The sequence below is a fragment of the Eucyclogobius newberryi genome, unplaced genomic scaffold, assembly GCF_026437365.1.
Source record: "Eucyclogobius newberryi isolate DKJ021-1_F unplaced genomic scaffold, fEucNew1.0.hap1 SCAF_17, whole genome shotgun sequence".
Taxonomy (NCBI): domain Eukaryota; kingdom Metazoa; phylum Chordata; class Actinopteri; order Gobiiformes; family Gobiidae; genus Eucyclogobius; species Eucyclogobius newberryi.
Genome location: NW_027315801.1, coordinates 14,996,327 through 15,068,415, shown reverse-complemented (window position 1 = coordinate 15,068,415; position 72,089 = coordinate 14,996,327). Strand labels below are relative to the sequence as shown.

The following is a 72,089-nucleotide window of genomic DNA, read 5'->3' as shown; positions in this document are numbered from 1 at the left end:
TCCTCTGTCCCTCCTCAGTCGCTCCTCTGTTACTCCTCTGTCCCTCCTCAGTCGCTCCTCAGTTACTCCTCTGTCCCTCCTCAGTCCCTCCTCTGTTACTCCTCTGTCCCTCCTCAGTCCCTCCTCTGCCCCCCCTCAGTCTCGCCTCAGTCCCTCCTCTGTTACTCCTCTGTCCCTCCTCAGTCCCTCCTCTGTTACTCCTCTGTCCCTCCTCAGTCCCTCCTCTGTTACTCCTCTGTCCCTCCTCTGTCCCTCCTCAGTCCCTCCTCTGTCCCTCCTCTGTCTGTGGAGCCTCCAGAATGACTGAGAATGCCTTGGTTGTGGATAGAGAGGATTTTGTACTCTTTATGGTGGATGTTATAAACTGCTGCTCAAACTCAAAAGAGAACTGAAAGGATCAGGATCATTGCTAAAGCTGCAGGAAGATTCCTTGGAACAAAAGAGCTTGAATGGGCAGAAATAAAAACATGCTAAAGGTGCTAAATGGGAGTCAGAGTAAAGGAAGTCTTCATTTGGAGAATCAGAGTAAAGAAATGGAGGTAGGGGCTGGTCTCCTGTCCTCGCCCAATCCAGTAGATGCACGTCCGCCGTCCGCCATTGAAAACAACGACAACAATGGAAGTACTTAAGAAGAAGCACTTAAAGTCTAAAAAATGAAGTTTAAAGAATGAAGTCTTAAGAATGAAGTCTAAAGAATGAAGTCTTTAGACTTAGACTTCTTTTAGGTTTTGCTCCTTCTCACTTCTTCTTGTGAGGCTAGGCAAAATAATATGTCTGTTTGCTGTAATCCGACCTGTAATATTCTTTTATGAATTTTGCTCCACTAACTCCAGAACTACTTTTCAAAAGTGTTATTCCAATCTCAAATACTTGAGCTGGGGAAAAAGTTCACGACATGATTTCTGCCAGTATATGAGAAAATGGGTGCCGAAGTTTACCCAAATACGTAAAAAATTGGGGCGTACACACATCTTGATACCTTCTTATTTTTTTATTCTTTGATTGATTACTTCAGAAATTCAGATTCTCAGAGACAGAACTACTTTCTTGGAGGTTGTAAAGTGGAGAGACTCTGGGTGCTTTAGTTTATGTGCAAACGTAAGTTAAAAAAACAGTTTTAACAATTCTGCATGTTATCATTACGCACTTGAAAACTCTTACACCACATTTAGTATTCATTTAGTATTTTTGAGGCACCAGGGAAACACCAAGACATCTTCAGGACCAACTCTGGAGCAACAGCTAAGGTTCATTAAGGTAAGATTCCATCCTCAAGAATCCATCCATGACCTTTGGTGTTATGTTGCTTAAGTGACCTCCAGTGAACAGCTGCTTGATGATTGGCTCACAAGCTGTGCTGGTAGATGCGTCTTTTGTAGGAGGCACGAGTTTGTCTGACGGAGACCAAACACAGAATAAGTTGTACCGTGCTTCATTTACACTCGACACCTCTTGCTGACCATACAACAAACAAACCTTTCCAATTCAGAATTATTTTCCAAATCAAAGCTTTGACCTCGTCTGATAAAAGCATCACAGAATCTCTTTCCCCTTGTCAAGATTTCTAAAGCTCTTTTTTACCCTTGCCAAAGAAAGCACTGACTGAGTCACAGCCTGTAAACACCTGAAGCCAATTCATGCTTCACTCATCTTTGCACCTAGAATAGAAGTACCTCTGCAAACATCAATCATGCGGGTATGTTGTTGGGTGCCAGACTTTAGGAAACCTGTGTAAAGCAAGGAAATGCAGTGAGTGGTCACTGATTGAAATATACTAGCTCGCTACAAACAGAAATTTACTTTGATTCAACCGTTTTTAAAAGTATCTTGTAGTAATTACAATTCAACGAGATGGACAAGCCCAATTATGAATTTATCAAAATATATAGAAAAGTTTCATCTTTTATTTGATTATGAAAATGTTACCTTTCATTGCTTGACTTGTTTGTCAGAAAGCGTGTGTATTCTTTGTAACACCTCTTGTGATAGCGCAACACAATCTTTACCTCTGGTATACATCAGGATGGATTCATCTGAGTTTAATTCAGCTGCTTTACCCTAACTTTCTAGAGAAGGATAAGTAAAATAATTTCAATCATGGGTGAGCACAATCAGTAAACAATTACAAAAGTTGTATTGCCCGTATTCAACTCACATCATCTACGCCTACATGGAATAAACTAGGCACATATATGTACATTTTGGCCAACTTATTTCACTGTGATTAGTCCAATTTACCACGAGCGAGAGACAACAGACACGCCAGAATCAATATATAATCTACTCACCAGCAGTTCAAGTTTCAGTTTGGACCAGTTTATCTTTCTTTGTCTTGTGAGCCTCTCTGATATAGCGGTCAACCTTCTTGCAAATTATACAAACTGCAAGAAGAACATTGCTTGACTTTTCTGATGGTTTTGTACGAGAGTTGATGTGGTAGATTCAGAATCATGGTCAGCATCATCCTCACCCTCGCCATGCTGCCCACTGACTGATTGTTTTGCCGCAAGTTTCTTGTCTATGAAACGTCTATAACATGTTGGGTGAAAGCCTAGCTTGTTACTCTCCAGAAGATGAGCAAGAGTTTCGTCCGAAGAAGCCACAGAGGATCGTTTTTTTTAGCGAAGTCGTCATCGTGAACAATACAGGCTACAGCCTATGGCCTATGTGTAGAGGGCCATTGTTTCCCCATTGTTAGTTTAAAATTAAGTTGTAAGAGTAAAATTAACCAACACGACACAAGGGTTAATAACAGAGTTGTTACTCTACACTAAAGGAAAACTGCATTGCCTTTTGGCCAATTCATTCCAAATAAAAAATAAATATTAAATTCAACCAGGACTGGCCCAGGTCTAGTGTGGCTTGAACACTATAAATGAGTGAAATTAGAACTAGTTACAATCAGCTCTCGCTTAGAAATTAGCATTATTATATAACGGTTTGTCTCATAATCCGTGGCAGTACTTGGGTCTCGGAAAGCTCAAAATGAATCCTTTGTTTTGGTTGGAGATGGTTTGACGTTAGAAAGTTAAAAAATAAAGTTTAATTTCCCTTATCACAATGTTGTGGTCAATGAAATATTGTAATAGTTAAACACTAATATAATAATAATAACTGGCTACTATAGCTGTCTGTGTGGCTGACTGGTGTTGCATCTTGGGAGCAGGAGAATGTGGCCTGATCGAGGCCTGATCAGGCCTTAATGTTGTACCACGTAACACCATCTGTTATGGAATAAATATGCATCATCGGTTAGATGGTTTATAATTGGTGTTATTTTTTCAATATAATTGGTTATTATTTGGTTTGTGACACTGTACTATCTTACATGCATTACATTATTTCGACCACAAGATGGCGTGGTGGAGCTAAGAATTAAACCTTAGTTTCAGGAATAAACCCCGGTTCTCTGAAACATGAGTGAGGTATCTCACAAATGAGACAGCTCTCTTCGCTGGTCCCCAGAAGCCTTATAACGCTACGCTAGTCTCTGACTGCCTGGGAGACACGATGCAGAGGAGGTGAAGCCATTCCTCCTGCTATATAGTGTGACGGAGGCCTCGCCCCTTCAGTCTAAGTAAGCGACGATCACAAAAGCACCCGGGGCGAGGTTCCCACGCTCAGGACGTTCTGAGACAGCGAGGGCCCAGTGACATCTTGTCTGTAGTACCTGGCAAAGGTGTGAGGCGTAGCCCAGCTGTCCGTCGCACAAATCTCCTCCACCGAGATGCCCCGGAACACAGCCCATGATGTAGCCATCCCTCGAGTAGAATGAGTGCGCAGACAAGCAGGGGGCTGAAACACTCTACTGTAATAGGCCACAGCTGCTGTAATAGGTATTAGCTTCCACTATCCAGTGAGACAAACGCTGTTTCTTGAGAGGCTTACCCTGATGGCCTGGAGCCCATGACAGAGAGAAGCGTCTGTGGTAATAACTTTTCGTGCCATGATTGTTCCCATCAGAACTTCCGTGGATAGAAAACCCTGCTCTTTTCATGGACACCATCATGCGTGCACGCCGCTGTTACCAGGACGAGCCTGTGTGCGTGGCGAACATGAAACTATACGTCTTTCAAATCTATGGACACAAACAAATCTATGGACACAAACCAATCGCATTGATGCACGAAGCGTAGTAGAGTAGTGTGTGTCAGCATTCTCAACATATACATTCTCATGTATTTGTTCAGAGCACGTAGATCCAGTATGGGATGCACCCCCCCTTTCTTGGGCATCAGGAAGCATCTTGAATAGAAACCTGTCTGATGTAGCTCTGCAGGCACTATTCTTATTGTAACCTTGTTTTGAGAGCTTCTATTTCCTTCTGCAGGATAAGGGCCTCTTTCTCCCGTGGTTGTGAAAGCAAAACAGTGTTGAACCTGGGAGGGACAGATGCAAACTGAAGCCTGTAACACTTGGTTACAGTTTTCAGGATCCAGTTGGATGCAGCCGTGCCACTGTGTGGTGAGTTGTGCCAACGGCCGAGCACATCTGTTTGCAGTGGCTGAGCAGGGGCAAACGCCTGCTGTTCCATTAGTGGGGCAATGGCTCCCTCTAGTGGACACAGCGGGCTTTGCAGCACCTGCTCCTGTGTTTTCAGTGTTCTTGTATGTTTTATGTTTTTCAACATGGGAATGTTCATTATTCTTGTGTTTGTTTTCAAGTTTATGTTTTGAACATGGGTGTTTGTGTCCTCAGCCTGGGGCCCGGATGCACAAGAGAACACACTCTTATTTCTTTGCAAAAATACATTTTTATTGAGCAAAGAGGAAAGGATAGACACTGGTTAGTGTAAAAGTGCTGTTGTGGCTCCACCGAGCTCTCTGCAGGACAGATTATCCTTTTATTTTGGTCTGTGAGTGTCGTGGAGCGCAATGTGAGCCTCCAACTGTCTCTTCACGGGTGTAGAACATGTCTGAACACTGAACTGGGCTTTTGTGAGGGAAGCGACGTCTGGCCCGGTCTGTTTCCCTCCAGTGGCCATGTCTGGCAGCCTGTTTCATTTTCTCTGTGCCCATTCACTTATTGTTGACTTTTTTGTCATAGCAGGAGTAATTATGCATGATCCAAGCTTTCAGCATGGGCGTACTGGTTGTGCCAGGGGCAACAGTTGGACCAACAGGCCCCACGACCTGCTGGGGCCAGGGTCTAATATTATTCCGATGTGAAAACAAGGTTTCCCATTTTTCAAATATCATAAACTTTACATTTTTGGAATTTGCTTCCCAACGTCATGGTGTGGGTCCCTGGTCACTGACGGGTACTTTCGCTCATTTTGAGTGTGTTATTGGCCCTCTATACAATATTAATGTTCTATTTTTGCAGTACATTCTTATATGCACTGAACGTGCATGAGTTGGGGAACGTATTCGTGAGCTACTTAGAACGCTTTACATGGGGATGACGACCACCCATGTAAAGCGCTTGTCGGAGTGCGCACTTTTGCACGGGCTTCGCCCGTTTACAACGGCAATTTTCCTACTACTAATTAGTATGCAAGGGACATGCATGAGTGGAGGAGTGCGGTAGTGAGTGTTTGGAAGCTCGATTACGTTTATACTGCGTGCGCACTTTCGCAGCCGTATTTTACACGGCCTTAAGGAGCTAATAGGCCTCTCGCCCGCTTGTGGCACTCGGGCTTAATAAAGACCTTCAAGAGCTAATAGTCACTCAATTATTCTTTATCGTTCTTGCCTAGCTCCGGCTAGGGTTGAATGACATGGAATGGAAACAATAAAAACTAATTTAACCATCAGTTCTGTTCTTCTCAATTCAACTGGACACTACACCCCTTTTTGTTTGTTGTTGTTGTTGTTGTTGTTGTTGCTTTCAATGGCAGCTGGCGGCTGCAATGGTGCATTTACCGCAATCTACGTTATTCTTTAGACTTTATTGTTGTTGTTGTTGTTGTTTTATGGCGGTTGGCATCCGAGTGTTGCATTACCGCCAGACTTTATTCCTCAGACGTTTCGTAGTCCTCAGTTGTTGTTGTTGTTGTTGTTTTATGGCGGTTGGCATCCGAGTGTTGCATTACCGCCAGACTTTAATCCTCAGACGTTTCGTAGTCCTCAGACTCTGTCGTAGTCCGTAAAAGTACTCCTCCCATTGCTTTGGCGTACAAAGCCCATGAGGTCATGATGTGTTTTTGTGACTAGAATAGTTGTTGTGTCAGAGACCAACCGGCTTTATTCCAGGGAGACTCTTCTTCACCTTCCTCGCCCTCTTTGACGTTCGGTTAGAAGTCCTTCTTCCATCACTTTGGCGTTTCTAGGCCCACGAAGTCCAAGCGCGTTAGAACATCCTCTTGCTCCTCATCCTCGGCTCAGTCTCCAACACCCCCCACCTCTATAAACGTTTACCCAGCCCTGTGCTACATAAGTAAGCAACCACAGCCTGACACAAACCCTGTGACTGGATCGCCAGAACGTTCCGCAGATTGAACTCCCGCCCATTATTCCGAAACCACAAGGCCAACCCGGCCCTTTCCCTATCATAAGCCTCACAGCAAATCAGCACATGCTCGACAGTCTCTGGCACCCGACAGTGACCACACAGACCGGTCGGATGTTTGCCTATCCTACTCAGTGACCAATTGAGTCCAGTATGGCCAATCCTCATGCGGGCGAAGGCCCTTTCCTCCCACGCGTTCCTGCCCATAGACCCGCAAGGACCCACACTACCCTGTATGTGATAGAGATGCCGTCCAGTAACACAGTGGCTCCAAAATTCCTGCCAAAGGCCGACCACATGACTCTTGATAACGGGCTTGATTTCAGACTTGCCCAACTCAACCGCTACATCAATTGATGGCCGCCGAAGGGAACGTTTAGCCAGTGCATCAGCCATTTCGTTACCATCCACCCCCACATGCGCAGGGACCCAAATGAAGGAAACCCTCACATCCTTCCTGGACAGGGAGAGCATCAGACAGAAGATGCCATTCAACACATCCTGTCTGCAATCCGATTTCCCAGATTTAATGCTTTGCAATGCAGAAAGGCTGTCAGAGGCCACCACAATGCCGCAACACTGCAAAGCAGATTCCGCCCATTCCAACGCCAACCGTATCGCTATAAGTTCCGACGTGAAAACAGAAAGGCGATCTGTCAACCTCTTCTTGACCGCTAGCCCCAGGTCAGGCACAAAATAAGCGGCGCCAGTACGCCCACTCTCAGGATCCCTAGACCCGTCGGTATAAATAAACACATCACCTGAGTGCTTATCGATGATCGCTTGAACGGCAAACTGCGGTGCCCTCCCAGCGACTCCTCTAAGCTTGCCATGCAAGCTAACATCAACAGGAGCCGGGACAAACTTCCACGGAGCTATAGCAGACAAAGCCACCGACGGGCTCACACGCAGATCACCAACCCCCGCAAGCCGCGCCTTCGCATTTCCTACCTGGCTGAAAACCATACCGCCAGCCTCACTCTGCCCCCCATCAACCCTGAGAAAGTCCCTCACCGGGTGAGAGCTCGTATGACCTTGCACATTCACCCAGTAAGCTAACAGAAGTTCTAGCCTCCGGAGCCGTAACGGCAATTCCCCCAACTCAACCTGCAGCGCCGAGACAGGGGAGGTCCTAAAAGCCCTACAGCAGATGCGCAAGGCCTGGGCTTGCTCCACATCAAGCTTCTTTAAGTTAGTCTCAGCCGCAGACATGTAGGCTATACAGCCATAATCAATAGCCGCCCTCATGACGGCCCGATAAATACCCAGGAGCGACCTTCTGCTGGCCCCCCAGTCCTGGCCGGATAGACAACGAAGCAAGTTATTCACCCTTTTGCATTTACCACTGACCTCATCAATGTGCTGACTAAGCCTCTCGTCAAAGGTGACCCCCAAGAACCTCACCTCCCTGACCTGTTCAAGCACCTGCCCATGCAGTCGAAGGGAGACGTCCCTATGCCCATTGAAGAAACAGATCACTTGAGACTTCCGTACGGACAGTTTAAATCCCCACTTCAGGGTCCACTGCTCCACCTGCTGTATTGCCCTTTGCAGTTTCGCCTCGTAAAACCGGAGATTCCTCCCTCTCACCCATAGAGCACCATCATCAGCATAAAGGCTCCTCCCAACAGACCCATCCACGTCGTCAAAGATGTCCTTAATCATGACATTGAACAAGATAGGGCTACACACACTCCCCTGCGGGATCCCATTCTCTACCTCATAGACCCCAGAGTAAGCAGCGCCCACTCTGGTTTGGATACGCCGGCCAGACAGAAAGCTCCGGACCCAGTTAAACAGTTTACCCTTCACACCACACTTCCGCAGCTTAATGAGGAGCCCATCCTTCCAAACCATATCGTACGCCTTCTCCACATCAAAGAGCACCGCAATAACCTTTTCTTTCTGAGCCCTGGCCAGCTGGATATCAGATTCCAAACACAACACGGAATCCATGGTGTTCCTGCCCCTACGGAAACCACTCTGGTGCGCAGGAAGCAAACCCCGACTCTCCAAGAAGTAATCCAACCGCTCGGTAACCATGCGCTCCATCGTTTTCCCGAGCTGCGACGTCAAGGCAATCGGCCTATAACTTGAAGGGTCAGACGCTGGCCTACCCGGCTTCAGAACCGGCACCACCGTAGACTGTTTCCACGCAGATGGAACACAACCTGAATCCCAAACACGGTTGAAAAGACCCAGGACTAGCCCAAGCGTGTCATCAGTCAAATGAGAGAGCATGTCATAGCACACCTCATCTCTACCCGGGGCTGTCTGTTTCGCCTTAGAAAGTGCTCTCCTTAGCTCAAACAAACTAAACGGAAGGTCAAGGTCATCTTGAGTCGAAGGCTGGTGCCCAATCAGCTCAGAATTCTGGGCCAAAGTACTCTCCCTGTAGTGCCTTTCCGCAGGTGAGAGATTGTCAGAGCTGTGCACCGACACAAAGGTGCTGGCCAACAGTTCAGCTCTGTCAACGTCGCTGACTGCTTCAACACCATTCAGTATTAGGACCGGGGTCCCATGACGGCGCTCAACCCCATGCATCCGCTTAATCATCCCCCAAACATCCCCGAGACGCGTTTCTCTCCCAATTTTGGAACAATACCGCCTCCAATAGGCACTCTTGGCCGTTCTCACAGTTTTCCGCACAACAGCGCGGGCCCTCTTGTAGTCAATGAGGGCACCCTCAGTGTGGGCAACCCTTAGCCGGCGAAACGCCGCATTTCTCGCCCTAACAGCATGACCACATGCTTCAGTCCACCACGGCACCCGCTTCCTATGTCCACTACCACCACTCTTAGGAATCGTGCCTACCGCTGACTGCGTGATGAGCGAGACAATTGCACTATTGAGATCATCCACCTGAGTCAATCCTCCTTCCTGCAGAACCCTAGAACCATCATCAGCTTTCCTCAGGAAAGCCCCCCAGTTCGCCCTTGCCAACTGCCACCTCTGGATCCTCGTCCCCCTGACCACACAGCTCCCAAAGCCAATCACGGTGCGGACTAGATAGTGATCGCTACCAAAAGAAAGATTACCAAGAACCTCCCAACTACAAACACCAGCTAACTCCTTGGACACAAGTGTAAGATCTATTGCACTTTCCGCACCGGTCCCCATATCATAGCGGGTCCCACCCCCATCATTCAGACAAACCAACTCCCTTTGATTGATAAAACCCTCTACCACCTGCCCATACCTATCGGTACCACTACCGCCCCACAAAGCGCTATGCGCATTAAAATCCCCACACCACACGGCCTTTCCCCGAACATCCTTACCGATACTATGCAAGGACTCTAACGTTAACTCACCACACGGATTATAAAGGTTAACCACAGTAACAGCTTCACCACCCAGCCAGACCCTCACCGCCAGGGCCTCCGGCGCTTTACTCACACTGACAACAACGTAATTTAGGTCATCTCGGACAAACACAGCCACACCTCCGCCTCTACCCTGCTCCCTATCATTCCTAACACACACATACCCTTGTATCCCAAAACCCCACCTAGGTCGTAACCAAGTCTCCTGCACGCACATAACGTGAGGCTTGTTCAACAAGGTAGAGACAAAATGCTTAAATTCCTGGCCATTAGCACGAAGACTACGCGCATTCCATTGCAAGACAACCACCGCCATTATGAGCCCCCGGAACCTGACGGCGCATCGGGAGCCCCCCCACTCCCACTGCCAGAATGGGGCAGGGCGCCCTCCCGCAGCGCATCCTCTATCTCCGTCCACTCGGGGCCCCCAGCTCCAAAGTACTTCCCTGCAGCCTTAGCGATGATCTTAGTCTTTTCGGATCTCTTCTTGGTTTGCCCAGTACAGTTAATCACTTCCACTATAAAGAGGAAGAAATCTTTCCTCTTCACAACCAGTACATCCTCCGCACCCACAGGGCCTCTGCCCGTGGAAGCCACACTCACAGGCATCCCAGTGAGGACCTCCCCCTGGCCGCGGGCAACGCTGCCCCCTCCCCTGTCGCCTAGGACACCAGCAGCACTGGCAGCCCCCACTGCATCCACCGTCACCTGACTACCAGACACCTTCTTGACCGCATCCGCATAGGATATGCCTTGAGAGGCCCTAACTTTTTGCACCTCAGCAGCCCTCTTGCTGAACACGCATCCCCCGTAGGCAGAGCTATGCTCTCCCCCACAGTTACAGCACTTGAGTTTTGCTCCGTCGTCACACTTCCCATACTCGTGGTCTCCTGCACATTTACCACACTTCTGCTTCCCTCTACAGACCGCTGCAATATGCCCAAAGCGCTGGCACTTGAAGCAACGCAGGGGCGGCAGAACATATGGGCGTACGCCATAGCGCATGTACCCAACGCACACCACACGAGGCAGGATCCCACCTTCAAATCTAATCATTATCGACAGGCTGTCACACCTTACCCCATCCCGGGTCATCTTCAACCGCCTAGCATCCACCACCTTAGCTCCAGTCAAATTCTCCTTTATGTCATCCACAGATGTCGTCGTAGGGACGCCTACTATAACTCCCCTAACCGTGCCTCTTACAGCATCAGACACAAGAATGTCCTTCCCCCCCAGACACTTAGCTTCAATCGCCTTCCTTTGCTGAGCCACGTCCTTGCACACGACCAGCAGCGAGCCATCCCTAAGGACACTTGCATGCTTGACCACTCCCACAGCTACAGTCAGGCTCCTTGTCAACGCCATCGGATCCCACCCCTTAAAGGACGCATTATCCTGCGCAAGCTTTATGAACACCTTACACTCTGAACTCACATCCCCGACATCTGCAACCCCCTCGCCCTGCTCCTCACTGAGAGAGCCCTCCATAGACGAGCAAGAAGACGCCCTACGCTGCACAGGATCAGTGGCTCCAGGGGGGTCCTCCCCGCTGTATTCTTTTTCTACACCCTTTTTGAGTCTAAATTTTGAACTTGCTCTGCTGCTGACCCGTCATGTGATGATATAAAGCACATGCAAAAAGAATGTGTGTGCATTCGATTCCTTTCCGCTATGATCCCATGGGCTTTGAAGACAAAGAAACACAAACGCAGTGGTAGTGGGTGGCAGCAAAGGGCCGGGTTGGCCTTGTGGTTTCGGAATAATGGGCGGGAGTTCAATCTGCGGAACGTTCTGGCGATCCAGTCCGTACGGAAGTCTCAAGTGATCTGTTTCTTCAATGGGCATAGGGACGTCTCCCTTCGACTGCATGGGCAGGTGCTCGAACAGGTCAGGGAGGTGAGGTTCTTGGGGGTCACCTTTGACGAGAGGCTTAGTTGGCGTCGGCACATTGATGAGGTCAGTGGTAAATGCAAAAGGGTGAATAACTTGCTTCGTTGTCTATCCGGCCAGGACTGGGGGGCCAGCAGAAGGTCGCTCCTGGGTATTTATCGGGCCGTCATGAGGGCGGCTATTGATTATGGCTGTATAGCCTACATGTCTGCGGCTGAGACTAACTTAAAGAAGCTTGATGTGGAGCAAGCCCAGGCCTTGCGCATCTGCTGTAGGGCTTTTAGGACCTCCCCTGTCTCGGCGCTGCAGGTTGAGTTTTGGGAATTGCCGTTACGGCTCCGGAGGCTAGAACTTCTGTTGGCTTACTGGCTGAATGTGCAAGGTCATACGAGCTCTCACCCGGTGAGGGACTTTCTCAGGGTTGATGGGGGGCAGAGTGAGGCTGGCGGTATGGTTTTCAGCCCGGTAGGAAATGCGAAGGCGCGGCTTGCGGGGGTTGGTGATCTGCGTGTGAGCCCGTCGGTGGCTTTGTCTGCTATAGCTCCGTGGAAGTTTGTCCCGGCTCCTGTTGATGTTAGCTTGCATGGCAAGCTTAGAGGAGTCGCTGGGAGGGCACCGCAGTTTGCCGTTCAAGCGCTCATCGATAAGCACTCAGGTGATGTGTTTATTTATACCGACGGGTCTAGGGATCCTGAGAGTGGGCGTACTGGCGCCGCTTATTTTGTGCCTGACCTGGGGCTAGCGGTCAAGAAGAGGTTGACAGATCGCCTTTCTGTTTTCACGTCGGAACTTATAGCGATACGGTTGGCGTTGGAATGGGCGGAATCTGCTTTGCAGTGTTGCGGCATTGTGGTGGCCTCTGACAGCCTTTCTGCATTGCAAAGCATTAAATCTGGGAAATCGGATTGCAGACAGGATGTGTTGAATGGCATCTTCTGTCTGATGCTCTCCCTGTCCAGGAAGGATGTGAGGGTTTCCTTCATTTGGGTCCCTGCGCATGTCGGGGTGGATGGTAACGAAATGGCTGATGCACTGGCTAAACGTTCCCTTCGGCGGCCATCAATTGATGTGGCGGTTGAGTTGGGCAAGTCTGAAATCAAGCCCGTTATCAAGAGTCATGTGGTCGGCCTTTGGCAGGAATTTTGGAGCCACTGTGTTACTGGACGGCATCTCTATCACATACAGGGTAGTGTGGGTCCTTGCGGGTCTATGGGCAGGAACGCGTGGGAGGAAAGGGCCTTCGCCCGCATGAGGATTGGCCATACTGGACTCAATTGGTCACTGAGTAGGATAGGCAAACATCCGACCGGTCTGTGTGGTCACTGTCGGGTGCCAGAGACTGTCGAGCATGTGCTGATTTGCTGTGAGGCTTATGATAGGGAAAGGGCCGGGTTGGCCTTGTGGTTTCGGAATAATGGGCGGGAGTTCAATCTGCGGAACGTTCTGGCGATCCAGTCACAGGGTTTGTGTCAGGCTGTGGTTGCTTACTTATGTAGCACAGGGCTGGGTAAACGTTTATAGAGGTGGGGGGTGTTGGAGACTGAGCCGAGGATGAGGAGCAAGAGGATGTTCTAACGCGCTTGGACTTCATGGGCCTAGAAACACCAAAGTGATGGAAGAAGGACTTCTAAAGGATAAAACGACAAAGACGTCCCATGACCTCATGGGCTTTGTAAAACAACAAAGACGTCCCATGATCTCATGGGCTTTGTACTTCCAAAGCACCGAACGTCAAAGAGGGCGAGGAAGGTGAAGAAGAGTCTCCCTGGAATAAAGCCGGTTGGTCTCTGACACAACAACTATTCTAGTCACAAAAACACATCATGACCTCATGGGCTTTGTAACGCCAAAGCAATGGGAGGAGTACTTTTACGGACTACGACAGAGTCTGAGGACTACGAAACGTCTGAGGAATAAAGTCTGGCGGTAATGCAACACTCGGATGCCAACCGCCATAAAACAACAACAACAACAACAACAACAACAACTATTCTAGTCACAAAGACATATCATGACCTCATGGGCTTTGTAAAGAATAAAGTCTGGCGGTAATGCAACACTTGGATGCCAACCGCCATAAAACAACAACAACAACAACAACAACAAAGTCTGTCGGAAGTCAAAGCACTGGAAGAACAACTTTTAGGACTACGACAAAGTCTGGGGAATAAAGTCTGGCGGTAATGCGACACTCGGCTGTCGACTGCCATAAAACAATAACAACAGCAACAACAGTCTAAGGAATAAAGTCTGGCGGTAATGCAACACTCGGATGCCAACCGCCATAAAACAACAACAACAACAACATCTGTCGGTAATAGTTTACGGACTACGACAGTCTGAGGACTACGAAAAGTCTGAGGAATAAAGTCTGGCGGTAATGCAACAATTGGATGCCAACCGCCATAAAACAACAACAACAACAACATCTGTCGGTAATGTAAGACTCGAAAGAATAAAGTCTAAATGCTAACTACAGTAGGTGGCGGTGATGTAACATTTGGAAACCAGCCAAACACCAAAGAAGAAGAAGACCCCAATATCGTCTTAAGATTGAAGTTTAAAGAATAAAGTCTGCCGGTAATGTAACACTTAGTTACCAACCGAGATTTTTATCTCGCTAGAAAAGTTAGATTGTTTGATGTAGATTCTGTTCATAAACAAATATATTTTGATATTTATTTATTTTTAAATTCAAAATCATTTAAGCGACAATGCAGTGCACATTGATTATTATAACAGTCAAAGGAATGGAGTCTGGGGCATACTAAGATAAGTAAGAGTATACTGATGATGAATGTAGAATTTGCCAAACATAATAAATTAATTGCCATTTTTTGATTATAGTCCACGTTTGTGTCATAAAAACTAAAAATGATATGTTCAAATTTCAGTCTTTCTGTCTGTCCAAAAGCATAAAAACATGCATTTATAAGTGGGGTAAATTCAATGAATTAGTTTAAAAAAGACCGTCATTATTTATGAGCCTTTTTTGATTCAAAAGATAAACTCCTTTTCAGAGGAGGTTTCTTAGGTAATTTATAATAAATGTGTAGAAAGCCATTGTTTCCCCATTGTTAGTTTGTGTGACAAAAGTGGAGTAAAATAATCCAACACGACACAAGGGTTAATAACAGAGTTGTTATTTTACAAAAGGAAAACTGCGTTGCCTTTTGTCCAATCCATTCCAAACCAAAAATTATATTAATGAAGGGAGTGTCTGCAGAGCCGCGGTGCGCGGACGAAAAAGCCATGTTATTTTTGTGCCGGCTCCTGAAACTGCGCTGCTATTTGACCGCGTTTTAGCGCCGCTTTAGACCGCGCCGGGTTAAGGTTAGGGTTAAGGTTAGGGTCAGGGTTAGGGTTAGGGTTAGGGTTAAGGTTAGGGTTAGGGTTAGGGTTAAGGTTAAGGTTAGGGTTAGGGTTAGGGTTAAGGTTAGGGTTAGGGTTAAGGTTAAGGTTAGGGTTAGGGTTAGGGTTAGGGTTAAGGTTAAGGTTAGGGTTAGGGTTAGGGTTAGGGTTAAGGTTAGGGTTAGGGTTAGGGTTAGGGTTAGGGTTAGGGTTAAGGTTAAGGTTAAGGTTAAGGTTAAGGTTAAGGTTAGGGTTAAGGCTAGGGTTAGGGTTAGGGTTAGGGTTAGGGTTAAGGTTAAGGTTAGGGTTAGGGTTAAGGTTAAGGTTAAGGTTAGGGTTAGGGTTAAAGTTAAGGTTAAGGTTAAGGTTAGGGTTAAGGCTAGGGTTAAGGTTAGGGTTAGGGTTAAGGTTAAGGTTAAGGTTAGGGTTAAGGCTAGGGTTAGGGTTAGGGTTAAGGTTAGGGTTAGGGTTCGCCATGAGGCTATAACGAGCTATAAGGGTTAGGGTTAGGGTTAGGGTTAGGGTTAAGGTTAGGGTTAGGGTTAAGGTTAGGGTCAGGGTTAAGGTTAAGGTTAAGGTTAAGGTTAGGGTTAAGGCTAGGGTTAGGGTTAGGGTTAAGGTTAAGGTTAGGGTTAGGGTTAGGGTTCGCCATGAGGCTATAACGAGCTATAAGGGAAATGCCGCAGTCCCTGAAACTGCGCGGCAATTTGACCGCGCTGCGGCTCTCCAGCCACGGCCATTAATGAAACCAGGACCTGCCCAGGTCTAGTGTGGCTTGTACACTATGAATGAGTGAAATTAGAAATAGTTACAGTAGTTTTTATATCAGCTCTTTGCTTCCAAATTATTACTATTTTTTGAGTATTTGAAAACGATCTTCAAAAGGTTCATGTTTAACATTGCCCGTTTTATACGTTGCAAATACAAAATTATTGTGTCACAATCAGCTCAATAAACTCAATGTGGTTTTAACAGGAACCGGAGCAATGAAGGCTTTTTGGATGTTTCTCGTTTTCCTCGGTGTGGCCAGGAGTGTTTATGGTGAGTACATGAACCGTGAACGCTACGTGGATCATTTCAGTGCTTCATTTATTTTTAATTGTGCTAAAATTGTGGGGATTTGGGGAACTTTATGTTGTAATTTTGGAGGATTTTCAACCCCAGAGGATTCATTTAAATTGTACAGTTTTACAACATTAACTCGGCCAGAACTCGGTCATAAAACTTGTTTACTTTCAAAGCTAGACTCCATTGGCCAAGTGTGACTTTCTTTTGGCTCATTTGGGTTTAAAAAGCGTGCTCAGCTTGTCATTTTAGATGGGAAACTTAGACTGGTCTGGAGCAGCCTTAAAGGCCGAGTCTGAATTATTTTGTTTTTAATACTAGATAAATGTTACTTATAAGACTTGATAAAAACTTAATATTTACAAAATGTGAAGTTACAATTATTTTTGAACATTTTATCGACTATGTTTGTCTATTAATAATATGTTCATAAGCCTGTCTTTTTCAATATTTGCATCTTCTTTATTCAGAGTGTACACTGACTGTCCAGGTGCAGTGCAAGACTTAGAAAGTGCTTAAATTGCACCCGATTACACTGAGCGCCGAACACTGTGGCCGCAGGTAGTGGAAAAAGCCCACAAGAAGTATTTTTTTGTGGGTGACTGCAGTGGTCTGGCTTCCCAGACAGATGTCACATGAAAACATGTGAATCTACGTGGCATTTGTCAAAAAAACGGGTCACGGTGGACCGGAGTAAGTGTAAGTGTCTTGCCGGGTCCCAAGCTGCACCCGGACCGGAGTCAGTGTACACCCCGCCGTAAGCTTGGCTTTACTAAATAGGTTTTATGAAACAGCCCTCGGGACTAAACTGCAATTATCACTGATTCATGGAAACTGGAACCATTTTCTTGACGTCTGATTCTGATAAAACTTTGAAATTGTAAAGTCCTGATTGGAACATTCCCTGTTTCTTCACACTCAAAACAATTCAGTGGAATATTATGTTTCTATTATCTGTGGCCCACATTATTGCCCAGCCGATGCATCAGTTGGCCGATAGGCACCTGGAAAAAGCTGAGCAGCTCCAGAGTGACGCTCCTGTTTGAACAATGCACTTTGACCATTCATGGCACTGACTGAACTAAACTACCCTATTTCCTAGAGTATAAGTCGCACCAGCCAAAAAATGCATAATAGAGAAGAAAAAAATCATACAAGTCGCACTGGAGTATAAGTCGCATTTTAGGTGGAAATGTATTTGATAAAATCCAAGACCAAGAACAGACATTTCATCTTGAAATGCAATAATAACATATTAGAAAACATGGTGAATAGGTGTACGTATGCTAACGTAACACCTTCAGCTACATGACGCATAGAGGCAAGGCAAGTTTATTTGTTATTTGTCTTATCTTGTACACAAGGCAATTGGTACAAGAGAAGAGTGCAAAGAAAAATCCTTTCAGTCATATGCGCAGCTAAACAAAACAGTTTTTAGCTTAGATTTGAACATTGTCAGAGTAGAAGCCTGTCTCACATCTTCAGGAAGACTGTTCCAGATTTTAGATGCATAAAACTGAAACGCAGATTCCCCATGTTTAGTCCTGACTCTGGCACTAGCAGGAGGCCGGTCCCTGAGGTCCTCAGAGTCCGAGATGGTTCATATGGCACTAACAAGTCCGAGATGTACTTTGGTGCTAGGCAATGGAGAGACTAGTACACACGCAGAGCTGCTTTAAAGTCTATTCTCTGAACCACAGGGGGCAGAATCATCAATCAAAAATCATCAATAAAACGTTGGCAGTGCTGGGGAGGCTTATGTAAAACAATGAAGAGAATGGATGGAGACTGTTTTAGCTCCATTTTAAAGGATACATACTCAAATGATGAAAACACCCCAAAAGACAACAAACTGTCATGTCTGGTATATGAACGTAACATATTAACAGTTATTCAGATAACATTAGCATAAAGAACATGCTAACAAGTTTACCGATGCATCAGTATTACCCCAAATCACTAAATCCATTGAATTCTCCTTCCTCTGTGTAACTTCTTTATAATTCCGCAAACTCTTGCGGTTGTCAGTGTGAAAATAACAAATAATATCACATATAAGTCGCTCTGGAGTATAAGTCGCACCCCGGCCAAAACTATGAAAAAAGCTGCGACGTATAGTCTGGAAAATGCGGTACTAATTCAAGAATAGAAGCTAATGTCAGCACAAATCACACCAGCAATAAACGTATAAATTCTCTGTACGAACAATCGCTTTGAGTCAGGAATAAAACACCTATTTGTAAATAACTGAAAGTAGAACGATGATGAATTGTTTGGAAAGCATTTGACACTACTTTCTTTGACTTAGATAAATTAGCGCTTAGCTTGTGAAATGCTACCACAACATTGTAAACATCAGTTTTCTTATTGGCTCTCTAAAGTGATTATGGCTGTTTCCGTGTTTCCTGGAACAACATTGATGTGAATCGGATGTGAAGAGGCGGTATTGGTCGGTATTTATGCATATTAATTATTGTCCACGCATATTAATTAGCCACTCCTATAAAATCATTCACTTCAATGGTTGACAAGTTTAGCAAAAACATACTTTGTCTTCTAAAGTGACTGTTAAGAGGCAGAACCGTAAATGTCTAACAAGTAAGCTAAAGACATTTAAGATAAGATAATCCTTTATTGTCCACAAATGGGGAAATTTGGTTGTTACAACGCAGTAGATACAGAGGGAAAGGACAGATTATAGGAAGTTTCAAAAAAACACTCTTAATAGAAGAACTCTTATGAACAAAACAAAAAACTCTAAACAAAACTCCTCTCATATCTTATTAGGGAATGGAGGGGGGGAAATAAATAATAAAATAGATGAATAAGATAAAAAGATAAAAATAAGATAATAATAAAATAAAAATAAATAAATAAAGTGAAGTAAAACTAGCTAGCATAAGACTAAATAATACTAATAGTAAGTAAGTAAACAAAATAAAACACTCTTATTTACATCAGTTGTATGCACATGAGTATGGCCTTAATTGCTTGTGAGTACGACAGTAATTGCACATGGTTACATCAGTATTGCACATGTTCAGGGCTAGCAGTGTTTGTTATAAAGTCTGACAGCAGCAGGAAGGAAAGACCTACGAAACCTTTCCTTCACACAGCGAGGGTGGATCAGTCTCTCACTGAAGCTGCTCTCCAGAGCGGAGAGAGTGTCCTGCAGGGGGTGACACTCATGGTCCAGCATAGATGTGAATCTAGCCAGGACCCTTCTGTCCCCCACCTCCTGCACCGAGTCCAGAGTGCAGCCCAGGACGGAGCTGGACTTCTTGATGACTTTGTCCAGCTTCTTCCTCTCCCTCTCTGTGATGCTGCTGCTCCAGCAGGCCACACCATACAGGAGGGCACCACAGAGTCGTAGAAGGAATTAATTTATTTAAGGACATTTTCAACACCTGTCCATTGGGCCAATTTAGAGTTGCCAATTTGCCTAACACATGCATGTGTTTGGACGGTGAGAGGAAGCCAGAGTACCCGGAGAGAACCCACGGTAACACAGGAAGGACATGCAGACTCCACCCAGAGAGATCATGTGATGTTGGTCTGGTCAGAGAACCATGATCTCCTTCTTGGGAGGCAAGAGCGCTGACCGCCTTTGCCACCGTGCAACACCTTCAGGAGTGGCCCTGTCACTCCAAAAGACCTGAGTCTCCTCAGGAGGTAGAACCGACTCTGGCTCTTCCTGTACAGTGCGTCTGTGTTATGAGTCCAGTACAGTTTGTGGTTCAGATGAACACCCAGGTACTTTGTAAAACAGATCTGCCTTGATTGGTCATGAAATCATATTATAAATACATTTAAGTAAATTAACTATAAGAAATGATGATGAGAGAGTGACCACTGCACAAAGCCTTCTCCAGCTCGTCCCAAACACACTCACTAGGGTTCAGATCTGTAGTACTTTAGTTTCTGCTTCTCCTGAGATGTTTTCTCTGCTCGATACTAATGATTTGACACTTCTCAAACACACTGAACTCTGTTCCATGACCACGGGATTTGTCTTTCCACATGGTTGTTTCAGAAATGAGAAAGCCACTCACTGCATCAGTTTGGTTTAAATACAGCGTTTTAGAGCAACCTTTTTTTGGACAGGCAGTGTATTAGTCACATGTATATTAATTTTAGCCTAAATAAAAGCATATTCTCCAAACCAATGGCAAAGGAGTCTGATTTCCCCAACTTATATCATTTGAATTTACTACAAGGCTGTTTACTACAAATTGGATAAGAGAGCAGCATACTGTGGTCTTGAATTGCCCTCTTCTCACTTCGAGTCCTTTGCACAGCCCTAACCCCTGCTCCTTGTTTCTTACAGGTATTTGCCTCAGACCCACAAGCAAAAAGAACATGGTCCTGTACACTGGTGTTAAGTTCCCAGCGCCTAACGGCACCACAGTCAGATTCGGGTGTCAGTTCGGCTCCAAACAATTGGGATTTGGATCTGGAACTGTCACCTGCATCAACGGGCAATGGAGCGATTTGAAAATGAAGTGTGAAAGTAAGTGTCACTTCACTCCTCTCTCTCTTTCTAAATGACAAAACTCTCTTATGTAAAGCAGAACTCAGTTTGTGCTCAGACCAAAGCCGTCACAAAGCCTTTATGCTGGTTATGACACTGGCACTGAAAATAAATGGACTGATGTCTGTCATTATTACTTTTAATGGGGTTAAATAGGTGAAAAACAGATTCACTATCAAATTATAATTATAATACAATACATTAAAATAAAGTTGATTGGAATAGCAATTTCAGGCTAAAAATGTTAGGAATTTTGAAAATTGTTCAAGAGTAGTTGTGTTCAGATTCTATTTAATGTCTATCTAAATTTAATGATGAAAACAATTCAAAAATCACATTGTATAATTTTTGAATGTTTATTTGTATTTTATTGCTGTAAATTAGTATTTGAACATCTGAGAAAATCAGTGTTAATAATATTTGGTACAAAAGCATTGTTTACAATTAGAGGTCAAATGTCTCCTGTAGTTCTTGACCCGGTTTGGACACACTGCAGCAGGGATTTTGGCCCACTCCTGCACACAGATCTTATCTAGATCTGTCAAGTTTCAGAGCTGTCGCTGAGCAACACCAAAGATTTTCTATTGGATTTAGGTCTGGAGACTGGCTAGGCCACTCCTTGGTTCTCCTGGCTGTGTGCTTCGGGTCGTTGTCATGGAGACAATGCTCTGGCTGAGGAAAGAAGGTTGTTTCATAATATCTTGCAATAAATGGCTCCATTCATTCTCCTTAATACAGAGCAGTCGTCCTGTCCCATGTGCAGAAAAGCACTCCCAAAGCACGATGCTTCCACCCCCAGAGCATGATGTTTCTACCCCCAAAGAATGATGTTTCCATCCCCAGAGTATGATGTTTCCACCCCCGAAGCATGATGTTTCCACCCTCAGATTATGATGTTTCCACCCCCAGAGCATTATGTTTTCACCTCCAAAGCATGATGTTCCCACCCCCAAAGCATGATGTTCCCACCCCCAAAAGCATGTTTATTCCCCCAAAGCATGATTTTTACAACCCCATGCTTCAAAGTAGGGATGGGTTTTTTTTTGGGATGGTCCTCATCCATCTTCCTTCAAATACGGCGAGTGGAGTTTATACCAAAATTTTGGTCTCATCTGACCACAAATACATTTTTTTTAAAAATACAATGTGATTGCCGGATTTCTTTTTTCTCACAGTGGAAATGCACCTACAATGAAAATGTCAGACCCATTCATATTTTACTCCTGGCGCACCCCCCAAAGGACACCCCGAGGGACAGGGTCGAAAGCCTTCTCCAGATCCACAAAGCACATGTGGACTGGTTGAGCAAACTCCCATGAACCCTCGAGCACCCGATGGAGAGTATAGAGCTGGTCCAGTGTTCCACGACCAGGACGACCTGAATCCCAGGTTTGACAACAGACGCTAATGCTGACACTAATTAGCATTCGCGTTAGCATTCGCGTTAGCATTCGCGTTAGCATTAGCGTTAGCAATTTACTTTTGCAAATACTGAAAAAAAAGTACAAGGCACGGCAAGGCAAGTTTATTTGTAGAGCATATTTCATACACAAGGCAAGTCAAAGTGCTTATCACAGCAGGAAAAATGCATTAAAATCACAAAGAAATTACAGAAACAGAAATACAACAAAATTAACTAAATAAAAAATAAAAATAAAAAACACATAGCCACAAAGGGAAACGTGTTTTCGGAGTCTAACTCCTTAAAATCCTTTTAAAATCAGTCCAACTGATTGTACGTACTTGTACACGTTTAACGTGTTTTGGAGTCCAACTCCCTTTTAAATCAGTCCAACTGATTGTCTAAACTAATGAAATCACAAAACAATTTAAGACATAAAAGAGAAGAGAAGTCATATGCACAGCTAAACATAACAGTTTAGCTTAGATTTGCACATTGTCAGAGTAGAAGCCTGTCTCACATCTTCAGGAAGACTGTTCCAGATTTTAGCTGCATAAAGCTGAAACGCAGATTCCCCATGTTTAGTCCTGACTCTGGACACCTGCAGGAGGCCGGTCCCTGAGGTCCTCAGAGTCCGAGATGGTTCATGTGGCACTAACATGCCCAAGATGTACTTTGGTGGTAGGCAGTGGAGAGACTTGTACACAAACAGAGCTGCTTTAAAGTCTCTTCTCTGAGCCACAGGAGCCAGTGCAGAGACCTGAGAACAGGACTAATGTGATGGTACTTCCTGGTTCTAGTCAGGTACTGCAGCTGTTTTACAGCTCGTTTGGAGAGGCCAGTGAGCAGGCCATTACAGTAGTCTAATCTACTGGAGACAAACGCATGGATAAGTCTCTCCAAGTCTGGTTTTGACACTATAGTTTGGCAATGTTTTTTAGATGATAAAAAGCTGCTGATGTTATTGATTTGATGTGACTTTAGTAGAAAAAGCTTCAGTTGTAGTCATCTGGACTCAGTTTGAAAAAATAGACGTTTCGACTCTCATCCAAGAGTCATTGTCAATAACAGAATTTAGGTCGAGAACTCCGATATTAATACTGTTCTGTGGTAAGACCCGCCCATTGGGAGGAGCCTTCCTGAAGTAGAAAGAGTTGTTTGTTTCAACAGAAACTCCCCCCTTGTATCTACTGAGCTAGCCTATTCAGAATCTTAATGGGCTATTAGAAACCTCTTTGTCTTTGTGAGACCCTGGCTCAACCACCCTGAGTACCTGATTAGCATCTGAATGTCCTCTACCTTTCCAGGGGTTCAGTAACCCATTATAAATAACAGGAAGATTAAACCTTAGCCCTCCATTTCTGTTTAAAGAAGGTCTTTCTTTTTTAACAAAAATAGCTTCCTTAACTCCTCTTTCAAACCATCTTTTCTCCCTGCTTAAAACCTTCACATCACCGTCTTCAAACGAGTGATTAGAGGCTTCAAGGTGGAGATGCACGGCGCTCTGTGGTCCTGAACTAGTATTTCTTCTGTGCTGATAAAGCCTCTTGTGTAGAGGCTGTTTCGTCTCACCTATGTAACGTTCTTTACAACTTTCTTCACTGCATTGGATCGACTATGGAACACGCCTGGACGAATGAGGGATTACACCGACATATTTGATGTGACTGTTAAAGTTCAAGTCTGAGTCCATTATTACCCCCAGATTTCTAACTTGGTTTGTAGGTTTTAGAGCGAGACTCTGGAGGTGACGCTAACATTTTCTCTTTGTTTCTGTGGCCAAAAACGATTATTTCAGTCTTGTCTGAGTTCAGCTGGAGAAAGTTGTTTTGCATCCACAAACTGATCTGTTGATGCAGTGACAGAGTGAATCCACTGGTCCATAGTCACCTGCCGACAGTGAAACATAGATCTGAGTGTTGTCTGCATAATTGCGATAGGACACATTTTCACTGCGTATCAGCTGACCTAAAGGCAGCATGTAGAGGTTGAACAGAAGGGGACCCAGGACTGACCCTTGGGGAACTCCACAGGTCAGGGTCATGTGGTCTAAGACACAGCTACCAATTTCAACAAAGTACTTCCTGTCTTCCAGATAGGACCTTAACCAGTTTAGGGCAGTGCCAATGATGCCCACCCAGTCCTCTAGTCTCTGTAAGAGGGTCCCATGATCGACAGTGTCAAAAGCAGCACTCAGATCTAACAGAATTAAGACTGAGGCTTTTTGCCCGTGTCAGTGTTCAGGCGGGTGTCATTTATCACCTTGACAACAGCAGTCTCAGTGCTGTGATAAGGTCTAAAACCTGACTGAAAAACATCAAACGAGTTGTTTATTAAGAGGAAATCTGTGAGCTGTTGGTAAACAACCTTTTCAAGGACTTTGCCCCAAAATGGCAGATTAGAGATGGGCCCGTAATGACTCAGTTGTTGTTGTTGTTGTTGTTGTTGTTGTTGTTTTATGGCGGTTGGCATCCAATTGTTGCATTACCGCCAGACTTTATTCCTCAGACTTTTCGTAGTCCTCAGACTGTCGTAGTCCGTAAAAGTACTCCTTCCATTGCTTTGGTGTTACAAAGCCCATATGTCTTTGTGACTAGAATAGTTGTTGTTGTTTCAGAGACCAACCGGCTTTATTCCAGGGAGACTCTTCTTCATCTTCCTCTCCTTCTTTGACGTTCGGTGCTTCCACCGTACAGCTTTATTCTTTAGGCTTCATTCTATAGGCTTTAATATTTCCACTGATGGCGCTGCTTGGTAGCCGTGCGTCTACGAGACTGGACAAGGACAGGAGACCACCCCCACCCCCATCTCGTCACTCTGATCACCCTGACTCCCCAAAAGCACACCCCCATCACTCCGACTCCCATTTAGCGCCTTTAGCCTGTTTTCTATATCTGCCCAATCAAGCTCCTTTGTTCCAAGGAATCTCCCTGCAGCTTTAGCAATGATCCTGATCCTTTCAGTTCTGCTTTGAGTCTGAGCAGCACAGTTTACAACATCCACCATAAAGAGTACAAAATCCTCTCTATCCACAACCAGGGTATTCTCATTAATTCTGGAACCTGCACACTTGGGACCTCCACTCTTGAAACCTTCACACTTCTTGGGAGCCACGCTGGCCTTTCTCATTTCGCCCTGGCTGGGAGCAGCGCTGGCTCCTCTCTCTGTATTTACTCTAAACTTGTTACTTGAAACTTTCTTGACTGCATCTGCATAGGATATACCTTGAGAGACCTTTATTTTATGCACCTCAGCAGCTCTTTTGCTAAACCTGCATCCCCCGTAGGCAGAGCTATGTTCTTCCCCACAGTTACAGCACTTCAGTTTTGCTCCCACGTCACACTTCCCATACTCGTGATCTCCTGCACATTTACCACATCTTTGCCTCCCTCTACAGACCGCTGCAATATGCCCAAAGCGCTGGCACTTAAAGCAACGCAGGGGCGGTGGAACATATGGCCTAACGTCATGGCACATGAACCCAATGAACACCTTACTAGGCAGGCACCTCCCTTCAAGTGTTACCATTACCGACAAGCTGTCACATCTTACCCCAGACCGGGTCACCTTCAACCGCCTAGCATCCACCACCGTAGCTCCCGTCAAATTCTCCTTAACTTCATCCACAGACGTCGCCGTAGGGACACCTACGATAACTCCTCTGACCGTGTTTCTTTCAGCATCAGACACAAGAATGTCCTTTCCACTCAGACGTTTAGTTCCAATCGTCTTCCGTTGCTGAGCCGCGTCCTTGCACACGACCAGCAGCGAGCCATCTCTAAGGACACTCGCACTCTTGATCACTCCCACAGCTACAGTTAGGCTCTTTGACAATGCCACTGAATTCCACTCCTTAAAGGATGCACTATCCTGTGCAAGCTTTATGATCACCTTACAGTCTCTGCTCTCACTCAGGATATCAATAGCCCCAGCCCCATCCCGCCGCCCACTCCCAGAACCCTCGGACGAGCCAAGGGACCCCCCACGCCTCCGGGCACGTGCAGCCAGAAAAGGCCGCTCCTCCACGCCGTCCAGAACGCCCTCGACCACCGATCCACTCTCCCCCGCCATCTCCCGTCCCTCCAGACCGGAGACTTTATTCCTTAGGCTGTTGTTGTTGCTGTTGTTATTGTTTTATGGCAGTCGACAGCCGAGTGTCGCATTACCGCCAGACTTTATTCCCCAGACTTTGTCGTTGTTGTTGTTGTTGTTTTATGGCGGTTGGCATCCGAGTGTTGCATTACCGCCAGACTTTATTCCTCAGACGTTTCGTAGTCCTCAGACTGTCGTAGTCCGTAAAAGTACACCTTCCATTGCTTTGGTGTTACAAAGCCCATGAGGTCATGATATGTCTTTGTGACTAGAATAGTTGTTTGTTGTTGTTGTTGTTGTTGTTGTTTTATGGCGGTTGGCATCCGAGTGTTGCATTACCGCCAGACTTTATTCCTCAGACTTTTCGTAGTCAGTAAAAGTACTCCCTCCATTTCAGAGTCCGACCGGCTTTATTCCAGGGAGACTCTTCTTCATCTTCCTCTCCTTCTTTGACGTTCGGTGCTTCCACCGTACAGCTTTATTCTTTTGGCTTCATTCTATAGGCTTTAATATTTCCACTGATGTCGCTGCTTGGTAGCCGTGCGTCTACGAGGTCCGGTCTGGAGAGACGGGAGATGGCGGAGGAGAGCGGACCGGCGGCCGAAGACGCTCCGGACGGCGCGGAGGAGCAGCCCCCCCCCCCGGCCGCACGCGCCCGGAAACGCAAAAAGTCCCCCAGCTCGTCCGAGGGCCCCGGGAACGAGCAGCAGGATGAGGCCGAAGCCACCGACATCCGGAGCGAGAGTACTGCGGCATCAAGACTGCTCTTCTTAAGGAGAGGCTTTATGACCGCAGTTTTCAAAGACATTGGGAATGTTCCAGATTGAAGCAACATGTTAACTATGTGAGTGAGTGGTGCTATCAAACTGTTCAGCACAGACTTTAGAAATCTGGTGGGTAACACATCGAGGCAGCATGTAGATGAATGCAGACTGGTGATGATCTCATGGACAGTTTTGTCAGTTACTGCTGCAAAAGCACCAGTAACTGAATAGACCCCCTCTAAGTGTCTAGGTGGTTTTAGGGTAATTTTGCATTGTGGGATTTATAGCATTTTTAATGCCCTGAACTTTGTCATTAAAGAATAATGCAAACTCATTACACTTGGATGTGGAAATGAGTTCTAACGGCAGCTGAGCTGGAGGGTTTGTTCATCTGTTTACTGTGGCAAACAGGACATGCGAGTTGTTACTTCAGCTTCCAATAATTTCAGAGAAATATCTTTCCCTAGTTCTACATAAAATTAGGTTGTACATGTTCACCTTCTCTTTGTAAATCTCTTTTTGAACCTGGAGCTTTGACTTGCGCCATTTCCGTTCGGCCCTGCGGCACTCCCTTTTCTGTGCCCTGACCGAATCATCATTTCTCCACGGCGCCTTCTGCTTATTTTTAACCATTTTAGCCTTCATAGGGGCAATGGTGTCTAGAACATTCAAAACACTAGATGTAACTGAGTGTAAATGAGTTCAACAAATAATTTACATTAGAACATGAGACATTTTCAAAGTTTATCATTTCCATAAACAGTGCACCTGTGCCATCATTTATGTGACTCCTCTGAACAAATGCAGGACCAACCGGAGGTTTGGGAAAAAACAGACAGGTCAAAGAAAACACAGAAACGATCAGACAGAGCAGCATCGACCACATTGACATTTGAAATATTTACCCCCTTTGTAATTATGAGATCTACAGTGTGCCCTCTGCTGTGGGTGGGGCCTCTCACATGCTGAGTAAGACTGAAGGTTTCAAGGACAGCATCAAGCTCTTTAGCGTTTCTGTCACAAACATTATCAACATGCGCATTGAAACACCGTTAATGACCAAACCATCAAAGTCTGTGTATACGACTGAAACATCTCAGTAAAATCATCAATAAAACTTTGGCAGTGCTGGAGAGGCTTGTATAAAACAATGAAGAGAATGGATGAAGACTGTTTTAGCTCCATTTGAAAGGATACTCCAAAAGACCACCCTGGCGTAATTATTTCATCAAGGTGTACAAATGTCAAAAGCAACAGCACCCACCCCTAAGACGGTGAAAGCGACCGTTAAGAGGTATAACTTGTGGCAGCAGTAGCTCAGTGGTAGAGTGCTCGTCTTTTGATCCAAAGGTCCCAGCCACTTCAGTTATGTTCCGGTGGTACATCCCATGTAGGGGCTTGTCCTCCCATGATGGTCCCTCCAGCACCTCATCATCCTCTGTTCCCCAGTGTCTGAGACGTTCACTGAGCACGTCATCTGTAGGAGCCTTGTCCTTGATGTACTTGTGCATCTTGGACGTTTCGTCCTGGATAGTGGTTCTCACACTCACTAGTCCTCGCTCTTCTTCCTTACCACTAGTGTACAGTCTCAGGGTGCTGGATTTGGGATGGAACCCTCTATACATGGTCAGGAGCTTTCTTGTCATAACATCTGTGGTCTGTATCTCCTCCTTTGGCCAACTGATTATTCCTGCAGGGTATCGGAACACTGGCAGGGCGTAGCTGTTTATTGCCTGGGACTTGTTCTTGAGCTGGCTTCTGAGGACTTGCCTCACTCATTGTAGGTATTTGGCCGTAGCCACTTTCCTTTTTACCTCTTCGATGTTGCCATTTGCCTGTGGGATACTTGTAACTGTCCTCAATGTCAAACAATGCTATTGTTCCTTCTCGGAGTGAGACCCCCTCTGTGTGGACTACCTTCCCTCTCTTAGTCACCATCCGCCCACACTTCTCTAGTCCAAATGACATTCCGATATCTGAGCTGCTCCTGGTGGTGTGGATCAGGAAGTCAATGTCCCGTTCGATCTTAGCATATAGCTTCATGTCATCCATGTAGTGGGGTGACTGATTTTAGCCCCATTCCTGAGTCGTATCCATAGTCTTGTTGATTATTTGACTGAGGGGGTTCAGACCTTTGCAGAACATCAGTAGGGACAGTGCATCACCCTTGTATATGCCATTTGATGGTCACTTGTGCAAGTGGCTTGCCATTGGCCTCAAGGGTGGTTTTCCACAACCTCATCGCGTTCCCTATGAAGGCTCTTAGAGCCCCATTGATGCTGTACAACTCCAAGCATTCAATGATCCAAGTGTGTGGCATTGAGTCATATGTTTTCTTGTAATCAATCCAGGCAGTGCTCAGGTTGGTGTATCGGTTTCTACAGTCCTGTGTGACTATTCTGTCAACCAGGAGCTGATGTTTCGCACCTCTGGTATTTTAGCCAATGCCTTTCTGAGCAGTGCTCATGTATTGATCCATATGCCCCGCCATATCTTATCTTAGACATTATGCCCGACAGGAGCTTCCACGTTGTGGAGAGACAGGTTATTGGCCGATAGTTGGACGGGACTGTGCCCTTTAACGGATCTAGATCAGGATCGTATGCCCTTCGGTTAGTCATTCAGGGTGAGTTCCGTCACTTAGCAGTGTGTTCTTTTGGGCTGCTAGGCGCTCGTTGAGTGAGGTGAGTTTCTTAAGCCAGTATGCATGTATCATGTCAGGGCCCGGGGCTGTCCAGCTGTTCATGCCTGAGACTCTGTCTGCCACAGTGATGATAACTGGGTTCTGCTCAGGGATGTTGCTGTGGTTCTCTCTCAGAGCCACCAGCCACTGTGCATCTCGGTTGTGGGATGCTTCCCTCTCCCATATGCCTTTCCACTACTGTTCAGTTTCCAGCCTTGGTGGGTCTGCTCTGCTGTTATTACCCTGCCATTGATTATTACACTCTCTCGTGTACCTCTTTAGGCGGCTGACCAAGGCTTGGAGCCTTTGTTTGGCAATTTCGAGTGCTTCAGGTTATGAGCATCTGGTTGTACTTCTTGGGTACTTGCTTTCGCGTTGCACCTTTCTGGGCCTCAGACAGTTGGCTCACCTCTCTCCGGGCTGTCTTGATCTTAGACTCCAACCTCCTTTTCCATCATGGGTATTTCATCACATGGCTGTAATAAATTCAATTCAGAATTGTCCATTTGCAAATATTTATACATTGATTGTAAATAGACTTGTCCATACCAAGGCACACGCACTCAGCTGGGAGTCTACATAACACTACTGGACCTCAGCGGAGCTCGTGGAGGCTGGTTTTTGGAGCATTTATTCATAGAATCTGCATATCCAGAGGAGAACTCTGACATGCCCTATGCTCCATTCCCCAAATTCTCTTATTCTCACTAGCGTTTGTCTATTATAACTATTAACTATTATACCGGTAACTCTTGGAATGTAATATGATTTAATGCATCAAAAATTGCTTGCCTTGTGAAAATCCAAACATAATTACCTCCTCTGACCAAAAGCTGTAATAATCTGGTCTAAGGGTGCACCAATGTTACGGGCAGATCTGTGGCCAATAACCGATATATTAGGCCAATATTTTCTAAATGTTGTTGTGGTTATTTTTAGATGCTTGTATTTTAAATCATATTATATCTATATATTTTATCAAAGAAAGATACTAGCTATAAACACATTTTCTTTCTAAAATGAGGACCAAATCCAAAGTCATAATACCCTTCTTTGGGGGAAGAACCGGAAAAACTTTGATACTGAGCACTGTTTAGCGCTGTTTGGATATTATTAGACTGTTGGCTATGATATGATTATTCTTTATAAGGGAAAAAATCTGCCAACACTTTCCCATTCGGTGAATTTAGATTCTTTCGCTGACTAAAGTCTGTCATCCTCGTGTTTCTCCGCCTCCTTTAACAGCAGCAGAGACGCTCTCTCCTCTGTGTCTGATCACACTAGTTTTCTCCTTCTTTAAACCTAACACTAAATTTATCTGGAGGAATCGTGTCAAACTGATCGTTCAGGAGGAAAACTAGACAGGTTTTTAGCGGGTCGCGAGTGAATTCACCGCGCTTATATTTATATTATATTTAGACGAGTTTGTCATCTCTGGGTCTTTTGTCTAAAGACTGGATAAAGTTTACAGTGTTCTGTTCTAAGAAAACAGCCTCTGTCCATGAGCTGTTGTTTTCTTCCTGTTTCTGAAGGTACGGCAGAGTCAACGCCTTCATTACCAAGACGTAACATCACGGACTGATATCGGTGCTTTTGGACTGAAACCAATATTACTCAATGACATGAATATCGGCCGATACCCATACTAGGCCGATATATCGATGAACCCTTAGCCAGGACACTAGTTTATTGTACATTGGTGTTCCTTTTATCTAGTTTGTCTTCAAAAGTCCTCTGCACAGTTTGTTGAGGAAAGGTTTTGTGTTGTTGGTACAAAAGTGTGGCTGCAGTGAGAAAGAGCGTTTACACAGAGGAAGTGTGAGGAAACGTGCAAAACACAGAATCCACAGAATGATGCAATCACTTTTTGAAATGATTTTGGAATTTGAACTGAATTAAAATTTCTGTCAGATGGTAGATACATTCTGTTCTATATTTCGAGTAACACAGGAGATGGGTTTTGTCCAATATTTCTACAAAGATTATGCAATACATAGTGCAGCATTTTGAAATCTAAGCTTCTCAAGATCATAAACAAAATTTACTAAAAAGTTTTTTATAATTTCCAGTGGTGGAATGTCCACATCCTAAGATCAAGTTTGGATATGGTTCGGCGTCTAGTTGGCATCAACCCTCCTACCCTTATCAGACGTTGTTTAGGTTCCGCTGTAATGTTGGCTACGACATAGTGGGCTCAGACAGTGTTTCCTGTGACATCAACAGCAAGTGGTCTCCCGAGCTTCCAAAATGCAACCGTGAGTATAACTGGTCCTTGTTCTCACCTGCCACTCTTTTGTTTGACCTGTTCCACCAACTGACAATGTCCCACTTTTCTTAGTGCTCAATAAACTGCATGAAAGTCATATTCAAACTGCATATGGCATAAATTGTGGTAAAGAATCTGGCCTAGTTTGACTGTTTGTGAAGTTTAAAACTTCACAAACATGGGACTCGAAAATGGAGGGAGGAGACTAGTGCGAGGGAAACCAGGACAGAAGCATTAAGAAACAAGAAAATAAAGGTGTCCTACCTCGGACCACACCGTAGAATAAAATGGTCCCAAGCTCTCTTTGTAGAGTGGATATAATCAAATTCTATCTATAAAAACTTGAAATTGTAATTAAGTAATACAAAATCTAAAAAAAATTCTTAAACCGTTCTGTGCAGTTTGTTCTCTGAATGCAAGATCCTGTTCTAAACAGAAGGACATTGAACTTTGGTCGGAACAATAATGGCTTTGTGTTGGCAACTTCCAGCCCAGGAACAGTTGTGTAGCTCATTATGTACCGTATATATAGCGCTCCTGAATAAAAGCCGCGCACACAGTATTTACCAAGAAGAAAAAATAACTTGTCCATATTCTGGCTGCACCTGAAAAAAAAAAACACAGGTGGCCACGCTGTAACATGAGATATTTACACTTAAATAAGCGTGGTAGTAATGAGTCTTTAGAACCGGGGGACTCGCGGCTCACCGCCCGCCACGGTACTAATTAGACTAATAAATCAGTGAATATAAGTTGAATTGTACTATAACAGTGTTTTGAAGTTTTATAAACAAAGAACACATCTGAACTGTCCCTACTGTCCCCGCTGTCCTTGATGACTCTGTGTCTTCACATCTGGTTCATCTGCTCCTGAGCTCGTACTTATCGACTGAGTGTTGTGTTGTAACAAGATATTTACACATAAATATTGTCCAGGGTGATTATGCACATATTTTTGACCCGTGAGTCAGGTCTGGCCAAGAAACTTTCTTTTCAATGTTTCAGATCGCCGTTTAGCACATGTGCGCGCGTTACGTGTGTCTTTGTACTCTGCCACGTCTATTTTTGCTCTTTTTTTTTTTTTTGTTACTTTTGAGCGCACAGATGAATTACTTAAAAGTAGAAACACTACTTTTCAGTAGTTTTTTTTTTTTTTTTCTATTGTATCAATTAAATATTGATAGTCTGGGGCATTTTTTGTGTAAATATTTTAAACAATTTAGCCAATTGTTGTAGAGATGAGTTATAGATGAGTTATAGATTAAGATTTCATTTCATTCATTTCATTCATTTCATTCATTTCATTCATTTCATTCATTTCATTCATTTCATTCATCAAAAACTATACTTCTGCGTTGTAACACTGAAATTTCCTCACTGTGTTGACTAATAAAGGCTTATCTTTTCTCATCTTATATTTAAAATTTGGCCAACATTTTTCTCTCCACAGTAATTAAATGCACGGCTCCTGAAATCAAACACTGTGAGGTGGTGGATGTTCGTCCCACGTACAAATACTCAGAGAAGGTGACGCTGAAGTGCTCAAAGGGATACAAGTTAACAGGGGGGGACAGTGTGCTGACCTGTGGAGAGAAGAGCCAGTGGTTTGGAACAAAACCCCAGTGTACAAGTACATAACATGGAGGAATACATCTTTGAATATTTTGATGCAAAGTGACAAAGTTTTATTAAAAACACATCCAGCCATTAAGCCAAAACTGTTTACAGCAGAAAATAATATGTATTATCTTGAATATAATCACATTTATGTGATCATACGGCCTCATTTTAAAGCCTGATTGCTCTTCTATTTCCATTTGAATTCATTAGTGTTTAAAAACAGATCTAATACACCGAACACAAACTGGGCACAAAGAGACTGGGACTGCTGAAAAACATTGGTGCAAAGACACAAAATGAAAGTAGTGATGGGTCGATGACGCGTTAGGCTGTGGTTCCCAACCTTTACCCCAGTGACCCAGATGTGACCTGTGGATACATTGGGGACCCAAACGTCCTTCTACCTGCAATGCTACTATAAGAAAATATATTATGATTAATTATAGATGTTATAGAACAGTAATGATAATAAAATACTTAATACTGTAGAAGTTATTACACATTATTATTAACACATTTTTCTCTCTCCACAGCAATTGAATGCACGGCTCCTGAAATCAAAGACGGTGAGGTGGTGGATGTTCGTCCCACGTACAAATACTCAGAGAAGGTGACGCTGAAGTGCTCAGAGGGATACAAGTTAACAGTGTGCTGACCTGTGGAGAGAAGAGCCAGTGGTCTGGAACAATACCCCAGTGTACAAGTACGTAACATGGAGGAATACATCTTTGAATATTTTGATGCTGCATTTTTGTCCCATAGAAACATTTCTATTTCTATTTTGATACTAAGGAAAAGGCTCGATGCAGATTTTGATATCTTAATGACAATAAACGAAGTGGTTCTATGAACCCCAGATCCCAGCCACAGCACAACACACAGTAACAACAAGACTATTCTAAAGCCGTTCATGAAGGAAGCAAATGAGCATCTTCTTTGGATGCTTGTTTTAGTATTTATTGGTACTGGGTACTTAGTTTTTCAACCTAATGGGGAAGGCCCTCTACATTAGACCCTTTAATGATGCAAACTGTCACACAGTAAACACCTGAGGATGCTTGTCCAGATATTGAGCCAGGATCTTGACCAGAGTCCTTAGCTGGAGGGTGGACTTAAACATCTGTGCATGATAAAGCTTATCTTGATTTGTTGTAGCTTGAGCCCATTTATATTTCGACAATGGTGATAAAAGTTGTATTTTCCTTGTTCATCCCTCTTCTTGTGTTCATAGTGATACAGTGCACAGCTCCCAAAGTGGAGGGTGGTGTGCTGGTGGATGGTTCCCGTCCCTCTTATAAGTACAAGGACTCTGCGGCGTTTACATGCCTCTCTGGACACAATATGACAGGACAGCCCAGCGTGACCTGTGACCTTTACAGTCAGTGGTCTCCCAAACTTCCAGAGTGCAAGTGTAAGTCCCCCGCCTAATGAAAAGCAGAGAAATAATTTTTAAACTATCAAACAAGTATGTTGTGTGAGGTTATGCTCTTCTAAACTTTCTTTCTTTTAGTTTGTTATTTTTTGTTTTCCTACATTTTCCAACCCAGAAGCTTTTTTGGGGTGATTCGTTGGAAAATATACAACTACAATATCAGCTTATTGGCCCATCTCAGGGCAGGTCATCTCAGAGCAGGTCATCTCAGAGCAGGTCATCTCAGGGCAGGTCATCTCAGGGCAGGTCATCTCAGGGCATGTCATCTCAGGGCAGGTCCTCTCAGGGCAGGTCATCTCAGGGCAGGTCATCTCAGGGTAGGTCGTCTCAGAGCAGGTCATCTCAGGATAGGTCATCTCAGGGCAGGTCATCTCAGGGCAGGTCCTCTCAGGGCAGGTCATCTCAGGGCATGTCATCTCAGGGCAGGTCATCTCAGGGCAGATCATCTCAGAGCAGGTCATCTCAGGGCAGGTCCTCTCAGGGCAGGTCATCTCAGGGCAGGTCATCTCAGGGTAGGTCGTCTCAGAGCAGGTCATCTCAGGATAGGTCATCTCAGGGCAGGTCATCTCAGGGCAGGTCCTCTCAGGGCAGGTCATCTCAGGGCAGGTCATCTCAGAGCAGGTCATCTCAGGGCAGATCATCTCAGAGCAGGTCATCTCAGGGCAGGTCCTCTCAGGGCAGGTCCTCTCAGGGCAGGTCATCTCAGGGCAGGTCATCTCAGGGCAGGTCATCTCAGGGCAGGTCCTCTCAGGGCAGGTCCTCTCAGGGCAGGTCCTCTCAGAGCAGGTCCTCTCAGGGCAGGTCATCTCAGGGCAGGTCATCTCAGGGCAGGTCATCTCAGGGCATGTCATCTCAGGGCAGGTCATCTCAGGGCAGGTCATCTCAGGGTAGGTCATCTCAGGGTAGGTCATCTCAGAGCAGGTCATCTCAGGATAGGTCATCTCAGGGCAGGTCATCTCAGGGCAGGTCCTCTCAGGGCAGGTCATCTCAGGGCAGGTCATCTCAGAGCAGGTCATCTCAGGGCAGGTCATCTCAGAGCAGGTCATCTCAGGGCAGGTCCTCTCAGGGCAGGTCCTCTCAGGGCAGGTCATCTCAGGGCAGGTCATCTCAGGGCAGGTCATCTCAGAGCAGGTCATCTCAGGGCAGGTCCTCTCAGGGCAGGTCATCTCAGGGCAGGTCCTCTCAGGGCAGGTCATCTCAGAGCAGGTCATCTCAGGGCAGGTCATCTCAGAGCAGGTCATCTCAGAGCAGGTCATCTCAGAGCAGGTCATCTCAGAGCAGGTCATCTCAGGAAAGGTCATCTCAGAGCAGGTCATCTCAGGAAAGGTCATCTCAGAGCAGGTCATCTCAGAGCAAGTCATCTCAGGGCAGGTCATCTCAGTGCAGGTCCTCTCAGGGCAGGTCATCTCAGTGCAGGTCCTCTCAGGGCAGGTCATCTCAGAGCAGGTCATCTCAGAGCAGGTCATCTCAGGGCAGATCATCTCAGGGCCGGTCATCTCAGGGCAGGTCCTCTCAGGGCAGGTCCTCTCAGGGCAGGTCCTCTCAGGGCAGGTCCTCTCAGGGCAGGTCATCTCAGGGCAGGTCCTCTTAGGGCAGGTCATCTCAGTGCAGGTCATCTCAGGGCAGGTCATCTCAGGGCATGTCATCTCAGGGCAGGTCATCTCAGGGCAGGTCATCTCAGGGCAGGTCATCTCAGGGCAGGTCATCTCAGGGTAGGTCATCTCAGAGCAGGTCATCTCAGGATAGGTCATCTCAGGGCAGGTCATCTCAGGGCAGGTCCTCTCAGGGCAGGTCATCTCAGGGCAGGTCATCTCAGAGCAGGTCATCTCAGGGCAGGTCATCTCAGAGCAGGTCATCTCAGGGCAGGTCCTCTCAGGGCAGGTCCTCTCAGGGCAGGTCATCTCAGGGCAGGTCATCTCAGGGCAGGTCATCTCAGAGCAGGTCCTCTCAGGGCAGGTCCTCTCAGGGCAGGTCATCTCAGGGCAGGTCATCTCAGGATAGGTCATCTCAGGGCAGGTCATCTCAGAGCAGGTCATCTCAGAGCAGGTCATCTCAGGAAAGGTCATCTCAGAGCAGGTCATCTCAGGAAAGGTCATCTCAGAGCAGGTCATCTCAGAGCAAGTCATCTCAGGGCAGGTCATCTCAGTGCAGGTCTCTCAGGGCAGGTCATCTCAGTGCAGGTCCTCTCAGGGCAGGTCATCTCAGAGCAGGTCATCTCAGAGCAGGTCATCTCAGAGCAGGTCATCTCAGGAAAGGTCATCTCAGAGCAGGTCATCTCAGAGCAAGGCATCTCAGGGCAGGTCATCTCAGGGCAGGTCATCTCAGAGCAGGTCATCTCAGAGCAGGTCATCTCAGAGCAGGTCATCTCAGAGCAGGTCATCTCAGTGCAGGTCCTCTCAGGGCAGGTCATCTCAGGGCAGGTCATCTCAGTGCAGGTCCTCTCAGGGCAGGTCATCTCAGTGCAGGTCCTCTCAGGGCAGGTCATCTCAGGGCAGGTCAACTGAAAAGGTGTATTTACCGCCAACGTGTCACGCGTAATGTATGCACATTTCTCCAAATGTCTCGTGCTCCCTTGGCCAGGCTTTGCGCCCTTCCAAACGGGCGCGCCCCACACTTGAGAACCCCTTAATTAAGTATTTAGCTCAGCGGGCCATCAGGACGTGTCTGCGGTGGAATCTTACAGTTTTTTTCAGCGTGCATCTGTCAATTTCGCATCGAGACTTATTCACGATGCGTATCGTGACACATAAATCAAATCAATTTATTTTTGTAACGCCCAAAATCACAACAACAGTTGCCTCTGAGGGCCACAGTGAAAAATGAATCAACAATGTCAGTGGTGGCAAGGGACGATGTCCCAGAGTCCTCTGTCCTTAGACTCTCCTTCTCGGCCAGGAAAAACTACAAAAAACATCCTTGGGAAAAAAAGTAGAAACCTGGAGGAGTTCCAGTGAAGGAGAGCTCTGACTCTCACAGACGGACGCGAGGGAGACTGGAGCTGGAGCCACTCTTCAGGCAGATGAGGGACCGTCAAGAGTCGAGCTGGACCCACTCCTCAGGCAGATGAGGGACCGTCCACACGGGGCAGGGACCACTTCACCAGGAGAGGGGCATCTGGATCCACAGGTCCTCAGAGTGAGAAAAAGAAAAAGAAGGCGGTGAACAGTTTGCAAGTGGAATTTAAAAATAAATATTGTTTGATAGAATAAGTAGTCAGAAGAAGAGGATAGTGCTCAAGCTGCCATACTTCCCCCATAGTTGCTCCTAGGGCAGCATAGCTAGAGCTGTGGGTTTATATTTCTGTTCCTAACTGGTCTGACCATAAGCGATTTCAAAGAGGAACGTTTTAAGCCTGGACTTAAATGAAGAGACTGTGTCGGCCTCTTTAACATGGACTGGAGCTGATTCCATAACACAGGCGCTTGGTAGCTAAACGCTCATAAGAATCATGATGCATCATGTCATTGTGCATTGTTACACCCCTACTGATAAAACATTTCTTTACTTATAAATTATTGTTTAAACCGTTATAAAAGTGATGTGTTGTGTAAATTGTCGTTGCATTTTGGATGGAATGTTGCAAATTGATGACATGGGCTAAGGGATTCTGTTTAGGACGTAATTTTCTTCACAAACTGCCACTTGACTGATTTAAAACCACAGGTTCTATACCACCAAACAGAGTCATAATTAGATCATATGCTCTTTCTTTTGTAGGTGCTATAGCGGTAAAGCATAGATGTAAATAGTTTAGCTTCAGTCAGAAATTATTTCTTATTGGGCACTGGATGTCATAAGGAGTAAGCCAATCATGTATACATCACAAAATAAATGATTTGTATTATACTATACTAATTTCAAACTATTGGTATAGTACTTTTACGAGTATGACCTCAATATTTGATGAATGAACAGACTATTCTCTTGCCTTAGTTGCGACTGCAAATGCAGAAGTTTGTTGAGGCTCATTTGAGTTTTCTCTGGCTGTAGCTATTGAATGCGCGGCTCCTGATGTAAAGCACGGCGAGCTGGATGTGGGATTGCGTCCCTCTTATAAGTACTTGGACTCTGTGAGGTTTAAGTGCAAAAGTGGATACACAATGAACGGCGCCAGTACCCTGACATGTGCCCTCAATAGTCAGTGGTCTCCAGAACTCCCACAATGCACAAGTGAGCTTTTAATTCTGTCAAAGACTGTTCTTCTTGAGGCTGAATGATTTTGGGAAATACTTACCAGCATTTCTACTGGCATATATTTCAATATATTATGGATTTGCCATAAATAATAACATACAACAGGGAAGATGGGATATTTTGTTCTTCCATTCAAATTGGACTTGAATTCCCCTTAATCTTTCAGCCCTCATTTTTCTTTCACGTAGGCCTGTCTGTGCCTCCTTCTCACACTTAACACATCGTTTCATTTGCTGTCTCTCTGTACTTCGACTTTAAATACTCCTCGTTATTCTCCTCTTTGATTAGATCGTTCCATAACCGTCCTCTGTGACGCCGATACAGATTTTCCTCACATATTTATCACTTTCACCTTAACCGTGAAATAAAAGCTTTATGATGCATCTTAATCTATTCAATTTGTTTTTCCACAGCAAGCAATACATTAATGATCGTACTCTGCATACTGGGTGGTAAGTGCTCTTTTTTAAACATGTACACACTATACGCAGCATATCTCAATACAATGCATGCCCCCTGAATTCAAACACATCACATTTATGTGATCGTACGGCCTCATTTTAAAGCCTGATTGCTCTTCTATTTCCATTTGAATTCATTAGTGTTTAAAAACAGATCTAATACACCGAACACAAACTGGGCACAAAGAGACTGGGACTGCTGAAAAACATTGGTGCAAAATATTGGACTTCTATCTGGGAAAAAGACACAAAATGAAAGTAGTGATAGTAGTGGTCGATGCTGCATTAGGCTGTGGTTCCCAACCTTTACCCCAGTGACCCAGATGTGACCTGTGGATACATTGGGGACCCAAACATCCTTCTACCTGCAACGCTACTTTAAGAAAATATATTATGATTAATTGTAGATGTTATAGAACAGTAATGATAATAAAATACTTAAAATAACAAGCATAGACACAGCTGACACTGATTCTCCCACCACACCAACAACACTAATATATCTATATCATAACTAAATGAGACATTTGGTAACAATATCTTTTACCCACTTTGGTTTAGTTGCAGCCCTGCTAACATGATGTTGTCATGGTTATGTTGCCATTGCTCACTCTTATGTCTGGGTATTTCTCTTGTTTTTTAGTAACCTGTGGCAGCGCTGTTGTTGGATGTTGCATTTACTTTGGATTCATCAAGAAAGCGAAACGGTATGTTTATTACACTCTATGTCATAACAATACTATTAATATTAATATTGTTGTTAATATTAAAAGCCAGAGTTTAAAAGCTTGTTCAGGTGGTAACTTTTAAAAAAATCAGCCTATAATTACAATTGTACTTGTTTTTATTCAATTTAATCATTGTTGAGTAAAACATGAATAAATACTGTTAAAGTTATTTAAATGCACTTTGTAATAGGTTTAGTCATTCTAGCGTGCAAAGGTGTGTTTTATGTCTAAACTCAAGTTGTGGCTTTGGTTTTAATGTGTGTTTTGTTCTCTTGGTCCAGTTTGGTGACTAATGTCTTGACCCGTCGTACGCCTGGGGGATCTGGACTGGGAGATCTGGACTTTGTGATCTGGACTGAGAGATCTGAACTGGGAGATCTGAACAAGGAGATCTGGACAGGGAGATCTGGCCTGGGAGATCTGGACTGAGAGATCTGGACTGGGAGATCTGAACAGGGAGATCTGGACAGGGAGATCTGAACAGGGAGATCTGGACTGGGAGATCTGGACTGGGAGATCTAGACTGGGAGATCTGGACTGAGAGATCTGGACTGGGAGATCTGAACAGGGAGATCTGGACTGGGAGATCTGAACAGGGAGATTTGGACTGGAAAATCTGAACTGGGAGATCTGGACTGGGAGATCTGAACTGGGAGATCTGGACTAGGAGATCTGGACTGGGAGATCTGAACTGGGAGATCTGGACTAGGAGATCTGGACAGGGAGATCTGGACTGGAAAATCTGGACTGGGAGATCTGGACTTTGTGATCTGGACTGAGAGATCTGAACTGGGAGATCTGAACAAGGAGATCTGGACAGGGAGATCTGGACAGGGAGATCTGGGCTGGGAGATCTGGACTGGGAGATCTGGACTGGGAGATTTGGACTGGAAAATCTGAACTGGGAGATCTGGACTGGGAGATCTGGACTGGGAGATCTGGACTGGGTGATCTGGACTGGGAGATCTGAACTGGGAGATCTGGACTAGGAGATCTGGACAGGGAGATCTGGACTGGAAAATCTGGACTGGGAGATCTGGACTTTGTGATCTGGACTGAGAGATCTGAACTGGGAGATCTGAACAAGGAGATCTGTACAGGGAGATCTGGACAGGGAGATCTGGGCTGGGAGATCTGGACTGGGAGATCTGGACTGGGAGATTTGGACTGGAAAATCTGAACTGGGAGATCTGGACTGGGAGATCTGAACTGGGAGATCTGGACTAGGAGATCTGGACTGGGAGATCTGAACTGGGAGATCTGGACTAGGAGATCTGGACAGGGAGATCTGGACTGGAAAATCTGGACTGGGAGATCTGGACTTTGTGATCTGGACTGAGAGATCTGAACTGGGAGATCTGAACAAGGAGATCTGGACAGGGAGATCTGGACTGGGAGATCTGGACTGAGAGATCTGGACTGGGAGGTCTGGGCTGGGAGATTTGGACTGGAAAATCTGAACTGGGAGATCTGAACTGAGAGATCTGGACTGGGAGATCTGAACAGGGAGATCTGGACAGGGAGATCTGAACAGGGAGATCTGGACTGGGAGATCTGGACTGGGAGATCTAGACTGGGAGATCTGGACTGAGAGATCTGGACTGGGAGATCTGAACAGGGAGATCTGGACTGGGAGATCTGAACAGGGAGATTTGGACTGGAAAATCTGAACTGGGAGATCTGGACTGGGAGATCTGAACTGGGAGATCTGAACTGGGAGATCTGGACTAGGAGATCTGGACTGGGAGATCTGAACTGGGAGATCTGGACTAGGAGATCTGGACAGGGAGATCTGGACTGGAAAATCTGGACTGGGAGATCTGGACTTTGTGATCTGGACTGAGAGATCTGAACTGGGAGATCTGAACAAGGAGATCTGGACAGGGAGATCTGGACTGGGAGATCTGGACTGAGAGATCTGGACTGGGAGGTCTGGGCTGGGAGATTTGGACTGGAAAATCTGAACTGGGAGATCTGAACTGAGAGATCTGGACTGGGAGATCTGAACTGGGAGATCTGGACTGGGAGATCTGAACTGGGAGATCTGAACTGAGAGATCTGGACTGGGAGATCTGAACTGGGAGATCTGGACTGGGAGATCGCCCTCAACTGCAACGCACCCGTTTCTATCAAAGACTGTGGATCTGTGTCAGACAAAAGTGAAAAAACAAAAAAACACTAGGACTATGACTTGAATGTTGAGATTATATAGCCATTAGTCACAAATTTGATGTAGTTGAATGAACGGAAGAGATTGTGAAAATGTGTGTCAATTTGCTCTTGTACGGCACAAAATATATGTGCTCGAGCTTAAGGAGCGGCTGCAGGTGTAAGAGCCTGTGCAATGGACCAGGTGAAGAGGCTGCAGCAGAGACGGGCTTTCACGCCAGGGCCGAAATATTATCTTTATCTCGTTAATTATTTCTGTTTTGTATGGAGTGCACGTCAATAAATGGTCTACCATGGGTACTTGTTCATTTATAAAGATAAGTCAGTCAGTTGATCTGTATTAAACGCGTTCAACTCATTCGGATCAACATTGTTCAACATCAAAACACACTCTGCTACCGCTAAAGGACATGTAGTCTCTAGAGGTAATGTGCTGGAGGTGGCTCAGTAGAAGAGGAAGGACTCGCTCTGTATTTTCAAAGGATGTTTATTCACAGAAAGCAGCATCAATACAACACAGACAATCGTCATTGCCTGGGATCTTCAGCTTGGCCGAATCGAAGAACCCTGAAAATGGCTAAACAGCAGATCTTATACTGCTCCTTCAAAAAGGCAGCACCACCCCTTAGACTGCCCTTTGACCCCCAATGCGCTCACCCAGATGCTATTCATGGTGAGGCCAGTCCTGCTTCCCCAGATGTTGAATGAGTGCCGTGTATGGCCTTCTTCAACACAGCTCTTCATGCACAAACATGGAAACTCTGCCACAGTCGTACATCGAGCGGCCCATAGTCAGGGCACAATGTACAGAGAACATATTAACAGAGGACAAATACCAGATACCACAGGCACATTAGCATATTCACAACAATTCTCAGACAAGCTCACTTATAAACACGTAAAATACAACACAATACATTCACTTTTTCAGTTCATTCCTCGTCCCTCAGTTTCTTCGTCTTCAGTGTGCGAGTTTAACAGTTGGGCTGGGCCGCCATCCCAGGATCCATCTCGAGTCACACAGCAGTTCAGTGCTGATTCCGGCCTTCCTGAAAGCTCGGACCACAATTGAATGATACTTGAGCCGAGAGTTTAAAGTCCGCGTCGTAAGCGTGTCTCTTGCGACAATATAATAGATCCATGGTCTCTTGGCAGGAGCCATTTTGGGGTCCTTAATTCGGGGTCCTTTATATACTGACATATAATGTAGTTTACATTTTGACAAAGCGTTGTGTGTAGACTACTGTTCCCAGAATGCTTTACATAGATGTTGTCGTTCCGGAGTACCGTAAATCTAGACGTGCATCGTGTCTCGTGTCTCACCGTGTGTGGTACACGGTGAGTCTTCTTCACACACCGTGTACCAAACAAAATATCTTCAAGGTCAGTAAGCACAACCAGAAACAATCCATATATTAAGCGCACTGCATTATAAACTGATAGTTTTTGAGGAAATTAAAGGCTTTTAAGTGTGCCTTATAGTAGTGGAGTGGTTAAGCTGATGAATTGTGCACTTTTTGAAAGAAGCATGAGACTTTCAGGACTGGATCATTACACCCCTAAGGTAAATATTTGCTGTGGAAGCCCTCTGGATCCGACCCGTGACGGCCTGGAAACAGGATTTTCCAAAATGGCCGCCAGCAAACTAACCATACATAGTTATTTCACTTGTAGGACCCATAGGAACATGAACTTGGTGTCTAAACATAGGTTTTTAGGTACTGTGAGTCTACTGGCATTTACAAGGTCCCAAGTATGTCACCCATCTTAGATTTTCAAAATGGCCGACACCAAAGTGACTAAACTTCAAATTTCAGCATATAGATCAGATAGAAGCACAATTTTGATGTCTAAACATGGGTTTTGAGGTACAGCGAGTCTCATAACATGCCCTAGAATATTCCATGTTTGTCAGCCATCTTGGATTTTCAAAATGGCTGCCTCCGAAATGACCAAAATACACATTGAAGCATTATTATGGTTTCTGAACTTAGCCTTTTGGGTATGGGTAGCTCATTAGAATTCACCAAATGTGTAAAGCTTGCTTTTGCTAAAATAGTCATACTGACAGCAAAATATATCTATAAGCTATCAATTTCTGTGTTTATATAAAACAATGATGTGTCTTTGCTAAATCACGTATAATATTCCGTTGGTAATTTACTTTCGTCATCAATTATGTATTTAATATACCAAAATCATTTTAATTGTAATGTATAAAATGATCAAATACTGATTAATACCCTGTCATTTATATATGCATATGCCAATGCATATTTAATGGTGCTACCAAAATTCCTTATGATAAGGAGTGATTCATGTATAAAGCCATTTACCTAATACTTATCAGGAATAGGCAGTTGTAAGTTGTTCATTGTCTCTGCATTGGTCACACCAACTCATATTTTATATTGTTTCAGGGTGCATGTAAGGTGCTTTGATGTACCGCTTTGACCACCATGTAAAGTCAAATGTAGAGTAGAAACTTTAGAAACGCTTAACACATCTGCTTCTCTGCACTATCAGCTTTACTATCAAGAAACCATGAGCATGTCTAAACGACCTTCGCTTGTAGATACTTCTTTACCACAGGAGCCCAAACAGCCAAAGATGCCATGTGCAACAAACTGGTCAATTTGTGCTTTGTGCCAAGAAGGATCAAGTGATGACCCAGACATACAATGTCCCATCCGGTCCACAAAGAAACCAGTTGGTGCTGGCTTTGTATCACTTGCAAAATATTTACTCCTATGCAAAGAAGCAGAGTACTTTCCATTGCCTCTTGATCTGACGAGACTAGATGAAAGAAAAGGAATAGATTCAGCCTTAGTTGTTAATGAGGCAGTGTGGCACAAAATATGTAGGGTTGATGTTCAACCAAAGCATGCTAAATAGGTATACACACACTCAATGCGACAAGTTGAAGAATCTTTGTGTTTCTTCTGTGACGATCTTGCGGGTCCTGAAGGCTTCCATGAGGTCATGACTAAACAGTTAGATATAAATGTTAGACAGTGTGCCACACAACTAAACGACACAAAGCTTTTGGCCAAGCTTCCGCCTGAAGACATGATAGCCATGGAGGCTAAGTACCACCACAACTGTTTGAACAAACTATAATAGGACCAGGAGAGCAATGCAACAGGAAATACAAGTGGAAGCCTGTCTGGAAGGAATTGCATTTGCTGAGCTTGTGGCCTTTATGGAGTAAAGGAGGGATATGGATTGTGCACAAGTGTTCAGGTTAGCAGAATTGGCAGAACTCTACAAGGTTCGTCTAAATCACTTAAGAACAGACTTCTCTTGACAGTCCCAGGCCTTATATCACATACACATGGGAGGGACACACTTATCACATTTGAGGAGAACCTTGGAGAAGCCTTGAAAAAAGCTTGTGACTATGACAGTGATGCCATACATATGATGAGAACAGCCAAAACAATACGTGCAGAAATCTTTGAAGCCAAGTTCACCTTTGATGGTTCATTTGATCCTGAGTGCCAGGCTAAGGCAGTTCCACCAACATTATTGGCACTGATAAGCATGATATTGGATGGTGCCAACATAAAGGAACAGACACAACTTTCAAAATCATCCACCAAAACCGCTGCCCTCACAGTCTCACAGTTACTGATCTTTAACAGTGTCAAGCATGCCCGCTCAGAATCTACTGGCACTGGGCGCCACAATCGAAAGCAGGGAACTCCACTCCCACTCTATGTAGGCCTTAAGATCCATGCAGTGACACGGTCACTCATATCTCCATGCTAAAGTGAGTGATTTTGTAATTTTGGAGGCAGCAATTTTGAAAATCCAAGATGGCTGACATACTTGGGATATTCTATATGACATATGACAGTAGACTCATTGTACCCCAAAACTTATGTTTGGACATCAAAATCATGCTTCTATCTACACTTTGGTGTCGGCCATTTTAAAAAATCAAGATGGCTGACATACTTGGGACCTTGTATTACATGCCAGTAGACTCACAGTACCCCAAAACCTATATTTAGACACCAAGTTCATGTTCCTATTGTCCTACAAGTTAAATAGCTATGTATGGTTAATTTGCTGGTGGCCATTTTGGAAAATCCTGTTTCCAGGCCGTCACGGGTCAGATCCAGAGTGCTTCCACATCAAATTTTTACCTTAGGGGGGTAATGATCCATTCCTGAAAGTCTCATGCTTCTTTCAAAAAGTGCATAATTCCTTTAAAATATTGAGGTTAACCGCTTCACTATAGTGCGGAAAGTGTGGTAATGTCTTTGATGCAAGATGGCACCGCGGATGGCAGCCTCTGCGTTTCTGTGCTCGTTTTGTCTTTTTTTGTTAGTTATTTGTGTGTGTGTGTGCGTGCTCTTACACCCGTGAAGAGCTCCTATCCATCCGTACCGCAACTCCTATGGACACTGTTCCAGGTATTTTGTTTAGCATCAGCTGCAGAAATAGCTACTATTTTGGCTAGAACCGTGAGGCGCCGCAGAAGAGGAAGACGGGCTGGCGCGCTCGTGCAGCTGAGAAAGCGAGGCACACGTACGCCCTTACCTGGGATCTTCCTCTCCAATGTGAACTCTCTACCAAACAAACTGGACGAACTGGCGTTGCTGTCAAGACGAAACAGAGACTTTTCCTCTTCCCACGTGTTCCATAGTATGAGGGATTACACCGACATATTCCCCCGTGTTGTGCTTCACGGAGACGTGGCTGAGCAAATCCGTCCCAGACTGCATTGTGGAGTTACAGGGCTTTCAGCTGCACCGCGCGGACCGGCAAAGGCTCCTCTCGGGCGGAAAGCGCCGCGGCAGCAGCGTCTGTTTCTACATCAACAACGCCTTGGCTTCCGATGTGACAGTGATCTCCAAACTCTACTCTCCCTACCTGGAATATCTTTTCATCAACTGCAAACCATTCTACAGTCCACGTGAGTTTGCCTCGTATATCCTAGCTGCTGTTTACATCCCACCGAGCGCATGCACGCAGGAGGTGGAGCGCGCTTGCGGAGCAGGTAAGGAGCCTGGAAAACTCCTTCCCGGACTCTTTGTGTATTATCCAGGGCGATTTTAACAAGGGGAATCTCACCAATGAACTACCAAAGTACAGACAGTGTATTAAAGTCCCGACCAGAGAGCAGAACACACTGGATCACTGCTACACAACAATCAATATCTGTGCCCCGAGCCGCGCTGGGCGCATCAGACCACGTAATGATTCACTTGATCCCCACATACAGACAGAGGGCTAAAACTCTGTAAACCTGTAGTGAGGACTTCCAAGAGGTGGACCAATGATGCAGTGGAGGAGCTACGTGCGTGTTTGGACGTTACAGACTGGGAGGTGTTCAGAGCTGCCACATAAATACACGGACACTGTGACATCATACATTCAATTCTGTGAAGACCGCATCATACCAACACACACTAAATTCACATTCAACAACGACAAACCCTGGTTCACACCCAAACTGAGACAGTTGAGGCGGCAGAAGGAGGCAGCACACAGGGCCGGCGATAGAGAACGCTACAAAGACGCAAAGTAGGGTTTAGCAGGGAGGTGTCGAGAGCTAGAGCCCGTTACAATACACGTCTGAAGCAGCAGGTCTCCGCCTCTATGTGGAGGGGGCTCCGGCTTCTCACCAACTACAAGCCCTGCGCCCCCCCTGCTGTAGACAATATAAAACTGACGCAACAACTAAACACTTTCTACTGCAGATTTGACTCCCCCTCCCCCACTGTGGCCACCTCTGCCAACCCAATCCCGGTCCCCCCCACCTCCCCTCTCACAGTTCAGGAACAGGACGTGTGCAGACTATTCCGCAAATCCAACCCGCGAAAAGCTGCTGGACCAGATGGTGTCACCCCGTCCACCTTAAGACACTGCGCAGGCGAGTTGGCCCCTGCCTTCACTGGCATTTTTAACACCTCCCTGGAGTCATGCCATGTCCCAGCTTCAAGTCATCCACCATCGTCCCTGTCCCCAAGAAGCCCCGGATCGCTGGACTCAATGACTACAGACTTGTGGAGCTGACGTCTGTAGTCATGAAGTAATTTGAGCGCCTGGTCCTCCCCCACCTCATGTCCTTCACCTCCCCCCTGCTGGAGCCCCTGCAGTTCGCCTACAGAGCCAACAGGTCTGTGGACGACACCATCAACCTGGCACTCCACTTCACCCTGCAGCATCTGGACTCCCCGGGAACCTACGCCAGGATCCTGTTTGTGGACTTCAGCTCAACTTACCCGACTCCACCTGAAGGTGGATCACCAACTTCCTGACGGATCAGACGCAGTCCTGAGACGATTCAGTGGTGGTGCTCGGGCCTTGGCTCCAGTCTTGCCGCTTTCCCCAGCGCTGCGCGCACCCTCGCCGCCATCGGGGGTGTTACGGTCCAAAGCCGCGGCACATCCGATGGCCCCGCAGTCACCAGTGGAGCTACGGCCACAACAAGCCGCAGCACAACTGGTGTTCGGGCCCGAGAACGCGCCTCTGCAGCAGAGACCCTCTACTGAAGGGTCCTGGTACACCGCCGCATCTGGCCCACAGCCTGGAGCCTCCCGGCTCGAGCCCGGCCCCAGCAGCCAGTCCTCCGTGCACGGCGAGGGCTCAAAGCACCGAAATCCAACCACAGATCGCCCTCAACCACTGTTCTCTCCCACAACAGTCATCATCAGTGACTCCATCATCAGACATGTCCGTTTCTTTAACGCAATAACGCACTGTTTCCCAGAAGCCGCGGTCTCACGGATTGTGAGCAGACTTCCTGATTTGCTCAAGTCCATTCCATCAACAATTCACAGGATCATTCTTCACGTCGGGACAAACAACAACATAACATACAGACAGTCTGAGACTACAAAAAGGGACTTTGTGGAGCTTTTTAATGCCTTGAAACCGTGGATTATTCAGGGCATGTCTGTGTTTATCTCCGGACCCATTCCCACCATGAATCGCGGTGCTGAAAGATTCAGTAGAAATCTCTATTTGAACACATGGCTAAACTCCGTTTGTAGGCTCCACTTCATCAATTTTATTGACAATTTTAACCTGTTCTGTGATCGTCCCTCTCACTACCGGGTAGATGGCCTGCACCTGAACAGATTTGGAACCCGTCTCCTCACAAACAACCTGCTCTGCTCTGCTGTCCACTACCTGGTGGACGTTCCCGCACGTGAGTGACTGTTTACACCCTCCACGCCCCTCACAACCCCGTCTTCTTCAGACTGGTCAACATACAACTGTCAACACACCACTGCCCCCTCCACTGCCCCCTCTACTGGCCCCTCTAGGTCACTGCACACAATATCTCAAAATGGACAAAAGCAAGAAAACTTTTGTTGCGGCTCTAGCGCCCTCTGTCAGTCAGAAACACTGGACATGCCAATTATAACAATGAGAAACCGCAGATATAAACACTCCATCCGTGAAACTGTAAATCAGGGACATTTAATTCATGTACCACGTGGGAAGATGATGTGTTGTTCTGCAGAAATCAAAGTGAAAGACTCGTCAGGTCTTTATGCAACAAATCATTTCTGATCAATAATTTTATTTCCTCTTATAATCTTGATTTTATGTTTTTAACTGAAACATGGCTTGATGGGTTAGAATATGCTCCACCCCAAAGTTTGAATCTGAAACACGTAAAAACAAAAAGGGTGGCGGTGTGTGTGCAATCTTTAGAGACAAAATAATCACCCGCAGGTTGTCGTTTGGGGTGTTTTCATCATTTGAGTATGTATCTTTAAAAATGGAGCTAAAGCAGTCTACATCTATTCTCTTCATTATTTTATACAAGCCTCCCCAGAACTGCCAACTTTTTATTGATGATTTTACTGAGATGCTTTCAGTCGTGTGCACAGACTTTGATGGTCTAATTATAACAGGTGATTTTAATGGACAATGTCTGTGACAGAAGTGCTAAAGAGCTCGATACTGTTCTTGAAAACTTTGGTCTTACTCAGCATGTGAGTGGCCCCACCCACAGCAAAGGACACACTCTGGATCTATTAATCACAAAGGGGGTAAATATATCAAATGTTAATGTGGTGGATGTTGCTCTGTCTGATTATTTCTGTGTCTTCTTTGATCTGCTTGTCACTCCAAAACCACCAGCTGACGCAGCCCTTGTTCGAAGGAGACACATAAATGACAGTACGGGTGCACTGTTTATGGAAAGGATCAACTTTAAAATGTCCCATGTTCTGATGTCAATGGTTTATTGAACTCTGTTACTTCAAGTATTATGAATGTCCTAGATAACATTGCTCCTATGAAGATTGAGGTGGTTAAGAACAAGCAGAAGGCTCCATGGAGAAATGATGAATCAGTCAGGGCACAGAAAAGAGAATGCCGCAGAGCGGAGCGAAGATGGCGCAAGTCAAAGCTCCAAGTTCACTATGAAATATACACAAGAAAAATGTCGATATACAACCAATTATTATGTAAAACAAGAGAAAATTATTTCTCAGAAATAATTGGAAATAATAATAACAACTCCCGCATTCCTTTTGCTACAGTAAACCGACAAACTGAGGCGCCGGACGGTTTGCCAGAATTTCTTTGGGGGGTGACAAACCCTCCAGCTCAAATGCCGTTGGAACTCATTTCTTCAAGGACAAGGTCCAGAACATTAAGAACACCATCAATCCCACAGTGCAAATACCAATTCAACAGCCAGTCAAACATGTGGAGCTGACTCAGTTTGTACCTGTGACTGAAAAAACTGTCCAAGAGACCATCACCAGCCTGAGCTCTTCTACCTGCTGCCTTGACATGTTGCCCACTAGACTTTTAAAATCCGTGCTCAGTAGTCTGCTGACTCCACTTACTGAAATAATCAACATGTCACTTAAATCTGGAACATTCCCAGCGGCCTTGAAAACTGCGGTTATTAAGCCGCGGCTAAAGAAGAGCAGCCTCAATCCCACAATACTTAACAACTATCGACTAATCTCAAACTTACCTTTCCTGGGAAAAGTCCTTGAAAAAGTCATTTATAAACAGCTTACTCAGTTCCTCCTAATAAGTGACTCCATTGATGTCTTCCAGTCCGGTTTTAGATTGCATCACAGCACTGAGACGGCTCTCATTAAGGTTACAAATGACATCCGTCTGAGCACTGATGATGGCAAGGCCTCTGTTTTAGTCCCGCTGGACCTCAGTGCTGCATTTGACACTGTTGATCACGGGATACTTCTACAGAGGTTAGAGGACTGGGTTGGCATCACTGGTATAGCCTTAAATTGGGTGAAATCCTACCTCGATAACAGGAAATACTTTGTTGAGATTGGTGACTGTGTCTCTGAGAGCATGGCATTGACCTGTGGGGTGCCCCAAGGGTCAATCCTTGGACCCCTTCTGTTCAATCTGTACATGCTGCCATTGGGACAGCTAATGCGAAACTGTGGTGTGTCCTATCACAATTATGCTGACGACACTCAGATCTATGTCTCATTGACGGCAGTCAATTCACTCTGTCATTGCCTTCAACAGATCAGTGAGTGGATGCAAAACAACTTTCTCCAGACAAAACCGAAATCATCGTCATTGGCCCACAAAAACTTAGAGAAAGTGTTAGCAACCACCTCCAGTCTCCCTCTCTAAAACCCGTAACCAAGGTAAAAAATGTAGGAGTAATTATGGACTTAGACATGTATTTCAACCGCTACATCAATTCAATAACATCAGTAGCTTTCTTCCATCTAAAAAACATTGCCAAAATTAAAAACATAATGTCCCAACCAGACTTGGAGCGACTTACCCACGCATTTGTCACCAGTAGATTAGACTACTGTAACAGCCTGCTCACTGGCCTCTCCAAACGAGCTATCAAACAACTGCAGTACATCCAGAACGCTGCTGCTCGGGTCCTGACCAGAACCAGGAAGTATGAGCACATTAGTCCTGTTCTCAGATCTCTGCACTGGCTTCCTGTGGCTCAGAGAATAGACTTCAAAACAGCTCTACTTGTGTATAAGTCTCTTCATAGCCTAACACCAAAATACATCTCTGACTTGTGTGTGCCATATGAACCACCTCGGACTCTAAGGACCTCAGGGACCGGCCTCCTAATGGTGCCAGAGCCAAGACCAGACACGGAGAATCTGTGTTCCAGTTCTATGGGGCAAAGGTCTGGAATAGCCTTCCCGAAGTCGTGAGACAGGCCCCCACCCCGGCTGTGTTTAAATCCAAAATAAAAACTTTTTTGTTGAGCCGCACCTATGACTGACATAATTTTACCTGTTTTTTAATATTTTAAAATACTACATTATTTTTATTCTTTACTTTACTCTAATGTACATTGTTTTACATTTTTATAAACTGCATTGTGTTTTTTACCTCATTACTTGTTTTAAATTGTGTTTTAAACACTGTAAAGCACTTTGAATTGCAGTTTGTATGAATTGTGCTTTATAAATAAATTTGATTTGATTTGATTTAACACCTACAAACAACATCTCTGAGAAGTGTGTTATTTGAATAGGGAGAAGTTGCATTGTGGGATTTGAGTCATGAATATTTGAGCTTGTGAGGTACTGAGAATAAACTAACTAAGATGGCAAACGGACGCACTGGCGTTTTGGTGCACTTTGTTTGCGTCGAAGCAAGTTCCTGTATGTGAATTGTTCACTGACAATGGCAATAAAACTGATTCTGATGATGTGGTGGGGGGGCCCCTGAAGGTTTGGGCCCTGGTTTAAAGGATGTTTATCCGTCACCAAACAGAGTCCCTGAAAATCCCAAATAATCAACATGATTATTTGTCATATCATAATTTACAGACACAGTAAAATCTTCTGTTGATGAGGCTGAACTCTGTGTCAGTGTTTTTTCTCTTCAGGTTAATCAGGTTTGTGATGAGTGCGTACGCGTGGGTGGTTCAAAGCAGAAGGAAATCAGAGTTTAAATCTTGGCTAGATTTTTTTTGTTAAATGAATTAAGGATTGAAATAAGGCTTATTTTTTATTTATTTTTTAAGTCCAGGTAAAATCCATATAAAAGTTCTGTTAAAGGTTTATGAATTTTGTTGTTGTTGCTTTGTTTTTTGTGGGTTTGGAGAACAAACTGAGCCTGATTCCCCCAGAATAATACTGAAAAGAACAGCGTTAGAACAGTTTATTAAAATGTGTTTGAGTCTCCTTTGAGTCTTACTTAAGTTTATTGATTATAGAACGTGTTGCTGACCCTCTCAGTATTGTAATATTTATATTGTATATGCTGTGTCTGAAATGAATGAAAAGGCTCAGATCTGGTACCTGGTTTTGTGGGATAGAGAGAAGGAAAATTAATATAAAGAAATGGAGGATGTGAAAGAAGAAGAAGAAAAAATAATTACAGTTTCATTATTTTGGGTGTTCAACTTTATGACAAAGAATTAGAAGTAATTTTCACAAAGCTGTGAGTAAATTGAAGAATAATACAAATTTGTATTATTCTTCAATTTACTCACAGCTCTCTTATTGTAACATCTACATTTCCAGGTTATCTCCAAAACTTTTACAGAAGGCTTTTGTTGACCACATTTTCTAACTAGGACGCTCCCAGTGCCCCACTTTTATTAACATTTCAGCTATTTTCTGTTTATGACGTACAAACTCCTCTCCTTGAACCGACACCTTAACGTGGTGGAGGGGTTTGAGCGCCCGAATGATCCTGGGAGCTATGTTGTCGGGGGCTTCAAGCCCCTGGTAGGGTCTCCCAAGGCAAACAGGTCCTAGGTGACGGGTCAGACAAAGATCGGTTCAGAAGCCCTTTATAATGAGTTCACGAACAAGGCCGTTTACGTCGCCCGGATCGGCGTCACCGGGGCCCCATCCTGGAGCCAGGCCTGGGATGGGTGCTCGATGGTGAGCGCCTGGTGGCTGGGTCTTACCCCATGGGGCCCGGCCGGGCACAGCCCGAAAGAGCGACGTGGGGCCGCCCTCCCGTGGGCCCACCACCCGCAGGAGGATCCATAAGGGGCCGGTGCAGACAGATCTGGGCGGCAGTCGACGGCAGGGGCCTCGGCGACCAGATCTCCAGACACAGAGACTAACTCTGGGGACATGGAATGTCACCTCGCTGGGGGGGAAAGAGCCTGAGCTTGTGCGGGAGGTTGAGCGATACCGACTAGATATAGTCTGCCTCACCTCCACGCACAGTTTGGGCTCTGGAACCCATCTTCTCGAGAGGGGCTGGACGCTCCACTTCTCTGGTGTTGCCCGCGGGGAGAGGCGGCGGGCTGGTTTGGGCTTGCTTATAGCCCCTCAGCTCAGCCGCCACGTGTTGAAGTTTACCCCGGTGAACGAGAGGGTCGCGTCCCTCTGACTTTGGGTGGGGGACAGGTCTCTCACTGTTGTGGCGGCCTACGGGCCGAACAGCAGTGCAGAGTACCCACCCAGAGAAGCCACGGATTGTCCATAACGAACACCATGTTCAAGCACAAGGGTATCCATCAGTGCACATGGCACCAGGACATTTAAGTAAGATTCAAAAGATGTTTTTTGTTTTGTTACGCGTGCAGTGAAAACACATCATTTAAATTGATTAAGTTGAGATAGTGCAGGGGAAAAGGAACAAGTCTTTGGGGGGGGAAAGGAAACAAATCTTAAATTTAAAGATATTTATCAGACATAAATGAAAGAAATAACCAATTTTGTGTGTAAAACAGCCAAAATTGCACACATTTGGGACATTTAAATCTGAAAATGGACAGAGCCATGATGTTTAAATGTCTTGCATACCGACACATTAGATACAAAGAAATCTTACAGAGTTGATTTTGTATTTCTTATTTACACTTTTGTGCACTTTTTTGTGAGTAGGAGCCGCTTTAAGGCCTGATCTTTATGTGTCTGTGGGAGAAAAAGTGCACTTAAAGCAAACGGCCTTTAAAGTTACAATGTCGTAGAGAAATCTATGGATGACGTGGATTAAAAAAATAATACAAATTCATTAGGAGCAGCCTGGACACATGAAAACCTGCGTGTTGAGAGAGTTTTGAGTTTTGCCTGCAGTTTCTCGCCTTTTCCTTGTAGTGTGCCTGTTTTAAGAGTTTAAGAAAACCCACTGAGATGCTAACTCTCGCGTATTTCAAATATTTGATCTTGGAACTGAGTACATAAACATAATCGGTCGTATCGAAATGAGAAAAAGGAAAGTGATAATCTAATTCCATCAGTATTCGCTTTGTCTGTTACCAAGTTAGCATTTTGGAGTGTCCTGAGCAACGTCACCAAAAAAGCACTCAAAACTAAATAACATGTTTCCCCCCTAAATGGTTGGTTTTGATCATATTTTAAAAGCTGTTTTACAAAACTCTAAAACGGCTGAAAAACACTATGTGGTCTTCAGTCTCTCGGGACATTGCAAATCTAAAAGTGCGGCTTGTTGTGTCCTAGTTATTTCGCTATTATTTGCTCCTCTGAATCTGGCAGGTTTATACAGCAGGACGAGGCGGCACACGCCCTGAAGGGAACGCGCTCCTTTGTTGAACCGAAAACATATAGATAACCGTGGATCCACTATGTCAAGAGATATAGAACTCCGCCAGAAAGGCAAAAAATGGGCGTTTTACTTTTTATCCCACAAAGGCTTTTAAAATCGGGCGCACAATGAGGCTTGGAATATATCAATCGCACGGGGCCCTGACACACCCAGGATCACAGAGCAGTGCAACCGGAGCTGCCGCCAAAGTAGGACATGCACTATTCATGTGGCGCTGAGAGGGAGCCGCCACAGGGGCCGAGCAAGGAGCCCGGCCCGAGGAACCCAGCACCGAGGGGCCCAGCACCGAGGGGCCCGGCCAAGCAGGTCGGCTGCTCTGAGACAATGTTCAGAATCACCACAGAGGCTGCCTGGGAAAAACTGGATCATGAGGGGTTAAAAAATGGCAGAAAAAGAAAATAAATCCCAAAAAATGCTGATGGAATTTTGGGTGAAGGGCTGTGGGAGGTGGGCTCATCGGGGGCTGGAAGATAACTGCAGGAAAAACTGAGGCCAATGCACTTTTCATAGGGTAAAAGTTTAAAAATCTTTGATTTGACTGATAATAAAAGATTATTTTAATTTCTATTGTTTGCTTTTAGATTGATTTAGATTTTAAATAAAGGCTTTTAAAACTTTTAGTACTTGAAAAGTGCCTTGGTTTCTGTTTTCGCTGCATGAGTCGAATGGTTTTAAACGTGCAGTACATTTTCTGTCACTATCTCATTAGTCTTTTTATTGCTAACAAAAAAAAATATCTTGGCTAGACAGCCAAGATATATTTTTTTTATGGAGATAGATAACTGAAACGCAAATTCCCCATGTTCTGGCACCAGCAGGAGGCCGGTCCATGTTTAGTCCTGACTCTGGCACCAGCAGGAGGCCGGTCCATGTTTAGTCCTGACTTTGGCACCAGCAGGAGGCCGGTCCATGTTTAGTCCTGACTTTGGCACCAGCAGCAGGCCGGTCCATGTTTAGTCCTGACTTTGGCACCAGCAGGAGGCCGGTCCATGTTTAGTCCTGACTTTGGCACCAGCAGGAGGCCGGTCCATGTTCAGTCCTGACTTTGGCACCAGCAGGAGGCCGGTCCATGTTCAGTCCTGACTCTGGCACCAGCAGGAGGCCGGTCCATGATTAATCCTGACTTTGGCACCAGCAGGAGGCCAGTCCATGTTTAGTCCTGACTCTGGCACTAGCAGGAGGCTGGTCTATGTTTAGTCCTGACTCTGGCACCAGCAGGAGGCCGGTCCATGTTTAGTCCTGACTTTGGCACAAGCAGGAGGCCGGTCCATGTTTAGTCCTGACTCTGGCACCAGCATGAGGCCGGTCTATGTTAAATCCTGATTTTGGCACCAGCAGGAAGCCAGTCTATGTTTAGTCCTGACTCTGGCACCAGCAGGAGGCCGGTCCATGTTTAGTCCTGACTCTGGGCACAAGCAGTAGGCCGGTCCATGTTTAGTCCTGACTCTGGCACCAGCATGAGGCCGGTCTATGTTAAATCCTGACTCTGGCACCAGCAGGAGGCCGGTCCATGTTTAGTCCTGACTCTGGCACCAGCAGGAGGACAGTCCATGTTTAGTCCCGACTCTGGCACCAGCAGGAGGCCGGTCCATGTTTAGTCCTGACTCTGGCACCAGCATGAGGCCGGTCTATGTTAAATCCTGACTTTGGCACCAGCAGGAGGCCGGTCTATGTTTAGTCCTGACTCTGGCACCAGCAGGAGGCCGGTCCATGTTTAGTCCTGACTTTTTGTTACTTCCTGCTTCCGAAGAGTGCACACGCTTTTTTGCTCGCTCCGCTTGCTATCGCTGCTTTCCTTATTTATTTTGCTTTTTAATCAGTTTTTGTCTTCCAAACATTTTTGCTTTAGACTTTTTCAAGTAAACCAAGGATTTTAAGAAAATTTTTCCAGTTTTAACGACATATCTGACGCCAGCGACATGTCCGGGAGAAGAAGTGAGAAAGACTGTGAACGCTGTCGGAAATATCAACAAGAAATTAATGAGCTGAAAACACGGATATTTGTTTTGGAATCTGAAAAAGTTCTTCACGATACCATTCCTGTGTCAACCGACGGTAAGAAGAGCACACTTTTTACAAGAAAAACTGCTACTTTCAACCTAAACCGCAGTGACTCTGTGTCGTTTCCAAAACTGTCTAAAAACCAGAAAGACCAGGCTGTTTCTTGGAACAAACTTGGAGCAAAGCCTAAACGATACAAAGATAACGTGAAGTCACCTAAAATACAGCTCACCAACAGATTTTTACCACTTTCAGAGATGGAATTAAATGAAAAAAGGAAAGATGACGTGGCCAAAATACAGCGAGGAGGATCTGCCAAGGTCACGCAGATTGTTTTAGTTGGGGACGGCGCGATAAGTCACATGACGCATGAAAAGATAAACACACATTCTTTTCCAAGCGCCACTGTTTCTGAGATTACGTCACTCCTTCCAAATATTATGGCTAAGCATGGAGGAGCTAAACAGCTGATTGTGCACGTGGGTGCAGTGGACATGCGGCGGGAACAGACTGAAGTTTTGAAAAAAGACTTCTTGAAGTTATTCGACGTGCTTGATAAAATGGAAATCAAAACTTTCATAAGTGGACCTCTTCCAAACATCGACAGGAGGATAAACAAGTTTAGCCGGCTTCTTCAGCTGAACACATGGCTGTCCAAAGAGTGCTCCCCGAGAGGACTACACTACATTGAGAACTATCTATTCTGGAAACGAGAGGACCTGTTTAAGAGAAATGGCCCCCACCTATGCAGAGGTGGAGTGAGGGTGCTGACAGAGAACCTGCTCCACGCTCTGAGGCATTGGACTGGGCCTGGACAGGGTCCTGAGCAGATAGTTAGAGAAGAGAGGAATGAGAGAAGAATTCCTGCTCCCTCAGCCAGAGACCGAGCCAATGTTTCAACATCAAAAGCACCACAACCTGAGCCTCCACCAAAGGATTCATCAGCAGCTGCTCCACCACCACCAGCAAAGGATTCAGCTCCAGCTGCTCCACATTCACCTCCACCGCCTCCAGCAAAGGAACAATCTTCAAAGGCCTTGGACCCATCTGTGACAAGCCCAATAACATCCCTGTCATCGCCCCTGCCTTCACACCAGCCCTGGGTTCCCCCTGCAACATCTACTCCCACTAAAGATTCATCATTCTCCTTCTCATCTCCACTCTCACCCATGGGCCTTCCCAGCCATTTTGAAAGTCTGATCAAATCAGGCATTAAGATGGCTCCACTCACGCCCAATATAGCAAGGGCTATGCCGACTACACCAACAAAAGCCCCACCACCCATCCCCCCTCGCCTCTCACCTGGTCCCAAACTCTCCTTGGCTACAAAAGCCCCACCACCCATCCAACCTCGCCTTTTACCTGGTATCTCCCATAGCTAGGATGCACTGGGTCTCAGCGTTGCCGGGACTTATTGTCACATTAAAAATCAAACCAACCCGGGGCCCTATGTAAAAAGAGCCCCCCCTAGTGCTATTTCTGTAGTCACATCATCACACAGATGGAAAAACAAAATGCGAGTCAGGCCCAATCTGAGAAATGTGATTCATATTCCCTGTGAAAAGATAAAGCCCAGTCCCACTGAAACTAGTCTGAAACTTGCTTTGCTAAATGTCAGATCCTTATGTAACAAATCTCTCTTAATTAATAATTTTATTTCTTCTTATAATCTTGATTTTATGTTTTGAACTGAAACATGGCTTGACAAAAACACAGGAAATGTAGTTCTGATAGAATCTGCTCCACCCAACTTTAAGTTTGAATCTGAAACACGAGAAAACAAAAAAGGGGGTGGAGTCTGTGCTGTCTTTAGAGATGAAATAATTACCCGCAGGTTGCCTTTTGGAGTGTTTTCATCATTTGAGTATGTATCCTTTAAAATGGAGCTAAAACGGTCTCCATCCATTCTCTTCATTGTTTTATACAAGCCTCCCCAGCACTGCCAAAGTTTTATTGATGATTTTACTGAGATGCTTTCAGTCATATGCACAGACTTTGATGGTTTGGTCATTACAGGTGATTTCAACGTGCATGTTGATAATGTTTGTGACAGAAACGCTAAAGAGCTTGATGCTGTCCTTGAAATCTTCAGTCTTACTCAGCATGTGAGAGGCCCCACCCACAGCAAAGGACACACTCTAGATTTCAAATGTTAATGTGATCGATGTTGCTCTGTCTGATCATTTCTGTGTCTTCTTTGACCTGTCTGTTTCTCCCCAACCTCCGGTTGGTCCTGCAGTTGTTCAGAGGAGACACATAAGTGATGGCACAGGTGGACTGTTTATGGAAATGATAAACTTTGAAAATGTCTCATGTTCTAATGTAAATGATTTGTTGAACTCTGTTACATCTAGTGTTTTGAATGTTCTGGACACCATCGCCCCTATAAAGGCTAAAATGGTTAAAAATAAGCAGAAGGCGCCGTGGAGAAATGATGATTCGGTCAGGGCACAGAAAAGGGAGTGCCGCAGGGCCGAACGGAAATGGCGCAAGTCAAAGCTCCAGGTTCAAAAAGAGATTTACAAAGAAAAGCTGAACATGTACAACCTAATCTTATGTAGAACTAGGGAAAGATATTTTTTCTGAAATAATTGGAAGCTGCAGTAACAACTCGCGTGTCCTGTTTGCCACAGTAAACAGATTAACAAACCCTCCAGCTCAGCTGCCGTTAGAACTCATTTCCACATCCAAGTGTAATGAGTTTGCATTGTTCTTTAATGACAAAGTTCAGGGCATTAAAAATGCTATAAATCCCACAATGCAAAAAATTACCCTAAAACCACCAAGACACTTAGAGCTAACTCACTTTGCACCAGTAACTGACAAAACTGTCCATGAGATCATCACCAGTCTGAGTTCATCTACATGCTGCCTTGATGTGTTACCCACCAGATTTCTAAAGTCTGTGCTGAACAGTTTGTTAGCACGATTCACTCACATAGTTAACATGTCGCTTCAATCTGGAACATTCCCAATGTCTTTGAAAACTGCGGTCATAAAGCCTCTCCTAAAGAAGAGCAGTCTTGATGCCGCAGTACTGAGTCATTACCGGCCCATCTCTAATCTGCCATTTTTGGGCAAAGTCCTTGAAAAGGTTGTTTACCAACAGCTCACAGATTTCCTCTTAATAAACAACTCATTTGATGTTTTTCAGTCAGGTTTTAGACCTCATCACAGCACTGAGACTGCTCTTGTCAAGGTGACAAATGACATCCGCCTGAACACTGACACGGGCAAAGCCTCAGTCTTAATTCTGTTAGATCTGAGTGCTGCTTTTGACACTGTCGATCATGGGATCCTCTTACAGAGACTAGAGGACTGGGTGGGCATCACTGGCACTGCCCTAAACTGGTTAAGGTCCTATCTGGAAGACAGGAAGTACTTTGTTGAAATTGGTAGCTGTGTCTCAGACCACATGACCCTGACCTGTGGAGTGCCCCAAGGGTCAGTCCTGGGTCCCCTTCTGTTCAACCTCTACATGCTGCCGTTAGGTCAGTTGATACGCAGTGAAAATGTGTCCTATCACAATTATGCAGACGACACTCAGATCTATGTTTCACTATCGGCAGGTGACTATGGACCAGTAGATTCACTCTGTCACTGCATCCAACAGATCAGTTTGTGGATGCAAAACAACTTTCTCCAGCTGAACTCAGACAAGACTGAAATAATCGTTTTTGGCCCACAGAAACAAAGAGAAAGTGTTAGCGGTCACCTCCAGAGTCTCGCTCTAAAACCTACAAACCAAATTAGAAATCTGGGGGTAATAATGGACTCAGACTTGAACTTTAATAGCCACGTCAAATCAATAACATCAGCAGCTTTTTACCATCTAAAAAACATTGCCAAAATCAAAAATATAGTGTCAAAACCAGATTTAGAGAGACTTATCCATGCGTTTGTCTCCAGTAGATTAGACTACTGTAACGGCCTGCTCACTGGTCTCTCCAAACGAGTTGTAAAACAGCTGCAGTACATCCAGAACGCTGCTGCTCGGGTCCTGACTAGAACCAGGAAGTATGATCACGTTAGTCCTGTTCTCAGGTCTCTGCACTGGCTCCCTGTGGCTCAGAGAATAGACTTTAAAGCAGCTCTGCTTGTGTACAAGTCTCTCCATGGCCTAGCACCAAAGTACATATTGGATATGTTAGTGCCATATGAACCATCTCGGACTCTGAGGACCTCAGGGACCGGCCTCCTGCTGGTGCCCAGAGTCAGGACAAAACATGGGGAATCTGCGTTTCAGTTTTATGCAGCTAAAATCTGGAACAGTCTTCCTGAAGATGTGAGACAGGCTTCAACTCTGACAATGTTCAAATCTAAGCTAAAAACAGTTTTGTTTAGCTGCGCATATGACTGAAAGGATTTTTTCTTTGCACTCTTCTCTTTTGTTTGTGATTTTATTAGTTTAAAAAATCAGTTGGATTGATAATTTTTAATTTAGTCTGTAATTTCTTTGTGATTTGAATGCATTTTTCCTGCTGTGTGAAGCACTTTGAATTGCCTTGTGTATGAAATGTGCTCTACAAATAAACTTGCCTTGCCTTGCCTTGCCTGACTCTGGCACCAGCATGAGGCCGGTCTATGTTAAATCCTGACTTTGGCACCAGCAGGAGGCCGGTCTATGTTTAGTCCTGACTCTGGCACCAGCAGGAGGCCGGTCCATGTTTAGTCCTGACTCTGGGCACCAGCAGGAGGCCAGTCCATGTTTAGTCCTGACTCTGGGCACCAGCAGGAGGCCGGTCCATGTTTAGTCCTGACTTTGGCACCAGCAGGAGGCCGGTCCGTGTTTAGTCCTGACTATGGGCACCAGCATGAGGCCGGTCTATGTTAAATCCTGACTTTGGCACCAGCAGGAGGCCGGTCTATGTTTAGTCCTGACTCTGGCACCAGCAGGAGGCCAGTCCATGTTTAGTCCTGACTTTGGCACCAGCAGGAGGCCGGTCCATGTTTAGTCCTGACTCTGGCACCAGCAGGAGGCCGGTCTATTTTTAGTCCTGACTCTGGCACCAGCAGGAGGCCGGTCCATGTTTAGTCCTGACTCTGGGCACCAGCATGAGGCCAGTCTATGTTAAATCCTGACTTTGGCACCAGCAGGAGGCCGGTCTATGTTTAGTCCTGACTTTGGCACCAGCAGGAGGCCGGTCCGTGTTTAGTCCTGACTATGGGCACCAGCATGAGGCCGGTCTATGTTAAATCCTGACTTTAGCACCAGCAGGAGGCCGGTCTATGTTTAGTCCTGACTCTGGCACCAGCAGGAGGCCAGTCCATGTTTAGTCCTGACTTTGGCACCAGCAGGAGGCCGGTCCATGTTTAGTCCTGACTCTGGCACCAGCAGGAGGCCGGTCTATTTTTAGTCCTGACTCTGGCACCAGCAGGAGGCCGGTCCTTGTTTAGTCCTGACTCTGGGCACCAGCATGAGGCCAGTCTATGTTAAATCCTGACTTTGGCACCAGCAGGAAGCCGGTCCATGTTTAGTCCTGACTCTGGCACCAGCAGGAGGCCGGTCCATGTTTAGTCCTGACTCTGGGCACAAGCAGTAGGCCGGTCCATGTTTAGTCCTGACTTTGGCACCAGCAGGAGGCCGTTCCATGTTTAGTCCTGACTCTGGCACCAGCATGAGGCCGGTCTATGTTAAATCCTGACTTTGGCACCAGCAGGCGGCCGGTCTATGTTTAGTCCTGACTCTGGCTCCAGCAGGAGGCCGGTCCATGTTTAGTCCTGACTCTGGCACCAGCATGAGGCCGGTCTATGTTAAATCCTGACTTTGGCACCAGCAGGAAGCCGGTCTATGTTTAGTCCTGACTCTGGCACCAGCAGGAGGCCGGTCCATGTTTAGTCCTGACTTTGGCACCAGCAGGAGGCCGTTCCATGTTTAGTCCTGACTCTGGCACCAGCATGAGGCCGGTCTATGTTAAATCCTGACTTTGGCACCAGCAGGAGGCCGGTCTATGTTTAGTCCTGACTCTGGCACCAGCAGGAGGCCGGTCCATGTTTAGTCCTGACTCTGGGCACCAGCAGGAGGCCAGTCCATGTTTAGTCCTGACTCTGGGCACCAGCAAGAGGCCGGTCCATGTTTAGTCCTGACTCTGGCACCAGCAGGAGGCCGGTCCATGTTTAGTACTGACTCTGGCACCAGCAGGAGGCCGGTCCATTTTTAGTCCTGACTCTGGGCACCAGCAGGAGGCCGGTCCATGTTTAGTCCTGACTTTGGCACCAGCAGGAGGCCGGTCCGTGTTCAGTCCTGACTATGGGCACCAGCATGAGGCCAGTCAATGTTAAATCCTGACTTTGGCACCAGCAGGAGGCCGGTCTATGTTTAGTCCTGACTCTGGCACCAGCAGGAGGCCAGTCCATGTTTAGTCCTGACTTTGGCACCAGCAGGAGGCCGGTCCATGTTTAGTCCTGACTTTGGCACCAGCAGGAGGCCGGTCCATGTTCAGTCCTGACTTTGGCACCAGCAGGAGGCCGGTCCATGTTCAGTCCTGACTTTGGCACCAGCAGGAGGCCGGGCCATGTTTAGTCCTGACTCTGGTACCAGCAAGAGGCCGATCCATGTTTAGTCCTGACTCTGGCACCAGCATGAGGCCGGTCCATGTTCAGTCCTGACTTTGGCACCAGCAGGAGGCCAGTCCATGTTCAGTCCTGACTTTGGCACCAGCAGGAGACCGGTCTATGTTTAGTCCTGACTCTGGCACCAGCAGGAGGCCAGTCCATGTTTAGTCCTGACTTTGGCACCAGCAGGAGGCCGGTCCATGTTTAGTCCTGACTTTGGCACCAGCAGGAGGCCGGTCCATGTTTAGTCCTGACTTTGGCACCAGCAGGAGGCCGGTCCATGTTCAGTCCTGACTTTGGCACCAGCAGGAGGCCGGTCCATGTTCAGTCCTGACTTTGGCACCAGCAGGAGGCCGGGCCATGTTTAGTCCTGACTCTGGTACCAGCAAGAGGCCGATCCATGTTTAGTCATGACTTTGGCACCAGCAGGAGGCCGGTCCGTGTTCAGTCCTGACTATGGGCACCAGCATGAGGCCAGTCAATGTTAAATCCTGACTTTGGCACCAGCAGGAGACCGGTCTATGTTTAGTCCTGACTCTGGCACCAGCAGGAGGCCAGTCCATGTTTAGTCCTGACTTTGGCACCAGCAGGAGGCCGGTCCATGTTTAGTCCTGACTTTGGCACCAGCAGGAGGCCGGTCCATGTTCAGTCCTGACTTTGGCACCAGCAGGAGGCCGGTCCATGTTCAGTCCTGACTTTGGCACCAGCAGGAGGCCGGGCCATGTTTAGTCCTGACTCTGGTACCAGCAAGAGGCCGATCCATGTTTAGTCCTGACTCTGGCACCAGCATGAGGCCGGTCCATGTTCAGTCCTGACTTTGGCACCAGCAGGAGGCCAGTCCATGTTTAGTCCTGACTTTGGCACCAGCAGGAGGCCGGTCCATGTTTAGTCCTGACTTTGGCACCAGCAGCAGGCCGGTCCATGTTTAGTCCTGACTTTGGCACCAGCAGGAGACCGGTCCATGTTCAGTCCTTACTTTGGCACCAGCAGGAGGCCGGTCCATGTTTAGTCCTGACTCTGGCACCAGCAGGAGGCCGGTCCATGTTTAGTACTGACTCTGGCACCAGCAGGAGGCCGGTCCATGTTTAGTGCTGACTCTGGCACCAGCAGGAGGCCGGTCCAGGCTCCAGGAGCCTCCGAGCCTTGAGCCAGTGCAGAGAGATTCTCTCCAATGCCAAACAGACGACAGCATTTGGTTTATTGTTAATTGTTAATCCATTTTGAGACATTTGGACTATTTTGGTTGCTCACATTCGTGCTGTTCTGTGCTGTCTTATGTGGTTTGACGAAACAAAGGTGAATTTCTACCAGAGAAAATTACAAAGCTTTTCTTAAAATGTTCTGAATTCAAGTAATTTTAACCAAGGCAGTTTTTGCAGTGTAGCATATATTACCCAGGATGCACAGGAAGTATGCATATTTCATGACACATCTTGGTTTAGGGAAGAATACACCAGTCCTGAAGACGAATGTGACAACATCACAAGCTGATTCAGACAGAATTGTCTATAGATCCAAAAACGTCCACTGGAGCTGACACTCTGGTAACTGAAAGTATCCCATCACTATGAGTGGGTCCAGCTCAACTCAGACGGTCCCTCATCTGCCTGAAGAGTGGCTCCAGCTCCAGTCTCCCTCGCGTCCGTCTGTGAGAGTCAGATCTCTCCTTCACTCTGGAACTCCTCCAGGTTTTTTTGTAGTTTTTCCTGGCCGAGAAGGAGGGTCTAAGGACAGAGGACTCTGGGACATCGTCCCTCGCCACCACAGACATTGTTTGATTCATTTATCACTGTCGCCTTCAGAGGCAACTGTTGTTCTGATTTTGGTCGTTACAAAAATAAATTGAATTGAATGGAATTGAACTATGGGAAACTGCTTTTGTTCTCCCTTTGCACAAAGGAGGCCAGACAAATCTCAAAACTATCCTGCCGAGCAAAACTCGGAGAAGTTAATAAGTCCCAGGTGCGTGCTTTCTTAACCAAATATTCAGTTTTGAACAGTTACAGTCTTTAAATAAACTCAATAAACTCAACTGTGCATAATCTAAAACACAGTAGCATTCACTTGTATGCGTATTGTCCTACTTTTTTGGCATTCCGGACATAACACATGTGGATACCCCGCTTGGGCTCTCAACAGTGAAGAGAACCAAAAAGCAAGACAAAAAGGACAAAAGGGAAACAGGCCAGAGAAGGAAGGGTGTTTCTAACCCTTAAGTCTCAGGACTGTCTGAAAACTTGCAGAGAAAAGATGGTTTGAAAGAGGAGTTAAAGAGGCAATATTGGTTAAATAGGAATGGGGGTTAAATATTCAACCTTCCTGTTGTTTATAATGGAATCTTGAATCCCTGGAGAGGTAGACGTCCAGGGCATTCGGATGCTAATCAGGTCCTCAGGGAAGAGAAAGAGAGTGAGCCAGAGACAATAGGAGACTAATAGCCCATTAAAGGACTGATAGTAAACAAGAGGCTAGTTTGACATGAAACAAAGAGGTGTAGTTTCAGTTGAAACCAACAACCTCTGTCATTAGGAGGTCCCGCCCGGTGGGCAGGGTTTACCACAGAACAGAATAAACATCTGAGTTCCCGGTCTAAATTCGCAGATAGAGAATGACTCTTGGATGAAAGTCAAAGCGTTTTGTTTTTTCTAAAACAGAGTCCAGATGATACAACAGAACCTTTTTCTACAATTAATTAATGAGAATAATCTCATTAATTAATGTGATTATTCTTGTTAATTAATGAGAATAATCTCTTAATTGATGATAATAATTTAAAGAGAACAAAGCCCCGGGTCAGCTACGTTTCACTTTCAGCACCACGGCCAGGACGCAAATGATGCTTGACTTGGATGGGTTCAGTTAATACAAAAGCCCACAATAGATGTCGATCTTTATCATGTGGGCCTTTTAGACATCACAGTCACAGTCCCCCCATGTCCTTCTGGTTAAGGGCCTGCGCGTGGCTCAGGTCCTGGACACTGGGCAGGACACTGACCGCGCTCAGAGCCGTCGCAGCAGGCGGACCCGGGCCTTTATTCTCTTTAGATTATCAGTATATTCTCATTCATTAATTATATTCTCGTTAATTAATAACTTTTTTTTCATTAATTCATAACTTTTTCTCAGTGATTAATTACTTTTTTCTGGCCTCAACTTTAATCTCATAATGACTTTAATGTTGAAATGTAATAACTTTATTCTCGTAGTGCCGCGCCTTTTTGGGGGGGTTGACCCTTATACTCCGTCGTAGTCTGCCACGTAAAATGATGCCAATTTTTTTTAGTTCAGGAAAGAAAAAAAACAATAATCAACAAGCGATGCAATAATAAGGCATTTAATAACATGTGATATATAAAAGAACATCGTAGCAGTCACACCATGCATGTGACTTACTCAAAGGTGCTTCACAAATAATGCGCAGGTTCATAACATTACCCCGAGGGAGATGTTGGCAGGATCACGCTGAATAAAAAAAAGATTATACCGTTTTATACTATATATATATATTCACTATTATAATATATTCAAACTAGTAAAACTACAACTACGTTCAGTAAAGCAGCAGCTGTCCTTCTCCATCGGACACACTTCTTACGCACCAGGACTGGACATTAACCCTTCAGCTTTCTGGCCACTGCGTTTGTCTCCAGCCGCACTTTAGGATGTTGTTTTTATGTCGTGTGCAATGATAGGACGACATGTTTGGAATTTGATTTTGCAGGTCGAATCACAACTAACGTTATCACTAATTGAACCCAAAATGTAAAAAATATGTATGAATGTGCCACGTTTTTCTCCTATCGTTCTCCTACCTGAGACGTTACTGTCATATAGGGGATTATGTCATTGTTTTTTTGGTTAATAAAGATGTTCCAGAGCAGTAAGGATCATAGAATACTTTATAAAGACGCAAATAAAATAAAACTGTGGAGAGTATTGACAGTTTGCAGGGTCAGACAAGTCAGATTTGAACTGACTTTCCTCCAGTTTATGCCCCTTTCTCCTCCAAAAACGTACTCTTTTCAATTAAACCACATCCTTTTACATAATTATTTATTATCATCATCAATAAGTTAGTAAAGGAATGACAATGAGTTGATTACTTTGTGTTGACCTGCACTGAACTATTTGTTTTACGATAAAGACTAAGGCTGTATTCACGCTCCTTAGTCTTAGTTTGCTCCTGGTCCTGGAGCCCAGTTTAGTCTGGATGTAGATTGTGTTTTGTCCTCCTTGTTTAGTCCTGGTGTTGTCCAGGATTAGCTCCAAATATAGTCCCAGTTTAGTCCCAGTTTGGCTGGTTGAAAACACTTGCACCCCTCCAAAATGGCCAGTCCGCTGGTGTTAATGTCATGCATTCCTTTTACAAATATATGGAGCTACAGTAATAGTTATAAAGTGATTATATATCAGAAATAGATATAATTAAAACCATATGTGCAATACGCAGTAAATATTCCTTGACTCCCCATAACCACTGCATTAAGCAGTTCACCACCCAACACACTATGGGTCTATTCCAACTCTATTGTAATATATAATTCAGTATATGTTTTAGACAATGCACTGTTATATAAAGAAGAATAAGTTACCCGTGTACCCTTTCTTATAGCATTTCTACTACTCTTCTTAAGTCTACATTGGGAGCACGGTACACACAAGTGATTATGGCACCATGCTGAAAATGCACCGTCAATTTTTAATTATTAATTTATACTTAATTATTTCTGCTTAGAATGAAGCTGGGGAAACGCTTTAAATGGGCCAACACAAGAACTGGTGTATTCAAGCGTGAAAACTTAAACATACAATTAATGTGCGTAATTAACAGGCAAAATTGTGTGTAAAAAAAGAAAAAAAAGGATGTACTGGACACTGCAAAAAATAGACGTCTAACTCAGGGCGTTTGTCTTAAAGGACACTTATTATGCAAACTGACTTCTCATGATCACGCTATAATATTGCTCTCTCTCATCAGAAACTAATCTGGAGTTGTGTTTGGTTGTATCCCCTTTGTGCCTCAGAAAACATTCAGAATTTCACAGTTTTGTGATTTGTTATAAGTCAAACTCAAAATTTCTTCTGATGTTTTTAAGTCCATAAATCATCTCCAGACTCGTCCTGAGCATTTCTGCCTCAAATCGCATTCATTCACACAGTTACGTTAGCATGTTGCGTGTTATTTGACATGTGGTAATTCCCTTGGCTGCCAGTGGATGGAGTGCTAATAAAATCCTCATGAGGGAATGCTTCACAAATATAAAATAATGTATGCTTTTAGTAGATACATTACTTTACAGTAAAACACAAGATGCATGTTTAACAATACAAATCATGCATAATGTGTGTCCTTTAATCGTAGGAGTTTTGACCTGTTCTGATTGATTTTCTGAAAGAATCTACAGGTTTTTAGTTTTGCAAGGTTATGAAATTGTGTTTACTCCATTGGCAGATTTACTACCTTCTTTTAAAACTATCTTCAAATGAGTCACGAAGAAATGCCAAAAGATCGTTGATTATTATTACCGGCTTATTTGGTGGAACATGTAAACAGCAGTTAAAAGTAGCTAGGGCTGGAGCAATCTTCTTTGCTAATCGATTCATGTTGCAATTACTCTTTTGATTAATTGATTAGTTGTTTGTGAAAGGTCTGTGAATATAAATTTTTGACAGATTTTGACCCTGAATTTACAGACAAAATCCAAACATGAGTCATAAAACCTCTTCTCTCAGCACATGGCATGCTTTGGAATCCAGATAACAATTTAAATTAATTGATTTCAGCTCAATTAACTGCGATTAACAGTTTCTGCCCTAAATATAACCCCGTCAAATCTATTTCTGTCAAGATTCTTATTTCAAGCTGAGCGATCTTAACCAAGGCTAGGTGTTATTTTTTGCAGAGTACAATAGGTGTCGGTTTCATTCATCTCCGTCTGATCTCAGTTACACCTGCGGTAATAGCTAAACACAGTGTCTTCTATCCACGAGCGATACTTGGACACCGCCGCGTAGACTCCAGGATACTGCGGGATGGCACAGCCGCTGCCCCAGGACACGATGCCGTACAACAGACCGTCACACACCAGCGGACCGCCAGAATCGCCCTGGAGGACCACAAAGGACATCAGGTTACAGAGAGGAGCAGGAAGGGGCCATTTCCTCCAATGGGACGGTGTCGGAGCCTTTGATGAGGTCGTCACATTGTACTCTGTCTCTCCTTTTGCCTCGTGTGAATGAACTCTTTAAAATGACATATGAACCTACCAAAAATGATTAACCCCTTGGATGCCATTCATTTCATAATACATACAACATATTTTTATATTCTATTATATTCTTCTATTATATAAAAAAAGAAGCCATTAAAAGTAAATGTTCAATAACTGTGAATTTAAAAAGTGTTTGCCTTTTATTTTTTATTTTTTTGCTGCAAACTACACACAATTATGTACATTTGGTCTCCAAAATACCACATAAACTCCATCAAATTAAGATAACTGTATGTATTGTGACCCATATGAACAGACTGCCTTAGTCTGTCAATTTGAACACAAATTAATTGAAAAATTGAAAATCAAAATACAAAATTTCCCCCTTAAACAATTATTAGAAGTAGTTGTATTGCTCATATAATGTATAAATATATGTGTATGTAGAGATTAACTGGTAAAACTGTTCACGCCTGCTCTCGGGGGAAAACAAGGCCCCTAATATATAAAGCGCACCGGACTATAAGGCACAGAAGTCAGTCAGTAAAAAATAAAGGCTTTTAAGTGCACCTTATAGTCCAGAAAATATGGTATGGTCATATTTATTAATTATCCGACCATATGCAACTCAAATGTTATCATACATACTGCAAATACTACATCACAATAAGACAATGCTCCCACTAGTGCAGAGAAAAGCAAGGCACTGTAAACACTGCTCCTGATAAAACACCGTTCATCAGTCATGTGTCCAACAAAATTATAAATAAAGAGAACAAAAGCGGGCCGTTTACCTGACAGGCGTCCTGCCCTCCTGCACTGTACCCGGCACACAGCATGCGGTCCGTGATGTTTCCGTTGTACGAGGCGCTGCTGTTGCACTGTTCTGGCGAAACAATGGGCAGTTTGACGGTTTGTAGGACGGAGGGTAAACTGAGGGTCTCTCCTGCTACTGTGCTGCCCCATCCCGACACGCGGCACATGCTTCCCGGGGTGCGCGTGGAGTCCTGGCGCGGCAGGATGACAATCGAAATGAAGGCGTTCAACCAGACCGGCACCTGGAGCTGAAGATCATTTACAGTCAGTTTAAGGTAATACACTACAACAGGGGTGTTCAAACTCAAGCAGAGGGCCATAAACCACCCAACAATGTCGAATTTGTCCAATGCCAAAGTAAATCATTTGAAATTTTGCATTTGACATAGTTTTGATGAGCCTCAACACCTTTAATAAGACTTGGAACACTAATATTAAGATAAGATAAGATATTAGTTGGTATAACATAAAAATGCTTGAATTTTTCCAATTTTAAAGTAAAAGTACTATTTTTTGTTGTTTGGAGCAAGTTAGCAGGAAGCCGGAGGGCCAATAAAAATTGGTCTGAGGGCCGCATTTGGCCCCCGTGCCGTAGT

At 45.2% G+C, this 72,089-nt stretch overlaps 2 protein-coding genes and 1 pseudogene across 2 annotated transcripts in view; 2 read left to right on the top strand and 1 right to left on the bottom strand.

The window, feature by feature from the left end:
* The first annotated feature begins 16,002 nt into the window (after positions 1-16,002).
* On the top strand, positions 16,003-40,687 carry LOC140362587 (membrane cofactor protein-like). The gene is given in 11 exon segments (XM_072448670.1): positions 16,003-16,061; positions 20,413-20,595; positions 25,917-26,016; positions 26,679-26,854; positions 31,627-31,812; positions 33,977-34,084; positions 34,087-34,146; positions 34,675-34,854; positions 38,866-39,045; positions 39,483-39,543; positions 40,540-40,687. Coding segments are annotated over 11 exon segments (1,437 nt in total). The 5' UTR covers positions 16,003-16,006.
* Positions 40,688-43,179: 2,492 nt separating this feature from the next.
* LOC140362586 (uncharacterized) lies at positions 43,180-52,652 on the top strand (annotated as a pseudogene).
* A 17,604-nt stretch (positions 52,653-70,256) lies between these two features.
* The window catches only part of LOC140362585 (trypsin-3), a 13,116-nt gene continuing 11,283 nt past the window's right edge, over positions 70,257-72,089 (bottom strand). The window contains exons 4-5 of the mRNA XM_072448669.1: positions 71,472-71,741; positions 70,257-70,572 (exon numbers count right to left, since the gene is read on the bottom strand). Of these exons, the coding sequence (XP_072304770.1) occupies positions 70,408-70,572; positions 71,472-71,741 (435 nt within the window). The 3' untranslated portion in view covers positions 70,257-70,407. The remainder of the gene's footprint in view (positions 70,573-71,471; positions 71,742-72,089) is intronic.